At 38.1% G+C, this 72,089-nt stretch overlaps 1 protein-coding gene across 2 annotated transcripts; it reads left to right on the forward strand.

Moving 5' to 3' along the window:
- Positions 1 to 694: 694 nt before the first annotated feature.
- Positions 695 to 25,482, forward strand: SLC35B3 (solute carrier family 35 member B3). 2 transcript variants are annotated; one of them, XM_066324821.1, is made up of 10 exons: positions 695 to 886; positions 5,017 to 5,295; positions 6,561 to 6,682; positions 8,516 to 8,670; positions 10,142 to 10,249; positions 12,315 to 12,412; positions 15,074 to 15,166; positions 15,573 to 15,684; positions 18,646 to 18,715; positions 19,773 to 25,482. In XM_066324821.1, the coding sequence occupies exons 2-10, from the start codon at positions 5,095 to 5,097 to the stop codon at positions 19,921 to 19,923; spliced, it is 1,110 nt and encodes a 369-aa protein (XP_066180918.1). In that variant the 5' UTR covers positions 695 to 886; positions 5,017 to 5,094; the 3' UTR covers positions 19,924 to 25,482. The 2 variants fall into 2 exon arrangements, with proteins under 2 accessions (XP_066180918.1, XP_066180909.1); XM_066324812.1 differs by lacking the exon at positions 695 to 886 and adding an exon at positions 897 to 1,009.
- Positions 25,483 to 72,089: the final 46,607 nt, after the last annotated feature.

Raw genomic sequence — 72,089 nt, forward strand, 5'->3', positions numbered from 1 at the left:
AGGCGACATCGGGAGAGCTGTGTCCAGTTCGGGGCTACTCAGTACAAGAGAGACACGGAGTTCCTGAAGAGGTTCCAGTGAAGGGACATAAAGATGATTTGGGGTCTGAAGCATCTCTCTTATGAGGGGAGACTGAGGGAGCTGGGGATGTTTAGTCTGGAGAGGACTAAGAGGGGATCTCTCTTATCTCTCTTTATGCATGTAAATATCTCAAAGGCAGGTGCCAAAGGGATGGTGCCAGACTCTTTTCAGCGGTGCCCGGAGCAATGGCCATGAACTGAAACAGAAGTTCCACCTCAACACGAGGAAGAACTTTACATTGAGGGCGGCAGAGCACTGGAACAGGCTGCTCAGGGAGGTCGTGGAGTCACCCTCTCTGGAGACATTCCAAACCCTCCTGGACGTGTTCCCGTGTCACCTTCTCTAGATCACCCTGCCTTGTCAAGGGGGTTAGACTGGATCTCCAGAGGCCTCGTTCAATCCAACTATTCTGTGATCTCCCCAGTCTCCCCCAGAGACACGCGGGTAACTCCTCAGCAGCCAACTCTGGGAGCCGGGAACGTGACGCGGAGCCGGGAACGCGGAGTCGGGACTCGGCCCCGCCCCTCGGGCCCGGTGGGCGGTCCCTGGCACGAGGCCCCGCCCACAACGCGCGTGGAGCCGGAGGGCGCCGTCCCCGCCCGCCTCAGGCCGGGTAGCGGAACGCCGAGCGAGCGAGCGGCGCTGTGTCGATGCGCTCGCTGCTCGCGCCGACCCCTGGCGCCTCCCGGGCGCCACTTCCGGCGGCGCGGGCCCGCAGCAGGCGGCGATCCCGGCGGGCGGGCGGGACGCGCTGGCGGGGGGCGGCCGGCCGGAGCCGCCGTGCCCCTCCTCGCCCGCCGGACAGGTACGGGGGCGGGGCCGCTCCCCACTCCTTTCCGCCCTCCGTCGGCACGGGGGGTGAGCGGGAAGGAGGCGGGGTCGCTTCCTGCGAAGCGTCGCCCGGCATCGGGGGGCCATGGGCACGACGGTGAGGGGCGCCGGGGGCGGGATGCGGAGCGGGAGGAGGCTGACACGGAGTGTTGGAGCCGGCCCCAGGAGGCGGCGTCCCGCGGCACCCGTGGGCAGCGAGGCGTTCCCTGTCCCGGGGGAAGGCGGGGAATGGCGGCCTGTGGCGGCTGGAGAGCCCGGGACAGCCCTGCCCGGGACAGCTGCGGGGCGCTCGGGAGCGGGCACACCTGATGCAGGCGAGTGGGCAGGAAGGAAGCCTCAGGGATCATGGTGGACACTATTCCCTTCATTCTTTTGCCTCCGGAGCAGGACGGCGGTAGCGTCAAGCGAAGTGTCTGCTCTGGTTTCCCTCAGACGGACTTTGGCGTCCCAGTCACCTGGCGCATCCCTGTTGTGCTGCCAGCCGCTGTCGTGCCGCCGAGCGCTTCTGGCAGAGGCTCCAGAGGATCATGGCCAAGGCCAACGTGGAGTTTGCCTTGTCTGTCTCAAGCGAGCAGTTTTTCTGAGCGTACTGAGACGCTGGTTTCCTCCAAAATTATGGGGTTTACTTATGTTCTTCAGTGTTAAAAAACTTTGGCCAGCCAAGGCTTGAGCTCCTTCGTGGTGGGTCCTTTTTCCATGCCCAGTACAAGCCGTTAACTTTTTGGAGGCCAAAGTAGTTTTGCTTTTCTACTCGTTCATTTGTTTCTGCTTCATGTAGTAATTGCTGTTTTGTGTGGTAGGTACTGATCTGCATGGGACTTCTTTTAAAGGGAAAGAAGCAGAAAGTAATTGATCTAAAGAATCTGTTGTTTACACTTTTACACACAGGAGGAGAAAGAAAAGAGGGAAATTGGTATTTTACACAAATCAAGACAGCTCTTAACTCTTCATAAAACAGATTTTTGCTGTACATTTGTTCAAGACATGAATTAGGTGCTTGAGAAATTTTGATGAGAGTAGTAGGAATAACTGTTTTCGTACTCAGAAAAATAGCAATTTGAGAAGTCGCAGTGAATTTCAGAAGAGCTCTGTCACTGTTGCTAATGAAATTACTCGGTGCAGGCTTTTTCAAATGCATACATACATTTGCAGTTTCTTCAGCTGTTACATAATTTTCCTTGAAGGATGTAGGGAAAAACAATGTATCATAGTTTTATGGCTGGTCATGGGTATGTCTGGAGTGATCAGTTCAGTGTTTCTTACCACTTCTGTCACCACAGGATAATCTGCAAAAAAATTAAGTGGAGAGACTGTAAAACCTGATGGTGCTCCTGAGGAAATATTTTTAATAGGAATAGCTGAAAATCAAAGATTATGTTAATTGTGTGGTTTAATGACAGTAGGCAGCTCAGCACTATGCAGCCACTTGCTCACTTCCCTCACTACTGTCAGAAAAGAGAGGAAAAGAAGAGTAAAAAAAAAATTATGGGTTGAGAGAAATAGTTTTTAAGCAGCAGAGAAAAAAAAAAAAAGGAAAATGAGAAGCAAACCAAAACAGGTGATGTAAAGATGATCACTCCTCCCACAAGTAGATCAGTGTCCAGCCAGTTCCTGAGCAAAAGCTGGGTGACCTCCCTGAACCCTCTCATTTTTTGTTGCTGTCCATGACGCTTTATGGAATATCTCTGGTTAATTCAGGTCATCTGCCAGGTTGTGCCTCATCCCAGCCTGCTGCCCACACCCCAGGCTGTTTGCTGCAGGGATGGGCAGAGGGAAAAAGGGAAGAGGCCTTGATGCTGTGCAAGCTCTCTCAACACTCACTAAAACTCAGTTTTTGGAGTCTTGAGGCACCAAAGACAGTACATGTCCATGTCTTCTTCTGAGCATATGTCATACACTCTTTCCTCTTAGCTGAAAAATGAGGCTCAGGTTGCTCCTGCAGCACTTGTTCCACTGAGAAACTGTGGCATTAACAAATGCTGGGTGCCTATCAAAAGAGGAAAGATATCCTGTTCACTGGACTGGAAGGATCTGAGCTCACATCAAGAAAAACACAAGTTCAGCTGAGATGCCAGCAAGGGATACATTCCAAACTACATGGTTTCCTTCATGGGGATTTGATCTTTGGGCTTGAACTTGGAAGTCCTGACTTTGCATGCAGTTCTTTTGGGGAGAGTAGTAATTCATAATCTGGATCAAGTAGGATAAGCAAGTATCTTCTGCAGGTAGCTCAGTGGTGGGGTGCTATAAACATGGGATTAAAAAGACTGCTTTTTATCATGCCCAATCACAACAGCTGTACACAATGGCTTTTATAAGCTTTATCTTAAAAAAAACAGTTCGGTTGTTCCTTGTTTCATTTTTGGGTTGTTCTAGAATACAGACAGTCTAGAGATGGAAAGGGTAAATTTGTTCATGATCACTTCATACCCACTTGGTCTCATTCTTCTGTCCTTAGAACTGCTTTTTTCTCCTTAGTGGTACTCCATACTTGTGTTGAAAGCAGATCTCTTTTCTTTTCATTGGGGTTTTGTTAGGTTAGACAAGTTATGCTTTCATCTTATTTCAGTTCCTAACATGGGCAGCCTGTTCCTCCATCCCAATAACCCTTATTTGCCACTGTTCTTTCAGTCTTTCTCTAAGGGGGATCAGAACTCTATTATATTGTATGTAAAGGCACTCTGACATTAGTTCTTTTCTGATTTTACTAAAAATAGTCTAAAACTTTATTTTTTTCTTTTTATGGTCACTTCTTGTTGGGATTAGCTAGAAATCCACAGGGGTAAACTTTCCACCTCTCGCTTTTGATCTTCAGCTGAAGAGCTATGAATTTAAGCACAAATAATTATTATGGTCCCTAAACTTGTGTTATACTCCCCAAGATGTTCTTTCAGAACTCTAGGAGGAGTCTTGTTCCAACCTGATAGTAGATCATATGAAAAAGGAAACATAAGCACATTGCAAGCTTTGTACTAATACTTCATTTTTTCAGCTAACCTTAATTTCTAGTATTGTATAATATATTGTATTTACCAGTCTTCTTGCAGACTACATTTATTGCATGATGTAGTGTTAATGTGCTAGGACATTTTCAATTTAAAAACAATGGGGAAAACATTTTTTATACATGTATGATGAGGAGAATTATTTTTGAGCTGGGAAAAACAAATCATTAAACAGTTGGGACAGACATAGTTTGATTACTGTCTGCTCACTGAACTCAATGCTGACCTACACTTAAAAATCTTGGGACAATTGGCTGACCAGTGTGTTTTATCTTCAAAAAAACCCATCAAATACTATATTTACTGTCTGCTGAGCTGGAGAACAGAATTAATTGCATCTCAGTCTACTAAGCTGTTACATTCCTTCTCTAGGCTTCAGTCATCCAGTTTTGCTTTCTGTTACATGTGGAAATAGCTGCATGTGATAAATATTAAAGGGATTGCCATATCATAGACCTCATCAGATAAACAGTCTGATTTTTGAGACTGGCATCTCAATCTGTTCCAACCTTCATGTTCTTTTCTGAAAAACTGTGCAAGAAATAGTGAATAAACATGAAGATGAGGGGATAACTTCTTCCACTGCCATGCTTGTAACTGGTCATAGACTCAAATCTGTCATTTTTAGCAATGTTGTGGACTAGTCTTGTGTTTTGCTGAGATGATGAAGGAAAGTAGGCAGAACCACAGTGCTTCAGTACCAGTCCTTTCACTGTGAGTTGGTCACGGAGATCACTTCTGTCCCAGGCAGTCCCTCCTGTGAGTACATGATAGGACCAGTTAGAGCTGTTGAGAAACTCCAGTTGGTTTTCTGTTGCTGATGCTTTGGGGTTGGTTGGTTGGTTTGTTGCTATTTTGAGTGTAGGAATGAAGTAAAACTGCTTTCATAAAGAGTTAGTGGCCTCTGATGTTAACTTTGGTATTTACAAAGTTAACTGAAGTTAACTTTGGACAAGAAAAGATAAGTAGAATTTGTGAATAAAAACAATTCAACAAAACTCCAAAACCTTTATGTTTTCCCTATGAATGTCAGATTCATTTAGTGGTGGTGTTGGAAGGCTGTATGTTATGTCCCATCTGACTTTAGCATTTCTTTCAGCTTTCAGACAGAAAAGACACAGAAGGAGAAAAGCAGGCAGAAGACAACAATAGCACCGAATGCAGCGAACCAGGAGCCATGGATCTGAAATTCACTTCATCCAGAAAATACATTTCCATCAGTGTACCTTCCAAATCTCAAGCTATGTCTCCCCATATCAAATCAGTAGATGATGTTGTAGTTCTTGGGATGAATCTCAGCAAATTTAGCAAACCTGCTCAGTTTTTCATCTGTGTTTCTGGAGTTTTTTTGTTTTATCTAATCTATGGATATTTACAGGTAAATATTACGAACTTTTGTCTTACGCCAATTCCTCCTACTCTGTTTCTGTTTCAATAGCATAATAATATAGTGTGTATCTTAATATGTATAGATGTTTAAACTAGATGTTTATTGCAGAGTCAGCCTTTCAGTATTCGAGAGCAGCAAGTAGTATGTAATCTAAGTTTCCATTATCGTTCATCTGCCTTAAAGTTTAGATCACTTGGACTTTCATAACTTGATCTTTTACTTCTGTGTGCAAGATACACCAAAGTCTTCATTGATGCTGAAGCCTTTAGATCTCCCTGAGTTCCATGAGTACTGTACAGTTACAGTCATCTTATTTTTTTCTCTGTTCTCAGGACAGAGCTGAAACGTGTACTGTGGTAGTTTATTAAACAGGAGCATAATGTTTATGCCATCTTAGTTAAACATTTACCATTCTGCTAATCTTTTCTCTCTTATCTTGAGCAGCTATGTTTCTGTTCCCTTTTTAAAGTTATTTTTAAATTTATTGAGTATTCTCAGTAAAGCGGTGATTAAAAATCTTGATCATTAAAATTCATGTTTTTAATGCAGTTTTCAAAAGCAGCTGGGCAGTTTGTTAACATAAAGTTGCTTCAAAAGAGTTAAGAGTACATGATCAGTAATTAAAAGCAGAACCTCAAAAAGGCAAATATTAGGTAGCCTTTTGTTTCTATAACTGATACACCTACATAAGTCTTTATGCAGAGTCTGTATTTTTCCATAACAAATTGCTGTGGTTTAAAATATTCCTACAGCATGCAAATTTATGAACTCACAAGTGCTGTTTAATATAGGCACTCAGAATATTAATTGTGTGTTCCTAAGAGCTGAAAATTATCAGTAAGGATGTTTGTTAGAGAAAATTTATATTAAATTTATCCTGTGATATTTATAAAATCTGAATAAAAATGGACTACTGAAGTAAATGAAGTGAAAAGCAGTGGAAAAGCAGGCAGGAAGCCATCAGTATTATGAGATAATTGCTAATGGATCAAATGTATTCCCCTAATGAATTGATTCATTAACTTTAGTGTGTTTACAACAACAGTAAATTTTTTTCTTTCATTTTGGAGAACCTAAATTGTCTTTTCTTTTCAATACTTTGCAAGTTACATATGGCAGATAAATCTAGTTAATAACCAGCATCTGCAAAGGCTAGATTTGCATGTACATGGAGGAAAAAGGTCTGTTGATTTTTTTGTCCATTTAATATTTCGGTGTATGTACATGACTTTGGTGGGTTTTTGTTTTTATAGGAATTGATATTTTCAGTGGAAGGTTTTAAACCTTTTGGTTGGTACCTCACTTTAGTGCAATTTGGATTTTATTCCATTTTTGGACTAATAGAATTGCAGTTGATTCAGGACAAAAGAAGAAGGTATGTGTTTTTCCAAGCATTTTACCCACTGTCCATGAAATTAGAAGTATTTGATACTTATGGTAAATTTAACTTCTGGCTTTTGAATGTGAGTACTGAGAGGCATTGCTAACAGTTCTGTAGATAAAAGAAAGTGAATTTGCTGCATGATGTTAGAGAATATTTTAGAAGCACTGACTTGGATTTTGGACCTGTAAGTAGTTTTGTTGACTCTGTTGTCACTGTCCCACTTACAGACCATATTGTATCCATAAGGTGGCTGATAGAGACTGACTCATGTATGTGTTGCTTGGGATTATCACATCTAGAATAGAGCCAATGCACTTCACAGCACTTGAAGCCATCTGTCAGTGAATATGTTCCTCTAACATGCTTTGCATCTTGGAGAGTGTCAGAGGTCTGCTCTCTGCTTGCCATGTGGCTGAGTGGGTTTGCTTCAAAGGATGCACTGAAGTGTTGTGGTTTTCATTTAAGACAGCACTCATGACAATGCCACAGAACTGTTCTGTGTTTTCACTGCAATTGACCAAGGAGATTTTTGATGTCTTGAATCCCATGGAAATGGGATATATTCTGACTCAGTGTAGCAATTCTGCAGCCTGCTACCCATCTATGGCCTCTGCAAAGTGTTTATTGAGGCACTCTGGAAACTTGGATACAGGCTGTCATGATGTACATGAATTTTAAAGTTGCCTTATATTCTGATTGAACATAACTAATTTTCCTTACCTGCAGTCAGCCTTGGATGATTTTGCATGTAATGGTTTTAGATCATGAAATTCTTATTTTGACAAACAAGGATAAATTATTCCTTTTATTTTAAACACTTATGGCTTATCTTTCAAGTTATCTGACTTTTTGAGTTGCATCAGATAATATTTCACAGTTACCTTATGGGTTACTAGTGTTTATGAGGTTTTATTACCAGTTGGTAATGCTTACAGAGTATGACCCTTCAAGTAAGTTGTGTTGGAATGGTGGATCTGAAATGTATTTTATATTTTACTTTCTATAACCTAGGCATCTTCTTGTAGACATGCAGAAATCTTTATTTCTTAAATTTTACGTTTTTCTTGCATGCCTCAGAGTATGTGTGCATCACATAATGAGTTACGGATAAGACAGGATTGCAGCAAGACAGCTCCTTATGTTCTTAACTATGTTCTGAGTATGCATGAAAAATAGCTGAACATATGCACAGCAGTAACTGTAAAAAAATCACAAAGTGAGCACAAAAGTAACTGTTGGATCATCTGTTGTCAGGTGATAATTTCATCAAACTGTGAACAAAACATCTGAAAATGTTCAACGAGCCTCTCTGTTCATGGTATCTGAATCACTGCTCTCTTAGTTTCATTGAGTTTCATAAAAGAGTGGTCCTTTTTTCAACCTTCTTCATTTTAAAAATGTCAATGTTCACGTGAAAACTTCACCAAAGAAGTTGTCGCAGTGACCTGTGACAGAATCAAGATCCAGGTTATCTCACTATACCAATCTTCCACATTTCCTTTGACAAATAACCTGAAACCTTTGTCTTGCTTCTTGTGTAATTAACATACCTTCTCAGAAGGAGGTTAAAGAGTTATTGCTTGAATATTTTATGAGCCATAAAGTTTTTATTGTCTTGTATTCCTGGTTTTTATTTGCAGTAATTGAAAGAAATGAAATATGAAATCAGACATTTATGTCCTTTTTTAAATTTCTATGAAGGGAAATTCAGTGAGAAAGATGTTGAGGTTGTATTACAAAAGTATTTCTTTACCTGAATTTTCCAAGCTAAATCTGCTCCAGATGAATCTGTAACGCCAAGATTTGTATGTTTATGTTTTCTAGGATTCCTGGCAAAACCTACATGATAATAGCATTTTTGACAGTGGGAACTATGGGTCTGTCAAATACCTCTTTAGGATATCTGAATTATCCTACTCAAGTCATCTTCAAGTGCTGTAAGCTGATTCCAGTTATGATAGGTGGGGTTTTTATACAAGGTAAGTGTTAGTCTTGCTATTAGATGATTTTTTTGAAGTGGTTTCTTTGGGAGGCAGTCATAGATGGTATCCCGTAGTTTTTTCAAATCCGCTGGTAGAATTTTTTACTTAGGAGGAAAATGAGAATTTCTGAAGCATCTTTGGAGAAAATGTACAAATAGGATTAGATCAACAGAAAATATGGGGAAAAACATTCTACAGGTCACTTGCAAAACTTCATTTATACCCAAGCTTTCCTAATTTTTAAGAAGTGTAAGTTTGTTTTCTGAACTAAATCACTTCATAAATGAAACTATTTTAATATTGAAATGGAAAACTTGGAATTGCAAATCTAATATGAGTTGTGAAGGAAATCCCTACTCTTGTTTGAAAATATTAATTCCTAAATTTTGATTGACTGATCAATCAGGTAACACCTGATTTTCCATGTCTTTGGCTAGCCCTAAAGTTATAGTGCATATTTCAAGAAGAGAAAATGGAATTTGGAGAAAAACTGGTAAAGGTTATAGTTATGTGAATAAATATACTTCACTGTTTCTGGATTTAGGAGACTTTATTATCTTATAAAAGTTTCTGTTCAGTAAACAAAAATTTAGTCAGTAAAGGTTCACATAGACAAGTATTATGAAATGAAATCTAGAATGCTGGATTTCTGTTTCTGTAGGAAATTCTGGCCTTCTGGTTGAAAACAGCTGAATTTTCAGAGATTTCAGCTTTATATTTGTATACATACATGCCTACACAGTATTTACCTTTTTTTAGGAGTAATTTTTTATAATTTTAATGCAAAGTGACTGGTATTTCCCTAAAGCTTTGTGTAACTTTTTATTGTGTTGTAGTGTTGTAGTCTCTGGAGCTATTTTTTTTTAATATTATCGTTAAAAAGATTCAGTTCACCAGAGTTCCCTTGGAAGCTTATGTTCAAAGTTCAGCTTCTGAGCAAAGAATATCTTATTTCAAACAAAATATACTAACTCCTGCTTTTTCATGTCCTTACTTTCTTTTTCCATTCCCCTCCAAAATCTGTCTCTCCCAAACTATGACACAGCGTAGGGTTCTCAGAGTACCAGAGTTTTCTGTTAGTGTTTGGAATTGACTTCTTTCTGATGAATAAAGGCAGCTGAAGTGTCTTGTATGAAGGAAAAGTATTAAGAAACATCTAAGGTATCCTGAGGTTGCTAAGAGAATGCTTTGTCAGGGAGAATGTGCTTTGTGTCAGTGCTGTAACTGTTGACTCAAACCAAAGCTGATCACAAGAATCAGGTATTTCCCATTAGGGTCCTTCCCTGTAGCAGGAATTTCTGTTGTAGAAGAAACTAGGTCTGATTGTGAAAGACCAGAGCATTGTCTTCTGTTTAGGTAGAAGAATGACATTGGAACAAAGTTTCCTTTGTCTTCTAGTCTGTTAAACAAGATAAACATGAAATTTTGAGAGTGCTAACAGTCCATTCTTGCTGTTTGTATTTTGTAGGAAAACGTTACAATATTGTCGATGTGTCTGCTGCCCTGTGTATGAGCCTGGGATTAATATGGTTTACTTTAGCTGACAGCACAGTTGCACCAAACTTCAACCTGACAGGTAAAGACATACTATGTTTTAGAGTTTAAGAAAATGCTTGGGTTTTCCTACAATAAGCATTCCAGAGAAGTTCTGAGTTCTTGTTGGAGTGCCTTCAGGTATGCTACTGAAAATGCAAGTTTTATTGTAGCTTTGCTCTAGCAGAGCTCTCTCTGTGGCAGAGGAGACCTTTATTCAAAAGGTAAGGTCTTAGGTTCCTAAAACTTCTGAAAACTGCATCCTTTTGCTTGAAATGTCTCATGTATTCTCAAGACTTGCCCTAGTACATATATATTAAAATAAATATGAAAAAATTAATTGGAATATTTTAAAACTTAAAAAGATTAGTTGACTTTTCTACTTAAATTTTTAAGTATTTTTCCATTTCGGAACCATTTACTTTATATAAACTGATGATCTTAGTCAGATTTGCAGTAGTTTTTAGGTGGAGTACTCACATTACCTTTTAATACTGTCTAAAATCAGAAGCAAAGCAAGGATTTTAACTTGCTTGGATTTAAAAACTTGGTTGAATTTCTTTCTCAAATGACAAAAAATAACTGAATTCCTGAGTTCATTCCAATGATTTGTGTAGAACTATTTCCATGCAGATTCCTTTCAGAACTGCTTTAGGTCCAGTTTTTCCACCTGTTTTTACTCACGCATTACATCCAATACAACACTGCTGGTCTCATCCATGGCTTTGCTGCTGCTGCTTCTGCTCAGCACTGCCACAATGTGTGGAACAATTCTCCTCACACTCCAAACTCTGTAATGGGTATAAGATTAACTTATTTCCTGTCCCCACATTTCTCCTCTTCATGTGCAGTGGTGCTTCAGGTTCCAGGTAAGCTTTTCATCTCAGTCCAGTGCTGAACCATGCTTTTGTCCACTGATGTCCCTGGGCCATTAAGCACATCTGGAATGTGAATTATGACGAAGAATGCCCATGGAGACCTGCATCCATCACATTACAGAGTGAAATTGCTCAGCTGGAGCTGTTATTATAGCTTTGGATGAGAGCTGAATCCATGCAGATGGGATATCTATATTTTTAGCATTACCAATATTATTCATGTTATCATGTCTTTTCCATTGAGTTATACCTTTTCCAGTGCCTGATAATTTTAAATAATGAAGACACCTGAAAAGTCTAGCCATGGAAAGGAAATGGTTCCCAAACTAAAAAAAAACTACTGGTTTAGGAGTTCTTGCAAAGAAAATACCACCTTAAACTTCATGGGCCTTAAAAATGTTAAATGCTCCACCTCTGACTGTAAGAATATAGGATTAAGAAAATAAAACACTGCTTGTTTCTAGTCTTCTAATTTCTTCCCTGACACGATCTTTTAAGGAACCAAGACTAGAGCAGGTTTTGATTTGCGTTTTGATGATTAGTGTCTTCTGTAATGTTGTATACTTAGAAAAAGTGGGATTTCAACCTGTGTTCATCATTAAATACAACAGTCATGAAAGTTCGTAGTTTGAGCAATGAGCTGTGTTACTGACATGGCTGGAGTGACCAGGTTTTTGTTATCAGAAAGCTGATTACAGTAATGACTGTGTAGTGACTTCATTGTGAGCATGAGTGGTAACCTAAAACCACGGGGTTTCTACCTGAACAACAGTGGTTTTTTAAGTTAATTTTTCAGTAATGAAAGATTTCTACTGTCAATCCTCTTGCATTTGTTTTACTGTTACATCTAACATTTCTATTTGCCTTTGTCAGGAAAAAAAATAATGTGAGATTAACTAATCAAAGAGTATTTTCTCTGGTTATTTATAGTCATTAACTAACTGGAACTGCTGTTGCTCTTATTACCACAAAAACTATGGCTGACTTCTTTATAGCAATGTCCAGATGTTGCCATCAAGCTTAGAGACACACACACAGTGCTCAGGGCTTAGTTGGTGGAGGGAGAGTGGAGGTAGGCACTGCTTTGTACTGGTATCTTGAAATATTTTTGTTGACTTCTAGAATATATTATTGGGGAGAGGTGGTTATTATTTTTCTATTCCTTGGATTTTCTGTCACCATTTTGCTGGTGAATATTCTGAAGAGATGTTTGTTTGTTTGTTTTAATAGGTGTGATCCTAATATCCCTTGCCCTCTGCGCAGATGCAGTTATAGGAAATGTACAGGAAAAGGCTATGAAGTTGCACAATGGTTCTAATTCAGAAATGGTAAATACCACATTTGCAATTTTAAAAGAGCATGTTTTATCATAGGCAAGGCCTATATTGACAAAGCATGGGACTTAATGTGCTTTTCTCTTGCTTATGACAGGGAAAGCTCTTGGTGTACTGTTTTGGGGGTTTCATGTTTGTCTGAGGACTTCTGCTGATTTTTCTGTTTCATTTTCTAACCTTTCAAGGGTGCTGCTTTCTGTGTGTAGCTTCAAATGTATATTGCAGCTACAGAAACTCATTTCTGTCAACAATTCCTTTGTCTGCTCTGCAGGCCTGAGATGAGTGTACTGGTTTTTTGTATGATCGCATACTTAATCTCTGAAAAATGCACACTGTTCTGGTATAGTTGAGCATGTGTTACATGGAACGTGTTGCTTTTCTTACTTGCTATACTTTGCTTTCTGGAGTGTGCTAGTACTTGGGAGGCAGAGTTTTTTAAATCTTTCAAAATCTGTAAAATTCTGGGTGAATATTTTTGTTCCTGATTCAGTGAAATGCATAATTTTGAAAATGTCTTGCTCCATATTTTTTATATACTTACTTGGAATGCGGATTATCTGTTCATATGGTCTGAGGTTAATTTTCTTTTTAGACAAAACTTGAATTTGGTGTATTTTTCTCTGAAGTTGAGTAAGTACAAGTAAAGTTTTTACTATACAAAGCATGATATGAATATGCCACAGGTAAAAATTAGTGAAATTTATTTTCTATATTTGGCGTGTATTTGACATTTAACTAGAAAAATCTAGTTTCTCATAAGAATAGCTTCATAAATGGAGAAAAAGTTAGAAGGAATCTTCATTTAAGGCCAGAAGTGATTTAGGATGGCTCAAGAAGTTTGAGCTACAAGTTTCTGGAATGTGGAAGACTATATACCTGAAAGTGTCCCTGTGTTCTTGTTTCTATTCTTTTGCGTTTTCTTAGTGCTCACTGTTGACTGCTGCTGAGGGCGGAGATTTAGCTGCATGATCTGGTGCAGCCTTCTATACCTGTCATTTCCAAAATTCAAGCTAAAGTGCAATCTGTTGCTGTTTTCTTGCCCACTTAGTGTGTGACAGTTGTTGCTGTGTTACCTACAAAATTCCTGCTCTCTCCAGGACTTTGCTTTTCATTCTGCATTAGTCTGACAAATGTTGATCCTCATACTGTATGCTCTTACTACTTGTAGAGTGTAGTGGTTTAGAATATAAAGGGTTTGTTTATGGTTTAGACATTAAACTTCAGGATTTTGTTCAGAGAATTCAGTGTAGAATTACAAGCAGAATTTTGGAAATTATTTTTTATGCTTGCAGCTGTGGGTAAATATTGAATCTGAATTGGAGATTATGTTTAATAGACAGTGATCTGGAAAGAAAATTGAATAATAAAGAAACAAAGAAACCTGTCGTCCACAGGATCTCTCTTACTCTGTCAGATTTGGCAATTGCTCTGGATTTAAACAACTGTAGAATGGGGAAAGATGTCTTGTGACTGAAATAGCTGTTTTGGAAGGTTATACCTGATTTTTGCCTTATGTGTCATTCTGTGGAAGTGACATGTGTTACACTGCCTAACAAGGAAATAGGAATGTGATGCTTATTCCTGGTTGGGAAAAGTGAAGTCCTTGGGTATACTTAGGGAGACAACTGGATGCAGAGACAAGTGAAAAAGTAGGGAACTGACTTCTGTGTGTATAAACAGTGTCAAGTAAAAGCCTTGAGGATCAAGTCATTGGTTTTTAAGTGTTTGAAAGCAGGTCTGCTCTTTAAATGTGTATTCATCCTTCTTTTTTCTAGAGCAGTAATAAAAGTGTTCTGTTGTCTTGTGCAATTTCTATCAATTTTTAATAGATTTTTCCCAGTAACTGTGATATTACAGCAACACGTGGAGTTTTGAAAGCATAGTAGATCAGCATGTTCTAGGCAGCATTATGTAGAATAGTTCTGTTGACTCATTCTGTTTTACAAGAAAAGGCTATTAAATATCCAAACAGCTGAATGCCTCCAGCTGCATGGGAGGATGGATGGATGGACAGTTCCAGTTTCTACTTCTGTTGGCTTAACATGAGAAAGGATAGATGAAGATTGTTTTGTTGCTCAGTGCAACTGAGTAAAGGTGCAGACAAAATAAAAAGCTTACCTGTTTCCTGAGTGTTCTGAGCTCTGAGCTGGCCATATTTGAGACTCCTGTATGCCACAGTCATCGTGCCTGTGTGCCATGCGTGTGAACTGAAGTGACACTTCTGGTAGTCCATGGTGATTGTGTGCTACCCTTTGCACATTTAATGTAATACAGATCTTTACTGTGCTTGATAAGTAGCAGATAATGAAGGATGTGTTACATGTTCTTCAGACTATCAAATTGCATAGTTGTGGGAAGTCTTTAGGCTGTGAAATCCTGAACTTGAAGGATTTACTATGGTTGACACCTCAGGATATTATTAACTGACTTGCTTTCCAAACTTCCTTTCTGTTGTAGGTAGGAAGAATATGTCTAACACTTATTGTTGACTTTCTGCTGTACATCAGCTGTTCTATAAATGCTAGTAAAAATATCATCAAACGCTGCAAATTCAGCTCTGAGAAGCATATTTATAGGGCCAAGCATCTGAAAACATTTCATTTTGTCCTTTTGTATAGTATCATCTAGTAATTATTTTCTCTTACACTATTCTAGGTTTTGTATTCCTATTCGATAGGTTTTGTGTATATTTTATTTGGATTAACATGCACTAGTGGATTAAGCCCTGCAGTAACATTTTGCTCAAAGGTAGGTGTAAAGATTTCCCTTTTTCTATGAAGAACCTCATTGGAAAACCTTGCTCTGTATGATTTAGAAAATCTCATCATTTCTCTCTCTAAAGTTCTGTTTTCATCATGTAAACAGGTTAACTTGTATAATTCATACAGTAAGCAAGTTTTTCCAGTCTTTGATGTATAAGATGGGGTAATGTTTTAAAAAGCAACAAAATCACCGGACCAGACTTATGAGCTTATAATTTCATTATTATTTTTCCATTATTTAACTAAAATTAAATAAGGATTTTTGCATGAATGCATTGTTGAACAGCTTATTATTGCTCAAGCAGTTGATTAAAGTCTGTAGTTTTATGTCATTTTGCAATACCTCAGGGTTTGTTTTACATTTTCTTAACCAGCTTTTTTTATTGTTGCAGCATCCAGTTCAGACTTATGGTTATGCATTCCTTTTCTCCCTGACTGGGTATTTTGGCATATCCTTTGTTCTAGCTTTGATTAAAATCTTTGGTGCCCTTCTCGCTGTAACAGGTATGAACAAATGATATTTTTATTGCCTTTGTATAAAAACAAAGTAATCCTAGTCTATTGTTCACGACAGAGCCTTTGAGAATTGTTCTTACTCTGACTTTTTTTCTGTTCTTTGTGCTGACTGATTTATGTAGCATGGATCTTCACATGGTAGATAAAAAAATATATTTGAGAGCTTCCTGATTCTTTTTGTGCCACAGTTTCAACCGTGAAGAGCCAGTTAAATAAACTTGTGCATCTAGTCCGTGCTATGTTTTAGTGCAGAAACAAACACTTCTGAATGGAGGAGTTGAAATTGAATCACAGAATCATCTGGGTTGAAAGGAACTTGAAAGATCATCTAGTTCCACCTCCCCTCCTATTGACAGGGACACTTTCCACTAGACCAGTTTGCTCAAAAGCCCCATCCATCCTGGCCTTGAACACTTCCAGGGATAAGGCAGACACAGTTTTTCTGGACAATCTGTATCTCAGCTCTCTGACAGTATGAGTTTCTTCCTAATATCTAATCTGAAGCAACCCTTTGTCGGTTTAAAGTCACTGCCCCTTGTCCTTGTCACTACATGCCCTTGTATGAGTCCCTCTCCAGCTCTCATGTAGGCCCCCTTTAGGTACTGTGACGTGCTATAGGATCTCCCCAGAACCTTCTATTCCCCAGACTGAACAACCCCAAGTTTCTCAGCCTATCTTCATAGGAAAATACAGAAAGGAAAAGACTTGCATCATTTAAAATGTAGAAGAAAAAGTAAGGATATTCTAGAAAGGCATAGTAGGCAGTGACATTGTTTCTAAGCACATCATGAAACCACAAACATTAGTCACAAGGGCCTGGTCGGGGGGGAAGGTGTAGCAGAATGTCATGTAGCTACTTGCCTTTCTTCTTCCCCTAAAAGACACCCGGGTTTCTGTCAGGTAACGCTCTACTTCATTCACAGTAGTGGAGGGGAAAATACATTGTTGTTCTCTGACCTGAGGGTTTCATGCTCTGATTTCCTATCAGTTATTTTCTCTGCAGCATACCTGTTTCATATTTGCTTTTAACTAAGTTCAGTAGCTCTCCTGACTGGAAATTGACCCAGATGAGAGGGTTGTTTCATGTATTAAAATACTTCTAAAAAAAAAAAAAAAAGTCTCACTGTACTAAAAAAGTTTTAAAATGCTGTAAATAGTAAACCTTTCCCCAGTTTTCTTATGGCTGACCTTGACAATTCTAGCACTTCAGCCCTTTCTGTCTTGCCTGTAGCAATATGAAAATGTTTATTGTGCCTTGGAAGAACACCACATTCATTACTGTCCCTCCCACCTCCCCCCATCCACCCTCCCCCTTCTTGAGGGGAGTGGGGTGAAAGAGTTTAATGAAAATTGTATTTCTATTAGCAGAATGAGAAATTATCAGACTTAATTGGGAAAAAGAAGAAAAGGCACTTAATTTAGAAGGAAATGGTTACATAAATATTTTAATTAATAACTGATTTGAAAGAGCAGAAATAATTGTAATTAGAAAAACTGAAGTAATTTAACCATTTTTTAAATTATTCATTTGTAAACTGTTTTCTAATTAAAACTCAATTTTCTTTTCCATTCTCCTTTAATTTTTCATGTAGTAGAAAATCATTTTATTTAATGTACATAAATTTCTTAAAATGTAGAAAGAATATTATTACTAAAAAGTTGGAGTTGGGGCAGATAGTGAAGCAGTAGTGAAGGATGTTTCTTCTACTATAAAACACTCTCAAGTGAATATTTGTCTGTGGGGTAGAGTTGGGAGGAATGAAACTTGTTTTTGTAGCTAAAGCACTGTGAAGGTACATTAGTAGTCAGTGGTTCCTTTTGCCAGTGTGTTGCAGTAAGACTAATCTGGATGTAGTTACACAAATATGACTTTCTGGTTTGGTATAGTAAAAGGACCTTCATGGTAAGCAAAATAATTTCTGATAATAAAAACTATATTCTTTAGGTGCAAACCTACTGCACCTTGTACTGGGGTCTTTCTCAAGTGAGAACTCTGTACCATCATATAGAATAACACTTTCTCAGGCCCTTGTTGGAGTTCAGGACATAGCCTCCGTAGCTAAACATGTGTGCCTGGCTGCATTGTTACTTGGTTTTTAAACATTTTCTACAACTTTCACTCGTTTATTGATTTTGTTTCGGTGATAAACCACATAGGTTTCTTCGTACACGATTTACTAGTAATGCTTTATCATTGTTCATTGCAGATAGCACTGAAATTGTTCAAATAATTGTTGGAGCTATAGTTAATTTCAGAATAATCAAAGAGTTTTCTCTGTTTTGGAAACAGGATTGTGTTCTCCACTCTTCTTACTACCTTGATTCTTTTTAGTGAACAGATCACATGTAGAAGAATGTCTCTTGGTGATTTAGAGGAAAACTTCCTAATGCAATCATTGAAGTCAGACATCCTTGGTCTCTTAGGCTTCTAAGCAAAATTGTAATTCCCTGCACTGTTAGGAAAATTTTTAGTAATTTCAAAAGAATGATGAGAGCAAAATCCCATTCTACTCAAAAATAGAGCCCAAAACACCATGGAGTTGTAATAACATGAGGAAGAAATGGCAAGATACTTGACCTTTGGTCTTTGGTCTACATCCAAGCTTTAACAGATGAGTTTATATCACAAGTTACTTGCATGTTGCTCTCAGAGACTGTGGATTGATTAGCATAAAGTTATTAAAGAGTAAGTCTTGTTCTGGAAATTTCCTTGCTGCAGGTAGCGTGGCTGGAGATGGTACTACTGACACAGTGTACTTGTTTTCAAAAATCAAATGGTTCCAGTGCTGGTTTGTGCTGCGCTGGTGCGTCTGCATTCTGTGTTTGCACCAAGGGTGTGATCACCATTTTAGTGAGACAATTATTTTATGAGGTTACCTGCTAAGCCTGTGTTATGTTCTTTTGTTGTTAATTGATTCTAAATAGGTTAATACTTGTTTTCCTCTGCAGTAACAACAGGAAGAAAAGCAATGACCATTGTGCTTTCTTTTTTGTTCTTTGCAAAGCCATTCACGTTACAGTAAGTATTTATAGCTCTTAGTGGTTTATGAAGTATTTTATAAAAAACTATGTTCTTCCTCATGGAAATATAACACTAATCATATTCAGGGTTTAATGCTTGTTTTTTCATATCTTCTACAAATGTGGACAATCTACTGTAAATATTGACTGTCTTGTTGATGCAGGTCATGAGAGAAAAGAGTTTACATTTTTCTAAAGGTCTGAAAGGCAACAAAGAAAATTTATGGAAAACCTTACATAATATTTAGTGTTTATGATATATAACAAATTGTTTGGATATTGTCTCTGTGGTGGAAAATTTGGCTACAGGAAGGAATTTTCTCCATTATGGTATTGTTCCTGCTTTTATAAGATCAGATCTGAATTCTTAGCTAGCCCATTTAAATAACAGTATTATCTTGATATATTAAATTGCTAAATGTTTGAGCTTGGGCTTAGTCTCTTTTTTTAAATTTGAAGAAAGAGCTTACATTGAAAAATGCGACTAAGTTGCTACTTTGATTATAATTTCTTCAGGTTTGAAACAACATAAAATTCTAATTTATTTCTATATACAAATTAATTTAAGAAAAAAGTTTGCAGGCTAATCCCAAATGTAATTTACCTGAGCTAAAAATATTGAGGCTCAAAAGAATGGAGAGCTGAAACAAAAAAGTGCCTACATTGGGAAGTATCATAAGGCACTGAGTGAGAAAACATTTTGGACCAGTAAAAAACAGTATAGCTCTAATAACCATAGGAAGGAAAAACATACTAAAACCCCTCAGGATTATTTTATTCATGTGAGAAAGAACAGATACTGCTTAATTATTATTTAACTTAAAAATGCACTTTAATAAGCTCTCCAGCCTGGACAGGAAAAAAGAAAGGTGGAAGAACAGTAATAATAAAGATTTGGGGAAATTCTATCTCAGAGCCCACTGATTTTTGGGAGATTTTTCTTCACCTCTTCTCTTCTTAATGTGAGGATTGTTTAATCCACAAATACTGGTATGTAATTGCTACAGATAAAGTGCTAATAGTTACTTTTTTCCCCTCCTCTGCCTCCCCTCTAGGTACGTGTGGTCAGGCTTACTGGTTGTCCTTGGTATATTTCTTAATGTTTACAGTAAGAATATGGACAAAATCAAACTGCCTTCACTGCTTGGTCTTTGGAAAAAAAGTGTGGAAGAAAGAAAATCAAGGACGTTGTCACAAACTGTATAGACGGTGCTTGATGCCTTGTCTACAGTTTGACTCACTGTTTTATTGGAACAGTCTTCAACTGATCCACTTTCCAAAGGGAATGTTATTAAAACCAAAGGAGCTGAAGGCATATTGTCTGCTTGCAGATTGCTATAAATGCACACTTTTGTGAGCCCTTTCTTCAGAGCACTTGAATCATCACAGATGGTGTTGTAGGCCATTGTCAGACGGTTTTATCAGCAATGAAGGACAGCAGCTCCTGGCAAACTGCTGAGAAGCTGCACCCAAGTGGGACACTTTAGAAGACTAGTTTGGGCATTTTAATAATATTGGCCATGTGGCTGATCTGAGATTATTGGTTCTTTGTTAATTGTTTAAGTGGGGTAATTTAAATGTAATACTGTATTAATCGCCAACTGGTTGACCAAATTGTGAATTTAAAGGTGGAAGGTTTAGAATACAGTATGTTGTCACTCTTTTACATTTTAAATAAAAATGTTGGGGTTTTTTTAAGTTATTGTTTAGATCATCACAGAACTTGATATTTATTGTAATAATTGAAATCTGTATGGAAATGCTAGTGTTACTCTTTTTGAGTATTGCTTGTAAGTAACAAAACTGAAATTGAGTTTGTGCAGTCAACACTCATCCTTTTGCTAGGAAGAAATGGGCTTTTAGGCCTGAATGAGGTGAGATTAAAACAGTGGTGTAAAAAATTTATTTGCTTAATCTGTGGTGAGATATAGAATTTTTAGTGGCCTATGGCTGTCTCTATCATAGTGGTATAAAGAGACGTGGAAGTTCTCCTCAAATTCATATCATCAAGTCAAAATTCTTTCAGTTTGAATATTGGAGTAAATAGTAACAGCTTCAGCTAATGTGATTGGAATATGTATTGTGTCAGTCTGTGTGGTCTTCTGATGAAGTTAAGAGGATTAGGGTACAGATTACGATTTTCTTTCTTCCGTGATAGGAGAAGACAATGTGCTACCAGTCTGTCTTTTTCATCATGAATTTAGGAAGGCTAAGTCCATTTATCTCTCTTTCATAGTCAACTTGCTTTTGAATCACTTGCCATCTCTTTCATTTTATATATTTAACAACAGCACTTTAAAAATACTAATCACCTTACAAATCATTGTTCTTATGTGGTCATGGATTTTTTTGTTGTTTTGTCCCTTAGATGCATCTTGGTGTGTGTTCTTTCAACTTAGACAAAAGTTAATAGGATAGTAGAAATATATAGTCAGAAAGAGCATACAAAGAATTAAAATATCTCACAGGATGGCCTTCTGTCAAAAATACTAGTTGATGAAAGTATTCAAGATGTACAAAATGTTTTTCAGACACTTAGGAAGAATTGCTGTTCAAAGGAGCTTGTAATCAAAGCACAGATACAAAATGTGCCTTAAATTTTTCTTACAGATTTGGTAGCTCACATCTGCCATATTCAGTATGTTATGGAGTAGAGCATGGGATAACAGCCGTCTGAACACCATGGGATGAGCAGGAGAAGAGCTGTGCTGACATAACTGCACTGTTCCCAGCACTGACACTTCTCTGGGGTGTCAGCAAAGCGTCTCGAACACATACAAACTCACTGGTGCCAAGTCAGGAAAATCTATTGCATGGCGCAGTTTTGGCTTTTAAATTCCAAGCTGCTGCTCCATCAATTACGTCCTGGATGAGGTAGAGAGGTGAGAATTTGATGAACAGATACAACTTGAGAGAGAGAGATGGCCTGCCATGGCTGTCTATTTTCATGTTGCAGGCAAAGTTTTATGGTAAGGTGTGATAAAGCATTCCAGTTTCAAATTTGATACAAGAATGCATTTGACCAAGTCAAGGGGATTGATACACTTCTTTCCCTGTTGTATTTATCAACTCTTACATTCCCTTGCATTCTTTTCACTAAATTAAGTTGGTACTTCCAGCAAGGTTAAAAAAATTTTAGTCCTAGTTCTGCCATCTGTAAACTCTGCCTGTTGCTAAACTTTATTAACCTTCAGGAAAACAAATTATGTGAAAGCTACAATATATGCAGAAAGTCTTAGTAAATGTAATTCATTTGGCATCTGTTTTATTTAAATAGATGAAGTCACTCACAAAGTTTCTGACTAGAAATCAAATGTAGTATGTATGTTTCAGAACTGTTTATATAATCCAGTTTTGTCTCTATTGCCTCTCTTTGGAGAGAATAGTAATCACAATAATTCATTTTTTAATTTATTTTCTGTTGTGTACATGACTGAGTTAATGAGCTATCATTAGGTGAAATTTTGTTTTCTTTTTTTAATAATTTTCTTAACTGTAGAAGTGTATGTTTTGTTTTACTGATGTACTTTAAAATTATTTTTATATGCAAATGAATATTGTAGGTTTGCTGTTAATAGCATAGATTTAAGAGTCAGCTCTTTATTTTCATAGGTGTGAGTCTAGTACTTGCCAATCAACAATATGTAAGTGTGTTAAAGAAAATGCACACACAAGTTCATAGTTTGCCACATATCATGGTCTGTGCAGTTTCATGCCTTCACTAAGAAAATCTTAATTTCAGTGAACTGCTCTTTGTGGTGTGGGGTTTTTTAAATAAGATTCATAGTGCATGCAAGTTAGAAAACCTTACAAACTTGGAGGTGTTCTTACTACAAAATTTTGGGGTTGAGTCCTATGTACTGTATATGTATGTTGGTTTTGTATTGTCTATGAAATATGGATAAGGGCTTGTCCACAAAGTAACTGTAAATTATTTATTTTTTTGTGTAAGAGCACTTATGTTGGGATGTTGGTTAACCCCTCCCAATGTTGAAGGCTGGTCATACTAACTCTACTGCATTTTATACTTATTGTCTCCTGGGCTCTGCAGTAGGCATGGTGAAACTATGGGAAAAAAACAGTCAATTCTCTCACCAGAAAATTTGTTAAACATAATGTGAATTAGTTGCTTCTCATTCTTCTGCTACACATTTTTTTCCTCTCTATAAAAAAAGTCTATGATGTAGAAATTAGTTATAACAGCATTGAAATTCTCAGTAAAATTTAAGTCTGACCAGGATCTCAGTCAATGTCAGCAATCTACCTCTGTGATACCTGCTTCTGCCTCCTTTGGAAAGCTGAGGAGCTCTGTTTCCCTAAATCAGCATGCTTTTGCAGTTGCTTTCATATTACATTTTTGCATTTGTCTGGCACACTTCGGTAATGAAGTAATTGACTCTGCTGTGGATTTCTTCAGTATTTCAGTATGTCATTATCATCAGAACTGCTGATTACACAGGTACCTGTGTGAATACAAGTGTGGAAGAACTGATGCCCTGCCCTCCAAACCTACAGTGTTTCCTCATCCTGCATCAAATTGATTTTCTTAATCTTGTTTTACTACTCCTATTCTTTGAACTTACCAAATGTTTTAAGCTAAAGCTTAGGCTTTATGTCATTCCTACTTGTGTTCCTTATTTCCTTTGTCTTTCTTCCTCTTGGATGTGAACTCCTTTTTCAACATGCTCTGTTTATGCACTGTGAATTGTTTCAAGTTTGTATTCTTGCATTTAAGGGCTTACGTCACACTGTTGCAGGTTGGTCACATTTCAGATTTTCTGTTTCATACCATTTATAACCATCTGGATGATTATCTTAAATCCCTTTTTCTCCATGAAAAAATCTTGCATACTTCTCATTATTTTTGGAAAGGTCTTGATGAGTGCACATATGAGTTAACTCCTTGACCTCATTCCATCTTCCAAGAAAATCTCTTCTCCCTTGCCTGCCTGTGAGAACTAGAGGAAGAGGAAATAAATTTTTCGAAGTGCTCTTTTTTTTTCTTTAATAAGTGCCTTCTCACTAACCTGGTGTGTCTTAATTGTTTCTTTTCTTTCTGTCTCCCATGCTCCCAGGCACAAACAAGCCCCTCTCTCATGTTTGACTGCTGCTTGTTCAGTCATGGAAACTTTTTGAGTTGTTTACTGTTCTGAAAAGAGGTATAAAATTGCATGTATACTCTGGAGGGCAGAAAATAATAAGTAAACTTCACAAGTTAAGGAAGTAATTAAATGGATTAATACTTTTTTCTGGAGGGATTTTATTTATGGTTTAGTTAATAGCTCAAAATTAGTGGAAGGGGTTTTCTTTTACATTTTACCTGTTTAAAAGTCTTTGTATTAATTTTAATATTTAATATAAAACTCCTGACTGTTCAGACAGTTTATAGAGATTAATTTCAGTCTTGCCTATCAGGCAGAAAAGCCCTATCTCCATTTCAGAGATGTAGCATAAATGATATCTTGCCCAAAGTTGCCTTGGTAAGTCTGTGATGAGCAAGGAATAGATGTTAATACCCTCACTTATTCAGTGCCCCAAGTCCAGCAGAGCCCATCTATACTTTAAGGAAATGGTATCAATGTAAGCCCAGTTTTACTCTCAGCATTAGAGATGTAAAATTGTTTCTGTTCCTTGTCCTGTACAAGTGTAATTTAAAGGGAAAATAAGACAGCCATAAAAAAGCTTTTCTGCATTTTATTTGCAGCTTTTTTGCATTGTTATTTTCTTGTTGATTTGTTCTGTTTTCTGTGAGCGCTGCTGTAAAAGCAAGACACGCGCAGTAGCAGTTTTTGGAGAAGTGCAATATCCTTCACTTTAAGGTGACTGGTTCACCTTGCTACTAGTCAAAAGCTGCTGCCATGGGAAAACTGTGAGGAATTGTTATCACATGAGGAATTAAGCATAATGATGTCTTGTCGGGTCTGTATCAGTTTGCCATTCGCTTGTAGAGAAGCAGAGACTATTGCAATAAAGAGCATTCATGCACAAATAGTCAGCTTAGAATATGTGGCTGACTTAACACTTCTCTACACCTGGATTGGGCTGTTGTGCTGCTTTTCGAGGTGCTTTTCTCTGCTTTTGGTTATTTCTATGTTTTCTTTGTTAGATTTCTCAGTTTTATGCTTCCTCTTCTTCTTTTTCCTTTTTTTTTTTTTTTATTACTTATATTTTAAGTGTGAAGTTTTATTTTGTAATTTTTATTACACCTGTAGTGCTGTGTCCAGTTCTGGGCTCTCTTGCACAAGAGAAAAATGGGGCTAGAGGAGGGAGGCCAGCAAAGTGACATGAAGATGATGGACTCGACCATCAGGAAAGGCTGAGAGAGCTGGAATTTTTCATCCTGAAGAAGAGAAGGCTGGGGGGAATTCCATCAATGTGTATTGACACTGAAGGGAGGGTACAAAGATGGGGGAGCCAGGCTCATGTCAGCAAAGCTCAGCACTGGGGCAGTGGGCACACACTGAAACACAGGAGCTTCTCAATGGACTAAATAATTTCTTGCTGTCAAGGTGATGGAGCACTGGCCTGGATTGCTCAGAGAGGTTGAGAAGTCTCCATCATTGGATATATTCAAAAACTGTCTGGATATGGTCCTGGGCAGGAGGCTGTGGGTGGCTTTTTGCATTGAGCAGGGGAGGCTAGGTTATGTGACCTCCAAAGGTGCTTTCCAATGCCAGTCACTCTGTGATCTTAAGTCTTGCTGTCTTTGTCTATCTTCCACTTTTTTTCCTGTTTACAAACTGTTAATAAATGCATTTAAAATTAGTATCTCTGAGTTGGCTACAGTAACTGCTGGAACTGGCAAAGCCATGATGAAAACACCTGGTGGTGTGGTTCTGGCTGGAGAGTGAGTACCTTTGACCACAATCCTGTGGGGAGAGAGATGCCTTCATTTGGTCGCTGCTGCTCTGTGCAAAACAAGTGAGCAAATGCAAGACACTTGTAAAAGAAATTGCTTCTATCAATACAGAACGAGTTCAAAGGTGCTTTTTATTTTCTACATGTAGATGTTGCAAAGCTGTCAGCTGCTCTAGTGCAGCACCTGATCCACAGATATGATGGCAGTGTTGCTACACTGCTCCCTGCCTTCTTGTCAGCATTTTGCATGAACAGGGACAGCTGTGGTAAATGCTCTCTCACTTGTTGAAAACCTGAGTATAAACTCCACCTAAATACAGTTCTGTCATAAAAAGCATTAATGCCAGCAGATCTTTGCAGAAGACCAGTAGGTAACAGGGTCTGCAAAAAATATGGACACACTCTTTATCAGGGGCTGTTGTTAGGGGGTAGTGGTTTCAAACTAAAAGAGGGTGGATTTAGATTGGGTATAAGAAAGAAACTTTACAATGAGAGTCGCAAACTGGTGGAACCAGTTGCCCAGAGACACAGATTCCCCATCCTTGGAAACATTCAGGGTTTTGTTGGACAGGACTCTGAGCCACCTGATCTAATTGAAGGTGTTCCTGCTCATTGTGGAGGGTTAGACCAGATGACCTTTAAAGGTCCCTTCTAAACCAAACTATTCTATATTCTCAAAGATGAGCTGAGGCCTCTGGAAGGTTTTAATGCATAAAGAAGAGTTTATATAGGCTTCAGGCAGTGACAAGCAGAATTTAAGCTCTTTATGCTTTAACATGCCTTTAATCTTTTGTTGATTTAGCCTTAAGTTAGGATTATTTATTTTATGTACTGTCCAAATTTTGGTACTGGAAAATCTTTTTAGTAAGAAATACACTCGAAGTTGCTCTTAATAAGCGGTTCAAGCTAACAGCTAGTAGTGCTGTATACCTAGTTGACACTGTCCTGTGCAGTGCACCTAATAGACAAAACCTGAGTGAGTACTTGGCCTCTTCTAATGAAGATTCTTGCCGTTAGGAAGTACAGAAAAGAAATTCTGTGTAACTTTGTAGATAAAAACTGATTTAAAGGTAGCTAATCCTGACTATGAGTCGCACCTGATTTCCCTGGACTCCTTATCCTTAATAAATGACTCATGCCTGGCTGTACAAGCTTGGCTTTCAGACTTCATCTTTCCTGGGATGAAGGCAGCCTGGGATTAAGCCACCATGCTTGCCAGGTATGAGACCACTTATTGCTGGAAGCTTTTGGATCCCCAGGCACATAGGTAAAGGCTACTTGAATCAACCATCATAGACTTTGTAAATTTTGCATGGAAACACAGCTTCACTAGAATCTATTCTTTGAACGATAAGAGCTTGGGGTTTTTTCCAAGAAATTGAAGCACAGGCTGTGTACAAATGATACATAGTTTAGCTTCTCAGTAAAAATGTCACTTGTGGAGGGAGCTAGCTTTCTTCCTACTGAGAGCTAAATTTGTATGGAGAACAGGTGTAGCTGTGTATCAGAAAGGTGCAATGTGATATCTTTTACCAGATTATATTTCTGCACTCTGCACTGTGGTAGGATAAGGAAAGGAGTGAAAATCAAGATGTATTGGAGAACAGTAACATTAATTCTCTGCCGTCCTACTTTTACATTGCATAATATCAGATGCACAAATACAAAGCAGGTCTCAGTAATCAAACTAAGGCTCAGGATAGATTTTTCAAAGCAATTGAAGACAAATACTGTTGAGCCTTTACTACTTTATTGTTCATAAAATACCAAATTCAACCACCACAAAAGAGCATCAGACTGTGCTTCTCTGTGCAAAGCTTCTCTTCCTGTCTGTGGAGATCCACTGTGAAGACAGAATAATCTTAAATGTGTATCTTGCTTGATGTAGGTATGCTGAGGCTTTGTGGTTGGAAAAAGGACGGCTTCTGTTAGTCACCTTCACTGCTGAAAAAAATCTGAGAATGTCTGTGCAAAACTGAAAATTACTGAACCATGTTTGATAGGTACACAGGTGGCTGAAGGGAGCTGTTTATTATTTAGTGTGCAATTTCTTTTATATGCTAGATTTCTTCTTCTGGAGCTGTGGTTGTTTGACCAGATGAACTCTTTCTGCTAATGACTTAGAGGGTTAAAATGTGCTTTCTCTGAAAATGCGGATATTTGTATTTTGCACAGTTTAGGGAGTTCAGATTGATTTTTTAAAATTTATTTTCCTAATTAGAATTTTATAGTGCAGGAGATTATTTTTAAGGAGTTTTCAGTATTAGACTTTTATCCTCTGATTAGTTTATTTATTGAGACTCACAGTAAAACCTGTCTACATCTCTTCTTGTCCATGTTCATTTCTATTATTGCAATCTCTCTTCAAGAGAATTGGTAACCTGCATTATTTTCTCAGCATCACGTAGTAAATAATGGTACAGGTCTGAAACTCATCACAGCAGCAAATAAGATGGTTCATAGTGCATCATCCTTTTCAAACTGCCACAGGAGGAAGGTCAGGAATACATCCATTACGTCTGTTATTTCTTGCAAAAAGCCTGATTTTCTTCCCTTTGATGTTGTAAGGCAGCAACAGAAGAGCTGAGGTAGCTACCTAGGCACGTGAGCCTTTGGGAGAATGCTGTTTTATTTTAGTCAGAGATGCAAGCCACACTGGATTGCTTGTGGCTTTATCTCCATATTTGCTCCTCTGCCCTTACCCTTTTCATTTTCTCATAACTGGAGAACACATTTAAAAACCTGGCATCCTAGTTACTAATTTTGTACTGTGCAAGATTTTTTTTAATTGCTTAGTATTGTGTTCCTTGTATATCCATGACAACTATGACCTTATTGAATGTTCATTCTGTTCTCCTTTTGAGCAAAAGATACAGGGACTATTTCTTTATCCGAAGGTCTTGATTTATTGAAAATAAGGACCAGATCCCAAAAAAATATGTAAACATTTTGTTCCTTTAAATAGATGACAGACAGCAAAGAGTTTGTGTCCACAAATTCCTGTGATGTGAGACTCTGAAAAATTCCACACAGTAGGAGCTGCCCATGTGGGCACCCTTCTCACTTGGAAAACCCCATAAATTATATGTATTGAGCAGATAGGATGTTACTGTGGAATAGCTGAGAGTATAAGATCACATTCTTCTATATCTTGCAGCAGCTTTCATGTGACCTGTACTCAGTTACATTTTGCAAAAACCTGGAGAAAATCTGGGAGTGAGCAGAGGGATGCAGCCAATACTTCCTTGAATATATGTGTAGCCTCATAACCTCAGCTGTCCCTTTAGCAGAAAAAGTGGTGAAAAATCACCACAAAGCCTCCCTGCTTGTGGTCTATTAATGTCCAACTATCAAAACAGAAGTACCAGTAGCCTGTGAGTTGCCCTCTGCTGTAGGGATGAATATTTCCCCTCTCTACTAAACCAATTAATATTGTCTGAATTTATACATGTTTTATTCTCCTACTGATAAATAAAACCAACACATTTTTCTATCAGGTGTAATTTCATTTCTGTTAAAGTGTGAGCTACATTCTGACTCTCTTAACTACTGTGTAGTCAATTGTGGATTTGTTTTGACAGTGAAATAACTGACACTTATGAGTCTTACTTAATTTCATCTCTTTGCTTGTGGAATTCTGGTATCCAAAAGCAAACCAAGTGATTTATTTATATTTGTTCCTCAGAAGTCTGTGTCTGGCAGTACTGCATATTATTTTTTTTAAACAATGTATTAATAAATTTCTGTTCAGACACAACTCCCTCTTTCTCCACAGCTGTGAAAATCTGTGTTGTTAATTCACAAGAAGTGCATTAACTAAAAATTTGTCCAAATTCGATTGAATGTAGTGCACTGCACCGTGTACCATAAAGCCTGCTGACACATATGAGCAGCATGGACTGCCAATCCATTGTTATTTCACCGCAAGAGGACTGTAACTGCTACTTACATTTCAGAAGAGAACAGGATCTCATATCTTTGAAACAGAGGAGTTAGTTCTTCTGTTGTTCCAAGAAAGAACATCTTTCCTAAAGAAAAAAGTATTTGAGACTTTGCCTTGTAAATGGAGGACAGCACACTTGAATGAGCTCATATGTTTAATATGCATGACATTAGTCACTTCTTGAAGAATAATGAACAACAATTAATAATTTTTAAAGAAACCATGAATACAAATTGAGACTTGAAGAAATTCTTGAAGAAAAGCAAAAATGTACAGATTACCACAAAATGAGATCAACCAGCTCCTCCCTGGGGCTGAGTTTCAGCAATTTAAACTCTTTCAAACCCAACAGTCAAACTGGAGTAATCGTGTGTATGATTTGGCTTGGGCTGAGGACAAATTTCATCTGTAGGGTAAGTGTAGGGAATACTTTGGTGGCAGAAAGGGTAGGAAAAAGAAAATCCAAGGAAGAACAGTTCAGACTTACTAGAAATAATGTTTGATCTAAGACAATATGTTTCATTTCTAGTTAAGTGCTGGAATAGACCTTTATCCAGTGATCAAGGTCCAGATTACCACACCAGTCATCTTGGCTCCTTGAGTCTCTTTCAGTCCCTTTTTCTTGAGAAGGCTGTAGTGATACAAGTTCATAGAGGAGGTTTAAATTAGAAGATGAAATGATGGGCACTTTTCCACTGCATTGTGGAACATAATTTACCTGGGCAATTTTGTAGCTAGGAGAGAAGTGAAATAGAAGAATTACATCTTCTATGTAGGTTTTATACTAAAGGTCCACTGTATCTTATTGGTTTTACAGGACAAAATAGAATCAGTACAAATTATTCTTTCCAATTTTATTCTTTGTATTTCACTAGCGTTGTAGTTGAAGCATCAACACCTGGGAATCTGATCTTCACATTTCTGTTACTCCTCCAAAATAAGGCTGGGATGGCAGTTTAGCAGGGGGTCCAGAGTGCATTCTCAATGTGCAGAAATACTGAAGTTTTGTTTTGCCTGTCCTTTCAAGATCTTGCCACTCTGAAAGTCCCCTAAAACAGCAAGTAAATGGGAGAAAAATTGTCAAAATGTGTACTTGTTTTTCTTTGATTTGGCTGTAGCTTTTTGCTGTTTTGTTTTGTTTTGCTTTGTTTTTTTTCTTGCCATAGAGGTCTGCATGAGTGTAGAGGATATTTTATTTTTAAATAGTGCCTTCATTAGGAATATTGAGTGCTAGGATATAGTAGAGTTGCATAATTGACATTAATGTAACAGATTTTTAATAGTTTATCCTAAGGAATCCTGAGCTTAATTAAAGTTCACATTTTGATAATGTAAATGCACAGAATATAGATTTTGTAGGAAGGTTACAACTATCCCCAACCAGAACAGCCCAGTTTGTCACTTTACCCACCTACCCACCCTCCTATCCCAAACACCGCCCACCTTTTCCTTTCTTCGCATCCAGGCATGCAAAGGATAAAACACTGAAGGAAAAATGTACCGCATTGTTCTAAAAGTCCCTAATTTGAAAATCTAAAATGCTTGTCTGTCACTGAATGGCTTCACATCTCTGTAGGCCAAGGTGAGGCTGAAGGCTTCAGTTATGTTCTCTGCTTTGTTCTCCACAGTTTCATAAGTGTAACTTTAATTGAATTTTCTGGATTTACAGTACTTGTCATAGGGAGATTATTTGAACCATGCAGCTTTGTCTGTTTGTGTTGGGGTAACATATACCCAGCTCTGCCTTGTAAACAGCCCTGTGGTGCAAAGTCACCTTTGCCATGGGAGGCAAACCAGACCAACAGCCAGTCACGCACACGTGAAAAATGACAGGATGTTTCTCCCCATTTCAGAGGAAAAGAAGAGAGACTCTAATGTGGACCTGATGGATCCCAGCCCAGGGCCTTTGTACCATAGCCTCTGTATTCCTCTTCCTTTGTTTTATAGCTTGCACTTACAGTCAATGGTCTTATGCTGCTGTTTTAGGAAACTGTACAGCCTGGCTTTATTCCCATCAGCTGACAGAGATGTGAGAATTTCATTAGCTTGATAACTGCTCTCATTCTGACTGATACAACATGAAAAAAATGTAGTTTGAAAATACCTTCCAGGGCTATTGTGGTGGCCCAGATAGGGCTGTGTCAGAGACCCCAATTCATTTCACAGCCTTCCAGTCCTCTGGATGCCACGTTTACTAGCTAGACTCCCACAGGTTTCTCCACAGAAGGCAGAAGGGCAAATGAGCAGGCAGCATAGTCAGGACGTCAGCAAGTGTTTGGATACTGGATGGAGTTTCGTTAGGAAATGCTCCTGATGCAGGAACTTCCTCAGGCTGCCTTAATTAGCACATAGGCTTGCAGCCTTCACTACGCCAGGATGCTCTCTCAGCAGCAGGGTAGGAATAGGTCTCCCTCTCACCTTACTACAAAGGGAGCTGTGAGTCTCTTGGGCAATGTGACCTCAGAGCAAAAAACTCCCACTGTCATCTGTGAGTTTTGGATTAAAAGGTTCATGTACTCAACTTTATTTAGGGGAAATTATATTTGAATCTTGAAAGCATGGGTAAAATTCAGCTAGTAAAATTCAAAATGCCCTGACTAACTACCAGCAAGCACCCAACTCTTCCTTGATAAACACCAGGCTACAAATACATCACAAAAAAATGGAAAATAATGTTGAATTATAAATATATTTGAGAAAATTGTACTGCACTGGCTGACAATTCATTTTAAAAGAGGAGTTGAAATTGATCAAATGAATTGTTTGTTACTAATTATTTGCCTAGTGCTAGCTGTGATGTGAGACCTTGAGGGAGGGAATAAATTATCTTAATGAGGGATTAGGTTAAGGCATGTTATAAATTCTCATTTCAAGAGCTAACCCCACTATTAATATATTTGCCTATAACTGTGAATCTTCTTTAATAGCTGCATGTCCTATTTTGCACTGCATAAAATTTTCCTCTGTTTTTAAATCCATATTCTGAAGAGGAAGCATTGGCCTCCCTGATTTCATCTTCATTAGAAACAACTCAGAAATATCAACAAGGAAAGAACAGTAATGTAGGCTGTAAGTTATATTTCATTATGGAGAAATAAATGTTCACATCCCAAAGGTGAAGTACCAGATACCTTTGCTGAACACGTCCCTAATCTCTGAAGTCCTGTTGTGTAGAGCATGAAACCTTAGAGAGAATTTTCCAAGTGAAAGGAGGATGGAGAAATGGGGGTAAACTGTTTATACAACCTTGAAGGAAAAAGAGGAACAAGAAGGCATGTATTGCTTCCTGGTAACAGAGGCAATAATTGCCTCTTGTGATCCAAACATTGTACAGACTCATCATGGTTTGCCTCAGACAATCTAAGTAGCAAGGATTTGAAATCCTGTCTTCCTCCATTAAGCCCCTGTAGTCACATTATTATCACACTTAATTATTATAACTGCTATTAATAATTCATAGCAAATTCTGAGGTAAATCATAGGCAGCTTGAAATAGGGACCATTTCTCTTTATGTACTTGGGCAATGTTTTATGAGTCCATTTGTTAATCTAAAAAGCACATAATAATAAAACATTATGTTTTTCTCTCCCTGTGCCTTTCCCATTTTCCTTAGTTGTCCAAAATGCTTTTAAAAGAAAGGACGTGTTAATATCTGTGTTCCTACAGGCAGGTCGGCACCCACAGTCACTCAGCAGGTCAGTGTGGCAATCAACACTCACACATCTCCCTGTGCCTCATGGGCAACAGTCCTGTGCATGTTCTTTTCCTTAGATACTGCTTTGTCACAAGGCCATCAGTGCTGCCTGTGTTCTAAGGTGGGAGTGGAGAAGACAGAGGATGTGTTAGTTAGTAAGTCTTGCCCTTCTCTGAACTTGGTTCAGAACTCTGAACTTGCTTCAGAGTTAATTTCAGTGGGTTTCCTCCGTATTTTTAAGGCATGATATAATGCCTCAGTTTGCCAAGGACTTTAGAGGACTTGTTAAAAAGATACTTTGCTTCCCTTCTTTTTGACTTTTTAAATATACACTGATGGTTTTGACTCATTACCTTGTCTCCCCCTTTCTGCAGCCCTTGGTGTATATTTGCTTCAGCTCTGGGAACACACAGGAGATGATGCACTGTCTGTTCCTATTGTGAGGGCTTTTGGGGGATGGTGTTCATCTCACTGGAAACAGAGAGGCCCTCTCTACTTTCAGATAGACTTTTTTCCAAGTACTGCCAAGCCCCTTGCTATTGAAATTCAAAACAGTAGTAAACTTCCCATTATTCATTATTCTGTTCATTCTCAATTCAGAAACAGCACTTGTGTGTTTGGTTTGTGCAGGAAATATTCATCACATTCTTGGGTCAGCTACCCTGTCAGCTCCACAAACACAAACACACACACATGGACACACAGAGAGGCAAGAAAAAATGAGCTTCATATGCTTCATTCATGTCAGAACTCAACAACTTTAAGAGTGCAAATATTCTGCAGTCACTCATGAAAAGAAATTTTTAATAATAAATATCTAACAATTAATGGGCTGGTAGCTGCAGTTGTCTTCAGGGCATAATATCTAATTTCCTTGCAATGTTTCATATCCTTACTTTTCATGCTGCAACAGTCTATCATTAAAACCAAACGCAGGTTTCTATCACTTTTATTTATTTTTCAAATCAACTTATAAATCAGTGCCAGACCTTGTTACAGATGAGTTCCAATACATTATCAGCTGTGGACAAATTCTGAATGTTAAACATTCTCTGTTTTTTCCTTTTTTTTTCCACCCCCACATACTCTGCTCCTGTGTCACCCTTTGGGACTGGAGCTCATGCAGAAGCTTTTGGAGGGGTTTTGCCCTCTTAAACAAGATGGGAACCTGGCTACATAATTATATGCTTTTTAAATAATGCAAAAATGTAAAAATGTTTGTTTCTTCAAGTTAAAAATACCTAGGGAAACAGTTTCACACAACCTGTGACAAAATTTACATCTCTGGACTTTAGTAAAATAGACATCATTTCTTTTACTTCTAGCTGACAGGTAATTCCCAGAGCAACTTGAAACCCTAATCTAACTCACATTAATTCTTTTACCAAAATGCTCTGTCGTTGCCCTTCGGAAGAAGGTCATAAATGCTATCATGTGCTGATGCTAACTTTTCCATCGCTGATTTGTCACTTCTAAATTGGATTGTTGCAATTAGCAGTATATTGCTGGTTTTGATATGACTCTATCAGTTAAGTAAATTTTATTGCTAGTTTTACCAGTAGGCTGGGATACATCAAATGGCCTTAAGTGGCATAGCCTTGCATTGCTGATGGGAAGGTCTGAATATAGTAATTAGCAAAATAACCTTTAAAAATGTTCTAGGTACAATTAGCCTGAATGAACTCTGTAGGATGTGAACATATATGGAAGTAAAGATGCACACAAAAAATTCATTTACAGAAAGCCCTCTCCAAAATGTTGTACTCTCTCACAGTTTTCCTATTTTGGGTCTCCTCCATTCTGCTTGGGTTTTTTTGTTTGTTTGTTTGTTTTTTGGTTGGTTGGTTGGTTGGTTGGGGTTTTTTTATCATTATGCTTCTATTTCCTTTCGCATCTCTTGGGTTTTGAAAAATTTCCCTTTATTGTTAGACATCATGATTTCAATTCCCACAGAGTATGATTTATTTGATTTTACCTCCTTGAATTCAAGTAAACTCCAGCCCATTCCTACCTTAAAGGGAGGGAATCAAGTGGAAATTACCCAGTGTTCCTTTATATACATATATTTTTATTTTCTGTTTTTTAATAAAACCCCATGTTATTAGACTCTCCTGTTACTTTATCAAGTGGTATTTCTGGTCATTGTCTAACATTTACCTTGCTGGGTAAATTAGGTCATTTGATATATTGTTGAGTGACAGACAACATTAATCCTTAGCATAAAATAGGAAATCCTTGAAGAAAAAGAAGAATTTCTACACAATGTGACTAGACCATGGCATAGATGAGAGCCAAAAGTGCAGATTATGCGCTGGGTTTAGACACTTTCTGCCTGAATTAAAATATAAAAAATATTGTAATTATACAGTGCCAACTTTTGGCTTCATCTGAATGCAGCAAGAGAATCCTTGGTGTGTGTTTGAGGTCTCTTCTGATTCCTGCCTAACGAATCATTTTTAGCCTTTTTTATGCATCTCTTCCTAGGTACCTGCCATTATTTCACTAAAGCAATTACTTTTTTCCCCTAAATTCTTCATTTAAATACATGTCCTTGTAATCGGCCAGATGAAACTGCCTTATTCCTATGGCAAAGTAATTATATGTATGACTTGTTTCTCCTTGTCCCTCCGATGAAATGCTCTTCAGGGCGAAGATGCTGCTGGTTTCATGGTCTGCTCTGCATCCACTGTCAGCACAACAGTAAATGCACCAATGAGCACAGGTACAGAGCTGAGCCACATACTCTCACTCTGATTAAAGATGTAACTTTATCTGCTCTACAGAAGCACTTACTTTGTTCTGTTTATCAGCCCTCATGAACGACTGACCAGAAAAATCAAGGGTATCTTGAGCTGCAAAACATGCAAATCTGGGGACAGAGCAAAACCTGCCGTTTGCTGCCCTGCCCTACTAAATTTCAGTCAGCCCATTTACACTGTTTGTGTGATCCAAAAAACTGCCTAGAGCAAGTACTGAGCTGGGAATGTGCAATTCACAGCTTTCCTGAGGAGGCATATTTTTAAATCTGGACCCAGTGAGGAAGAGCAATTGATTTGATCCTTCCCCTTAATTCTATCTATGTGACAAAGAAATTTGGGTAAGAACCAGAGACAACCTTTTCCATTCTCTGTAGTGAGTTTTTTGAGTTTATTTCAAAAGTATTTACCATTGCTGATAGGAGCGTACTTATATATCCATTTAAATCCTACAGGGGATAAGCAACAGGAGAGATGTAACCACACAAAATGGGGATGAATTTGTGCTTATAGAGGGATTTGGGTTCCTGGGTCAGTATGAGGAAAAGTTTCGAGTGCTTCCACAGACTTTCGTCACTCCTGCACCACTTAGGTGATGCCACTGAAGCTGCACAGGACTTGGAGCTCTCATCAGTGGCTCTGCCTGTCAGCCAAATGTCTTTGCAGCATAACCTGGTCCTATGAGATGGTTTTATTATTCTAACACAGACATGTGGCACCGTAACCACAACACAAACAGATAGATCAGTTGTAAATCCAGAAAATACTCAGTTTCCATTACCTGTGATGCTGAAATGCCACAGTTTGAATCCCAGATGCTTCAACAAGAAGTTTAAATTCATACCGAGATGCCTAGACTTTAACTGAGATCTAGCTGTGTATGCTCAGTGTCACTGAAAAGCTAGTCACTTTTATTTATGTGTTTATACAGAAGCTGATTTCAGGAACCCAGACTGAAAATTAAAAACTGATATGGATATTTAATTTCTGAGAAATTTCTTTCTCCATCTTCTAAACTCCCTGTGTTCTTTGCTCTGTATAGATGAAGTTGCCTTATGATCTGACTTCAGGGAAGTATGAATTGGGACTACAGCTTCTATCCACAGCTCTCCAGTTGACTTCCCATGGAGTTTAGGGCAAATCTCACTCTTTTCCCATGTACACTCTCTCAGATCCCACAACAGATTTTTGGGAATGCAAAGCCCCAGAATGGCTGCCTAATTAATTTTCAGGGTGCTTGGAGTTGTTTGAATAAAAGGTGCTATAGAAGGGGAAAGGAACTGACTATATTGTTATAGTTGTTGCTATTTCACAGGAGCCCTGTCCATTGTTCTCAGGAGCAGCCTGTGCCTGGTGCAAGACTGCCTTCCAATCTTTCTAGACACGAGCTCTATTAACATACAAACGAACAGGTCACACTATTCTTGGAGCAGAACTCTTTAGCATGTTAATGACAGATTCACACTGATGGCCCCTTAGTGCTCTGGAGAAATACAGGTTTTGCTTAGTGCTTAATAAAAAAAGGCCATCATAAAATATGCCACTTGGGACCGATGAATATTGTCGCAAGAGATGAAAAGGAAGAGGAAAATTACATAGATTTATCTTTTCCTGGGTGCCAAGTGTGGCTTCCACTTGTGCTGGAACCTCCCTGTTACTGTAGCATTTATTCACAGCTACTTGGCAGAGGCATACATAAGGCTAAATTTTCAAGTGAAGGCTCAAAAAAGGGGGTTTAACTTCTGTTTCCGGGTACCTGAACTGACAACCTTAATCTGTGTCTTAAAAAACAGACCAAAGTCAAAATGGACTGATGTGGTGGTGGCCTCTAGAAGCAATAGGATGGATCCACAGCCATCATATCCTGCCCTAAGGCCACCAGAGGACTGCTACAGCTGATGTCATCTGAGGACTGATCTCACAGCTCTGGCTATGTAGTTTGGTCCTTCTGTGCAAGATGAGCATTTCTGAACATCTGGTCCTTCACGTAGACAGATGAGATCTTTTTACATTTATGGCCACAGTAATACGCAGCACATCACACAGTTTCAGGTATATTTTAGATGTTACAATAGGAAAAACCTCCGCTCTTTATTTCTTTCAAAGCACAATTTACAGAACACCTTTTTGGATCAGGAATTCTACAAGTCACTCAAATGAGTTGTGGATGACAGAAAAAAATATTTGCTTGAAGGGCTTTATCCATATCCTAAAGAAGTAAGCAGAAACCACTCTCCTTGATTCTCTTGGGCTTTGTACCAAACCCTCAGTTAGGAATGACATTTTATTGTTGAAAACAAAGTTGTTTGGTGGCATGATATGTATGCATGCCTTTAAAAACAGTCTTCTGTTAAAACATATGAGATTAATTTTCCTCTGTCATTTTTAGTTAAGAAGCAAACAGCTTCAACAGGGTGCAGGAGTGCACAGCAGCGTTACCCATATCCAGTGCTTGTTGCTTGCTACATTGTCCATTATAGCAAAGGTGAGTTGTTCCATAAGGGGAAAACACTTTAGGGCTTCCAGCAGCCAAGCACAGAGATCAAGCAGAGCTCTGCACCAGCCAGAGGCTGTCCACATGCTGCTCCAGCCAGAAATGCTCTGTACACACACTGAAAATCGTGGCAGGGATTTCAAGATGTCATGCTGACACTGATGTTGCCATTTTAAATTCAATCAATTAATATTCTAAAGAGGCAAAAAACATTGTGGTGATAGGTATACCGCTGCTGCCCTCATGCAGCTAAACATTATAACAAGTGCTGGTACTAAGTGGTTTTCTGAGTCCCATAAAGGTTAGATCATATCTTTGAGGATTTCATGCATTTCTTCTTCTTTTTTCTTTTTTTTTTTCTTTTTTTTTTTTTTTTTTCTTTTTTTCTGAGTAGTTCATTTTTATTATTATTAGCTATAGTAAGGGAGTTTACCCAGAAGTGAATGAGAAAATGAAACTGAAAAGCAGTTAATTGGTACTTTAATTGCACAGATACAGGCTTTGAAATTCCAGCAGCAAACCGAAGTTAAAATATTTACAGGGAAAAGAGCAACAGAGATATTTCTTCTCAGGCTTTTAATTGGAATCCTAATGAAATCACCTTGTGAAGGTGTGGGATGCCTGAAGCATGTACGTGATGGCGAAGGAGGTGACTCTGTGCATTAGCATTCACAAGGAGTATAGCCTGTGACATGGTTTAGGCACAGTCTACTCAGAGCTTCCCAGCGTTGGGGAAAGTAAACTTGCCACTCCAAGAGCAGGAAGCTGAGCTTTCCAGCATATCTTTCTAGATTTTCTCGGCAGTGGGTGAGAAAAAAAAGATTCCTCCAAGAGGCAGCAGTGGCTACAGGTAAGGAGCCCTGTGAGATGGGATGGGACTCTTTGGCTTTCATTCATGTGTGTCCCATCGAAAAACCGGAGCCCCAAGTAGATATGCATGGCTGATTTTCACATGGAAAGAAGAGCTGACCCAGATCATGGTCTGTACCCACCTCAGTACACAGGAGAGTTTTCCTGGGCTCTGCAGCAATAATCCAGGCCCAGATCAGGCTTCTCCTCCAAATCACCTTCCTGTCAGTCTCCATCAATCAAAGAGGAATAAGGGCCAGAACAGATAACACTGAATCAGTGTGGCTTGGCTACTCCTGCAAGTGTAGAAAAATAACCATCATGTTACATTTCCTAAGGACAGATAAGTCTAGGGTATGTCCATATCATTAATCCACTGCAACTTTGGAAATGGCAGAAAAAGATTAGGCTTTTTATTTTTCTGCCCGTGTTTTTATGCAGGAGGATCTATCCTATGAAATCATTATTTCCATAACTGTGAAAGTACCAGTAAGAGTACTAGTGTACTTACAAGAGTAAACCAGCATGAGATTAATTTGTTAATGTTTGAAAAACTTGGCCTGGAATAAGGAATATTTGTGCCATATGGGAGTCTGCCTCTGAGGGAACAGTGGTACTTTGGTCAGCATTCTCAGGTTTTATGTACCTACAATGAACATGATGTTTTCAAAGATGTTGCCTGCCTAGCAGGCTTCATTAGGACTTAGCAGAACTGGCTTTGAGGAACACTTTGAGACATCAAATAAGAGGCATTAAAAAGGCTCCACCTGAAAACTCCCTTTTTATCTGATTTCAACTCTCTTCTAGTGAATTGCTTGATCACAGAATTTCCCATTCCTATTACAGAGATAGCGAAGAAGGAGGAAGAAACTAACTTATCAGCCCAACCGAAGATGAACATGACCTCACCCATTCATCAAACAGAATCAAAGTCAAGACAATTGTGTCAGTAAATCCCATTTAGTGATCTCTCACAAAAGCCCCTTTATTAATGTACCACTTTTAAATATAATACACTGCACACCAGAGGTTCAATAAGACACCCGGGCAGCAAAAATTTCAAAGAGAAATAATGTTTTACCAAACTAAAATACTACTAAAATACTACTACTAAAATAGTCCAAGGTTGCTAAGAACAAAGACTAGTTGAAAGATCACATTGTCTTCTGGTGTCTGGTGGAAGGCCTCTATTAAACACTACTTTGGCAGGGGAATCCAAGATATGACACTACCCAGATATCTACTGCACTGCTAGACTAATAACATGAAATCTTAAGCTGGGCAAGAATTTTGTTTCATATAAAGGGTTAAATTCACTTTCAGAAGAAAGCACTAGTTTTTATACGAACATCTCAAGTCCTGTTTCTCATCCCTCATATCTTCTTTCCTATGCAAAATATCTTTTTTGAAATGCAACTTTTAACCAAAGATGCATGTAGGTTTTAGCTTGCATGACAAATGAGCCAGCACACATTTAAGTTGAATTGATTCCATGAATTTCATTATGGTTTTTTGGAATTTATGGGAGCACAGGAGGCTACACCTATGTAAGATCTCATCCCAGTGTGAAGAGTATGAGAATGGAAACAGAGTAGGAATATTTACATAAGCTAGCAAGTGATATTTTGTGGTGAATTTTACTCAAGAGATCGTTCTCTTCCATTCTGGTCTTAACACATAGACTAGATAAAACTAGACTAGACTAGACTAGACTAGAAAATTCATTTGGAAACAACAATCATCAAGTCCAACTGCCTGCTATAAAACCACTCCATTCTTCTCGCTATCCATATATAGATATGGGTCATTTATAGGCGTCTGCATTCTCCAAATAAACAAAATTTGAGACTATAGAATTTAATTACAAATTTAATGATACTAACTTTCAGACAGAGATGGATTAACCATTTCATCAGCTAAGTAACCTTTTGACTCACCTTTGATCTACTCATTTGCAAATATTCTTCCACTTTAAATTTACAGCCTCTCTTTCATTTGGATAAAATGATTTGTGCAACTTCAGGGCATTTATTCATGAATATTTTATAAAATCTTTCTGAGAGTCAGTAAAGAAAACACAAAACCTTGTCTCTGAGAATAAAGTAGTATGTATCTGGTTAGAGTATTCTGGATGTTCCATAAGCAACATGACAATGTATTTGGGGAAAAAAAAGATTAATTTTTGCTTGTTGGGACAGATCCAAAACTCACCAATGCAAGAGGTTTGTTAACTTCACTGAGCTCTGGATGAAGCTTCCAGTATAGGAAGAAGGATGCTGCTGTGCACTCCAACAGTAGCAGTAGCCCTGGCAGTTATCCTCACCCCTAAACATATCCAAAAAGCAATTTAATGCACCAGCAGCAGTTGCCTATTAATCGAGCTAGAAAAAAAGGTAGCCTGGGAGGGTGGGTTTAAAAAGAAGAATGTGGCACTATTATGTATTGCTTGCAAAGTAAACAAGCAACATCAGTATAGTCATTTCCTAATTACGAGCTGTTTCATAAACTGTAAATGCTAACATGGGAGAGGTAAATCATAGCAATTTAATTAATAAAACACTTTAGACAATTAAATCCATATGTGCATGTCCTGGGGCACAACATCAATAATAGAAGCTTGCAGGCATATTTTGGAAATTTTATGCAATCATTTGCAGATCTTGTAGTCAATAATTGGTACAAACTGTTTTAACTCTTCCTTGCCCAGTCTGGAAAACTGAAAGGAATGGCTAATTTCATTATTATTATTATTATTATTGGTTTCATTACTGTTATTTTGTTGTCCACTTTTCCATTCTATGTGTATATTTTAAAATTATTTCTGGGCAAGCGATAAAGTGGATCTGATTTCTTTCTTACATGTGTGTTAGCTTTCTACACAGTATAATGAATTAACTTCATCCTGGGAAAATAATAGTCTTGGTTTTTGGTCCACAGACCTAAACTAAAATTTGCACATACTCTACAACTTTGGGAAGTCTGAAGTTTGAGTACAATTTCTGAACAATAGGACTTGAACTCTGGAGTTTGAGAACCTATCTATGAGTAAAGTTATCTTTACAGCTTTTGGAGACTCTAAGCACAGAGCTGAAAGGTGATTTACAACTAAAAGGTGTTCAGAGAGGCTACCTCATGTGTGCAGTAAGGCAGACTCGAGCACAGGCTGTTATCCTTATACCTCACAAACCGGCTGACAGCAATCCAAAAAGAAACTAAACTCCTTTGTACCAAGCAAGTGCTGGGGTCTTCCAAGGCTCATTAAGCCTGGAGAAGGAAATAGCATGGATCCCATCCTCACACTGGCTCCCAGGTAATTTCCAGTGTCCATGTAAAGGTTTGTTCTTACTGTTTCAGGCAATAATGAATCCAGCCCTGGCAACATCAAAGCATGGTATGATCTTTGAATCACTGTAACTGCGTGTCCTCTGGGACAATGCAAATCACAAAGACTTTTAAAGCAATTAATGGATTCAGCCCCATTTACATCAAAGTTCCAGTTCTGATTTATGCACTGCCATGATAGCAGTGTCTCCTGGGGACAAGACAGTTCATAGAGCCCCAGAAGCAGCATATAAATGCTGGGGACATCTTCAGTTAAGGGGATCTCGCAGTGTGACATAGTCTTCCAGTAGAGATCAAACAGATGTTAAATCTTCAGGGAAAACAGCCAAGTCTTCTGAGAAACTTCACTTTGAGCCATACATGTAGTTTAAGCCCCTGGAGCTTAACTGTATACTCACTGTAAACTTTAAATGTCCACCCACTTCCCAAAAAGAGACAAAGAAGAGATTTAATCCCAAAAAGAGAAGATTTGCCAAAGACTTAATGAAATCCACCAGGGGTTTCACCATGTCTATTGCTGTAATATGAAAAACAATGGATGATGATTTTAAAGTGTTGAACAGATAAGCAGAGAGATGAATTAGTTGGTAAAGTGTCTTTGCTCTTTACCTTTAAAGACAGTATTGGGAAAAAATCCGTTCTCTGAGAGCACACTACCAATTACCAATAATTCCATCTTCCCTTGAATTTTTGTTGTCTCAAGTTGTGCTAAGTATTGCTATAAACTTTCTCTCAGCAGAAAATCAAGAGATTAAACATATGGCCCTCTTTCTGATCTTTACAGATGATGTTTCCACTGCCTGTTTTTTATATGCAGGATCAGAATTTCATACTCTTCAATCTGCAGAGCATTTGAGGCTTTCCGAGAGAGTAAAGTAAGTATGAATCACTGGTGCTGTTACTGATAATGATGCAAAAATGTTTGTAGGGGAGAAAAAATCAGGAAGCTTCTGGAAATGTGGATTAAAGAGGCTGAGAGGTTTAAAAATTTCAGTGTTCAATTGCAAATCATTGTAAATTGAAACTTAGTTTTTTCAAATTCCTTTTTAATTATTATTAATCAGTTATTTAGTAATTCAACAGAGCATACTACAGCAGTTCTATTTTAAACTGTGAGGGCACTTGTGGAATGAAATTCTGACATAAGGGATGTTGGTTGTAACTCTGTGGGCCATTATCAAGTAAATTGCCAATATATAATAATGACTATTTGCTTTTTGGTTTTATTTATAATTGTTTTTTCTACCCTGTAGAACACAGTAAAACTCTTCTGGCTCATGCATGTTTTCACAGCGTGGAATGATATCAAAATGAATAATGTTGAGGTGGTTACTGGCAAAGCATTATGGAGAGTGTGTTTGTTTGACATCATTTATATGTAAATCCTGCTCCAGTTCATCGAGATGTTAGGCAATTTCAGAGCCATGCTGCACTGCCTTGCTACGCTCTCTCAGGAGTTTCTTCTGCTACACTGCTTTGATTCCTGATACAGGCTGGCCTCCTTCCTCAGATAAGAAGTGAGCAAATGCCCCCACCACACCTCAAATCCCATCACTCAGCTAGGCTGGTGCACATTGCCTCTGATAACACTGCTGCTGACTCCTGCTGCCCAGCTCTGTCTTGGAATCTGAGAATGATTTTCCCATTTTGGTTTTTTGGTGACTTGGCACCCCTTTACTGCAGAAAATCTTGACTGGAAGGGGAGAACAGGCTTGCAGTGTTCTGAACTGGCACCCCTGTTGGCTTTCTCCCTTCTCCAGTTTGGAGCTGTGAGGGAGCTGAGACATCACCTTGTGTAGCACAGTCGCTAGGGAGGTTCTGCAGGGCTCCATCCTCTGCCCTGTGCTCTTCGATATCTTCATAAAATAACTTAGATGCAGTTATTGAAGAAATACTTGAAGAAATACTAACTAAGTTTGCAGATAACACTAAATCCTAGGAGCTGTCAACTTCCTCGAGGGCAGGGAGGTCCTGCAAAGACACCTCGACAAAGCAGAGGACTGGGCAATCACCAGCTGTATGAAGTTCTACAAGGGAAGGTGCCAGATTCTGCACCTGGGATGAGACAGCCCTGGATGTACGGACAGATGGGGAATGAGAGGTTGGAAAGGAGCCCCATGGAAAGGGACCTGGGGGTCCTTGTCTGTGGCAAGTTGAACAGAGTCAGCAGTGCCTTGGCAGCCAGGAGGGCCAGCCCTGTCCTGGGGACATCAGGCCCAGTGTGGCCAGGTGGGTGAGGGAAGGGATTGTCCTGCTCTGCCCTGCACTGGGGCAGCCTCACCTCCAGTCCTAGGGGCAGGTTTGGGAGCCACGATAAAGAAAAGATGTCAAGCTGTTAGAAAGTATCCAAAGGAGGGTAACAAAGATGGTGAAGGGCCTTGAGGGGAAGCCATACAAGGAGAGAATGAGGTCATTTCAATTGGCTTCAATTTTTATTGAGTCTGAGGTGCAGCAGCAAACCATCCCATGTGATTTAAATTCACGATAAGTAGACTGTGCAAAACACAGGCCTTACTGTGAGATGTGGCCTACAGAATGCTGCCACCACCAAGGTGGCACCTTTTGCTATGTGCCTAAAAAAAGGCGTGAAACTCCCAAACAGGAATGATGTTGGTCTTTTTATATAGCATGGGCCTGCTGTCATCTTATCTAAAAAAAGATATCCATAAAACAGCAGTTGTTACTGGCAGTGAGGCATGCTCACCTGTAAAGAGTAAAAACATCGTGAGCTAGGGTGAATCTGGGAGGAAGCACTGTGTGTGTTAGACAGCCTTCCCTCGGGTCCTGGGCAGCTGAAGGGAGGCCATTGCAAGGGACATGGCCAGAGGTTACCTCAGGGATGGAATATTGTCCTTCTGGACCGGATTCCCTCCTGTGTATCACCAGGTAGAGGTATAATCTTACAGATGTTCCAAATGCCAAGTATTTCTGTGGCCTCTGTCAGGGAATAGGGACACCTATTGATGGGATATCGTCATCATCTTTATCATCATCATTAACATCAAAAAATACTGCTGTTATTATAGTAATAGTTATAACAATGACAATAGCAACCACAAAAAAGAAAAAAAGGTCCTCACTGATGCTTTAAAACAAAGTTTTCTGGCCAGATTAAGATTTAGAGAACACTGGAAGTGTTTAGCACATATGCTCAATTTCGAGGGACGCATTTATTTATTTAAAGGAAGGAATCATACTGTCATTACTAGAGAAGGGAAGTGGTGTGAATCCCAACAGGTCCCTGATAAATTCAAAAGTGATTGCAGTCAAGAACCAAACATGGTCTATTTCTCACTGTAATAATGAGGGGGGAGGTTATTAAAAAATATTATTTCAATCCATGAGAGCCTTCTCACTGTCAAAATTTAATGCTTTTTCTCTCTTCACTTCATTTGGTAATAATAAAAATATATTTTCGGGACATTGTATGACATCATGGGGTTTTTTGGTAATAATAGCTACATACGTTTAGATATCTCCCCAGTAAATTATAATTTAATTTTCAGCTATTTAAAGGTCACTCTGAATAATATATATGCTGCTTAATAATCAGTTAAAATAAAAGCACCTTTCAGGAGTGTAGGCTAATAGCAGTATTGCCTTTGCATAGGCCTTTGCTGTTTTCATTTGTTGTATGATGGGTGAAGCAAGAGAGAAGTTCCCCTCATATGCCCAAGCCAGATCTTCAGTCTCTCTTTCTTCCTCTTTTTAACAGGAGGAACAAAAACCTTTTCGCAATCAGCAGTAATCTCTCCAAAGGTCTTTTAATTTAAAAAGTCATAAGTGTTAATTAGCTATTATTAAGTGCCCCCTGTATAAATTAACGTGATTGATGAAAAAATTAAGGGTAATGAAAAATGTAGCAATGCATGTATTTTTAAGAGACTATATTAAAGATGAAAGTCCCCGAAGACAGAAACTAAGGCCTGCTGCACCCGTGCCCTGCCTTTATTAGTATTAGTAATAAAAAATATATAGATATATATCTCAGGAATGCACATGGATATGTTGGACATGCCAGTTTTAATATACTTCTCACTTCACTGAGCTTTGAATACCTCTTTGTCACAAAGGCTTATTCCAGTGTGGTATAATGTCCAAATTCTATTTGATTTGTGGACCAAAATGAGCTGCTTTGAAATTGGAAACTGAGATCCAAAGTTAGAAGGAAAAGAGAACTGAACTAACTGAATGACTGGTTTTCCCCTAATTTTGTATATACCTCGGTAGGGGACTACTGTGTTTTATAAAGAAAGTTCTTGTTTTATCTGTTATCAGAATAAAATAAAAAAAATAAATAAAAAACAAACAAACAAACTAATCAAAACAAAAAGGTGTTTGGTTTTTTTTTCTCCACACAGCTGATTCTATTTTCTGTAACAAACAGTCTATAACTGCATTGGGTTCTGCCACCTCTTTGCCTGATTGTTTTAACACAATTTCATAAGAAATGGGCTAGATTAGGCTGCAGAGACTGCACATCAAGAGATATTTTCCAGTGAAAAACACTTGAACCAATGATATCAGATCTGGATATTTTATTTGCCACCTTCTCAACTACCCAGAAAATATTACTTGCATTATGTTGTCACTAGTTTACTTGCATTTCTGGCCTCACATGAAATCATATCCATAAATGGGTCCTACACTGTATTAATACCCATTAAGAAATACTTCTCACCAAAAACTAGGCTGGCACTACAAAGAGAAGGACTAGGAGAAATTTATTACTAACCTTCTTATATTACTAGCTCAGAATCCCTCTCAAAGAGACGGGGACTTAACCCTAGACTACAGGAATCTGAGGTATATGAGCAGTAGGAAGTTCCACAATCTGCAGCTGTGACAGGGCCTGGTTCCAGTGACACTGTGTCATGTAGTGTGGCTCTCATACCTGCATCACTCCTCTGTTGCTCCACCTCCTGCTGCCTGGTGAGCAGCTGGAGAGCAGTGAGCCTGTGGGCTGTGTGCTGCCTGGCCAGCCCAGGGATTCTGCATGGCAAAATTGGTTTGTGTTGGCTGGCCCTGGGTAGCCTGCAAAGTGTCCAAACTCTCATGAGCACGTAGTCACTAAAAATGGCTTCAGAGGTTTCATGAAGTCTCTTCTTCCCTCAATGCAGCCCTCAGCAAATTATTATGTAGAACTGACATGGCAGTATCTGTCTGTAATCTTACCTGATTAATCTGAAACTAAATGTGATTCAAGGTATTGGATGGTCATGAGCAGCATAAGCTTATAAGCCTGTTCTTATTTTATTTTGTTATCAGTCTGTAGCTTTTTCACCCCAGTTCTGCATCTTGTTAACTAAGCTGAATGGGATTTAAACTGCATTGTTCTACAGAATGTGAGTCCCGGAAGTCCAGACTAACTTGCATGGTTTAGAAACTAGCATAACTCAAAGTATTGGTATATATGACATATGATATTAAACCTGTCCAACACCTTCCAGCATGAGACCGTATTTTTCATTTGCTCATCACCTTTCTTCATTTAATTAATTAACTGTAGTGAAATCATTTTTCAGGGCAAGAATCTGTGTCTCACTAACAGTCTTAAAGCAAAAAAGGGCTAAATATTTTTGAGAGAAAATTTGGTTTTCTGGTTCTAATAAAAGAATCTTGCAGTTATTCGTTGATTATATGCCCCACATTTTATGCTCTAGTGCAAAAGTTGGAAAGTGGGAAGAACATACTAGATATATGCCTTTAGCACAAATTTGATCAAATCTCAAATCTCTATAAACCCTCTGTGAAGTCTGCTGTCAAGAATTGGAAAGATTTTGACAGCTGAAGTCTCTGAAGAGCCTGACTGCATTAAGCAGCCCCATGCAATGAGCAAGGTGCACGTGCACTGCTCCCGGAGGGGTGGGCATTCTTTAGCCAACAGCTCCAGGGGAGAAGAAAAAAATTATCTCAACATACCAGAAAAGGAGAAAAGACCAAAAGAACAGCTATATTAAGTCAGATCAAAAGATCATCTAATTCAATACCTTTTTTCTAACGGCGATAAATAGTAGATGCATAAGGAAAAGTATAAGAATAAAGTAAGTATGAAAAAATAGTAGCCCTGAATATACTTCAGTTTTCTGAAAATTTGCAACTCTGGAACCTCTGGAGTCAGAGGTAGTTTCTTTTTATGAAATCATCACCAGATTTCTCCTTGATGAGCCTGTCCAGTCCTGGACTCCGAGTGAACCTCAAGCTTCCACAGTACTGAAAGAATTGCTATGAAAATCCTCTTTTTTCTGTTATGAATTTGTTCCTATTCCTTTAATATCCCAATAGCTGTTGTATTGGAGGATGAACAAACCTGTCTATGGCTTTAACTTTCATTCTGCACAAACAGAAGGTGAGTCTAGTGAAAACCCAGAGATGAACCTATGATTCTTCTAATACATGATAATATATACAAGTCGCAGTTCAGTTGTAACAAATCTCTGCTTGTGAGATTAAAAATACTTACACAGAACCATAGAATAATTTAGACTAGAAAGGACCCATGTGGTAGAATGGTTTAACCCCAGCACAAAACAGGTCCAACTATGTGCTAGGAGACTTGGCTTGGCAAGTTTGGAATATCACCAAAGATAAAAACTGTGCAGCCTCTTTGGCAATGCGGTACAATATTTGACTGTTTTTCTGAAAATCTGTTTCCTAATATTTAAACAGATTTTCTTATTCCAGCTTGGTCCCACTGCCCATCATCCTTTAAGTATGAACCATCCATACATTTTCTTGGATGGTAGAAGACAGAAATAAAATCTCTTCTCAAACTGTCTCTTTCCAGGTGAAATCACCTAGTGAACTCCTCAGCCCCTCCTCGTATATCCTGTGTTTCCACCTCCAACCTTCTTGTTGGCCTTGTACTGAACTCATGTCAGTATGACAATGTCTTTTTTGTAGTGGGAAGACCAAAACTGAACACAGTTCTCAAGATGCAGACTCATGGGTAATTATTGGGACATGTTCATTATTTTTTTCTTCCAATTAGTCTCCCAGAGCCCTCAGACCCCTAGACAAAGGTTTTATATTTGTTGTTAGTCAATGGCATGGAATGAGATCACTGGGAAAAATGTATTGGCTCATTTTGAAGAAGTAACTGGAGGCCAGTTTCCAAGAAGACAGCAGCCTCTAAGCCTCATCTGGTATTAACCACCACAGCTGCATTCAAGACTATAGAAGCATACAAATTTATATTAGCTGAGAAGGTGATTTGCTGCCCAAGCCATGGGAGCATTCTAAAGCCAGTCATAGAAACTCTATTTCTTTTTCTCAGTGACCCCATAACAGAGTAAATCCTTACTAATTTGCATTTAAATGTAGAAGAAAAATACTCTCTGAAGATCTAGTAGATCTGCTGATTTGGAGAAAAGTACACAGCACCAGCAGAAAGATTCCCAGTGATTTAAGTGGACTATATTTGACTTTTTCATTGAATGTACACTCAATTATCAGGTGCTACTATTCCTCATAATCTACAGCACAAGAAGTCACTCTGACATAGATCTTATGCCACCTATCTGCACGGAGTCTCAATTATTCAAGAGCAAAGTTCTTTTGAACTTTGTTTAATATGGAAAATAAATCGATCAAACCACCAACCCAACATTTACAAACCAGAAAGTTGGCGTTTTTTTACCAGAAGCCACTAGTAAAATCAAAGAATGCTTTTAATTGCACAAGGTCTTACTTTGTGAAAAAGAATACCCTTGGATTGTGTTTGAGCATGTACAAAAAATCTGCAAATTTTGTGCCTCTCTATACTATAAATCACTCCTCCATAATAATGCCTTCCTGTCCAAGCACACTAATCAAATCTCTTCCCTGTCACTGGAATTATTACATTTTAACAAGCACAGGATTTAATCATCAGTGCAGGCTTTTCACGCATTTGCTTCATTCAGGTCTTGACAGCAAACCTTTACTCCTGAGTTGTCCTTACAGGGGTGGTTTGATTACCATTTTGACTACTCATGTGAGTAATACTTTCCTGTGTCAGGCCTTTAATTAGCTGAATGCTTTCAGAGATATTTCTATAAACTGCATTTTCTCTGTGAACCATGGTATCCTTTCTCCCTCCCTCATGTTAATGACTTGGGCAGGTATGTATTTGCCTGATGTATCAATCACTTTCTCCTCACTTTCTACACATACAAAATCTTTTTGATTGCTTCTCATGAATTTTAAGAAGCTCCTTTGATAGAAAAGACCTTGGCATCTGTATTGCATGTCATGTAGGATTTAATCTTTTGTGACTGAAATACAGAGCACTGCCCAGCTAAAATATTAGCCCAAGTTGTTCTCAAACTTGCCAGCTGCTTTGCTTCTTTGTCTTTCTGATGCCCTCTCATGGCTTCTGCAGCTTGGAGGTCATCAGTTCATGTTCACAGGTCTCCATCAGCATCCAGAAGTGACTGCAGATGTTGTGAAGGTGATTTCTTTAATTAGATAAGTAGCTGTTCATTGGCAGAACATGCTGCACCTGGGACTAACAATGACTTGCTGTAATATATTAATCTATTCCTGTTAGAGACTTGAGGTGAGAAAGGAGAAGGAACTTAAAAACTTGATGAACTATCTAAATTGACTTGTTTTTCAGAATGTTCCATTTTCTATATAAACTGATGGATAATCAAAACTCATCTGCAATCCCAGGGATGTGCTGCAGCCAAATGTTTGTTTACAGTCCTTTTGTTCTGTGTCATATATTCAAGGAAGATCAATCTTAGAAGATTTTACAAGTTGTGTAAGTATTAAAAATCCCACATCAGAGCCTAAAAAGTGGTCATCCTACAGCTGCTGTTCCAGTAACTCAGGGGTAATTCAGTTCAGTGGACTTTGCAGGAAAGCAGCTGAGTGAGACACAGGCTAATTAAATCCTGCTAACTCCTTGTGGTAACAATAATATCTATAGAAGGCTGAAATGGAAGCTGGGAAGGTAACTTGTAAGGCTCTGCTAGATTAGTCATGGCTTTCCTGTCATCGTGCTTGAGTTAGGGGCTGGAACGCCAACTAAAAGAAAGAAACTTTGACAAGGAAATTCCCATTGTGCTCTGCTCCATTTCTCATCAACCCCCTGTGATACATCATGTTGCAACAAATTCTGACAAATTATGAAGAATCTGAGTTGTCAAGCTCATCCAGAGATTATTCTCCCTTCTCCACCTTCAGGGAAAATGAATTTGTTTGCTTATAAAATATTTATTCTATATTCAAGTGTTATTTGAAATTTCAAATCTAAAACATTCAAACCCTATTTGGTTTGGAGAAAGGGGAAAGTGGATCCAATTTTCACACGCAGATAATAGTGCTGTGGGTTTTTCTCTATTGGATCAAGTTTCAAAAAGGGTTGGTTTTCCACATCCTCAGAATTTTTTTTTCAATGAGATTATGAAAAAAAGCAGAAGCTTAATAACAAACAAACAAACAAACAAACACTTTGGGTTGCATAACTCAGATTTGCTCATTTCTATAATGCCTGCCAAGATTCATCTCCTAGATTGATAAAAGGCTACACAATTTCTATAAGGTTCCACAAATAGCAAGGGGAATGCAGAATCTTTTTTCCTGGCATGAAAAAGGCCTAAGCAAACAAGGGGAAAAGAGATTGCAAATGAGGATTTTCAGAATTGTATCCAAACTCTAGACAATGCAGATTATCTAAGTAATGAAATTGATTTTCCAATGCAACTATTTCTATTTTACTACTACCACTGTTCCTAGTGAGGATTTGAGGTCATCTCAAGCAGACTGGTCAGTCCATACCCTCAGATCAGAAACAACTTCATCACATTCCAAATCCACCCTTGGGTATTGCAGATCATATGGGAAACAAGATAATTGAATGTTCTGAGAACCCTAGAAGCTGATTCAAGGAACTGCCCTAGATAAGCCTGATAGGTGAAACGAGGAGAGAGTTTTAGCCTTAACTCTGAATATCCCGGCATCCACCATTCATGCAGGCAATACTTCACTAGGCAACTGCAGCCTTGGGAATGCAGGGGGCAGTCTCCACAAATGTTATGAGTCCTGTGATATTAAGAAATCTCCACTGGCTCACTGAATCAAGTTCTGTCACTTCATAAACCTCCTCAGTAGCACTAGGGGGTTGTTCTACCTCTGTAACACCAGAGGTAGACAGAAAAAAAATTCAATATTTTTCTCTTGTCATTACTCCTGTTTCACATGTGTGCATCCTTCTACTACTAACTGCAATTGTATCACCTTATGGCACAGATTTACACACCTACACCACAAAACATATGAGTGGGATATCGGCACCCAACAATGAAGGGGCCTTAGAGCTGTGAGTTCCATTCTTGTCAAAATAAATTTCAAACAGCTTCCAGGAATTCTTGAGACACAAATATGTTTTCCCACTCTAGGTCTTCTTAAACGGCACTGGAAAGCTCAGCTGTATGAAGAAAAAAACATCACAGCTCTCTTGCTAAAGGAAGAGAAACAGAGCAAACCACACTGCCACTGAAAGCTCCTCCCTCTCAATAAAATAGTTTCACAGCAAAAACATTTCGTTTTATTTTGTTTTTCATTTATTGCCATAAAGTCCTAGCTGTCTTCAGGAAAAGAATGAATTTGACAGTTTCATGTTGACTCTTACATTTCCCATTACTGACTCTTTTCATCTCTGTCCTAGAGCAAAAATACATTTCCCTTTTTAAGCTTTTGATGATAAAAATCTCATCTGTAACCTCATAAATGATCCTTTATTATCTATATTAATAATGAATAAATGTCTGTTGAATACCCCTGATCCTTTGCATTAATAGTACCAGATGTATTATAGATAACCTTTTGATTTAACAGCACAAACTGTGAAACAATATTAAACCAGCAAAGGACTGATCTTACTGGAGTCACTAAGGTCAAAATTAAAAACATTTCTTTCATTTCTATTTGTAAATTATCCCATTATGCAGAATAAGTCTCCATCATTTATTTTTTGAGAGAGGTAGCGCACTAGCTGCAGTCCTGGAAATAGAGCTCATAAATAATATCTTGAATAATTTTTTTAAACATTTCCGTCTCTTCTACTTCTCCTTCCTCATGCCTCCTGATGATCTTAATTAATAGAGCATTACTACATGAGCAGATCCACTTCCATTTACAGCACTATCATTTAAAAATATGTTGCTCGCCTCTTTTCCCATTAGCCCTGTCAGAATCAGGCACAAACTTCACTCAATCATTTTTCAAGAAGACACTGAGGGAACTGTAGTTATTCCTGAACAAAGGGATGAAGCTCCCATTAGTTTGGAACAACTGCATCCCATAAGTTGACTGCTTTCCTCTTACATATCTGTTGTGATCATTCCTTTACAATCATTTTCAAGGGGGTAGCTCTTTTACAATGATGATGGCCATAACATCTGAAAAGCCATTTGCCTGTAACTCTGGATAACACCATCCCTAAATATTCCCTTCCACTCACTATCCTGTGATTCCTATTCCAACTTCCAATGCCTCTAATGGAAGTGAAATGCCTTTTTCAATATTAGGTAACAAAATACAGTGTGTCTTTTTTTTTTCAGGGGAAGACAAAGAAAGATTCCCACTGAAGCCAAGTGGGAAACATCCTAGTTTTGTGCTTATTCTTAAGTGAGCTTCTGAAATAGATTGCTTTACGAGGCTAAAGCACAGCAATTCTGCACACTCACTTACCTGTACCAATAAATGTAGCTATACACTGGTACCAGGCCAATTGAAAAAAAAGCCTGAAAAGTTCCTATTGCCTATGCAGCAGCACTTTATGTCTAGTATGGGTCCCCTAACAGCATCATCTGAAAAATGTTAGTAGACACATGTTGGCAGATGGAACTATTTAGCCTTAGTGCTGCCCAGCTTTTATTCCCAGCTCTGTGCTACCAAATTTGCCCAAGACCATCTTTAGGAATACTCTTTTACCTCAATAGCTGGGACACAGTTTATCCCCAAATGCTTGTGGCTTTTTTAGAAGCATTGAAATAACATTCTGCAGTGATAAAATTGCTACCAGTACAATTCAATAACTACTAGTTTAATGTCTAACCATAATAAGTAGTGCAGTGACCCTGTAGGTTCTGTTAAGGACCCTGCAGTGGCTGCAGACACTGCCAATTTAACTATCAAGAAAGTGTTTCAAGACTTGGACCAGGAAAATTTAAAATTATGCTTTGGAGTCAATATTAAAGTGTGTTGCAACAGTTCTCCTGGAATTTAAGAAAGAAAACTCAATAGGTTTTGATACAGCAAAAGTATACCAGGTATCAATCATAAAGTATGATGATAAATACCAGAGGAAAACCTTCAAAATTATTGAATTGTATCATTGGTCAAGTTTTGATGACCCACCACCAAAACAGCTTTTAAGGCTTTGATTTTCAATTATGTATATTGTAATAAACACTTTCTGCAAGGAGTATTCTCCAATTCTATCACTGCTGGAATTACCCAGGCACAACAAAGGTTCTCAAAATGCTTTTGTAGACATGTATGTAAGAAAGTAGCATGCTTCAGGCAGTTTAGCAATCTGTAGGCTGAAAAAATCCTATTTATGTCATCTTATAGCTGAATTTGGATTTGCATGTCAGTTCAAACCATGCTGGAAGCTGTGACTGAAAACCTGATACCATTGAAGTCAACAGCAGTTTTGCTGTGGCCTCGCTCGCACCAGCCAGCTGACAGCTTATCAGATTCAGCTATTCCCAAGAAAATCAAAGGTGGCTTCTGACAAATTACAAAACAAAACAAACAAACAAACAAACAAAATTGAAACAATTTAAATAAAATTAAATTGCTGAGATAATAATAGCTAAAGTTGACATTAAAATTTATGGTGTTTTTTATCGCTTCAAAGGCAAAAATAAGTACCTCTCTCCTGCCAGTGTTGTATCATTATCCTACATCAACTAATTCCATTTGATTCATGAGTTACATCCATAACAGTTACGGCCATTAGGCAAGATCCTCTTTAAAGGCCTAATCCAGCAAACACCTGCATACTTAATCACTTCAGTCACAAGCACAAGTGCTGCCTGTCTTGCAGACTCCTTTTCAATACTACATGCATGCATCTGTCAGGAAAGGCATGTAAGATGTATTTGGCCAAGTTCCTGGCTAATCTGTTGTGGAAAGGGGCACGGGAATATCTTGATTCTGCATACCATCCCCTGACATCACTGGATGCTTCTCTTTTGCTTGTTCCAGAGAATATCCAAGAGCAACAGAATTAGATGGAAGCATTGTCAAATGCCAAAAGGAATCTGCCTGTGAAATCTTGGCTCAGTGGGTCCAAGACCAGTTTTTTTGCTGGCTTGAAGTGGACTTGGAGGCCCTCACTCTCTAACTTGAGCTACTGGTATTGGTTACACATAATGTATGCATCTCAGTAGTACCTACCTTAAACCTCCCTGTAATCTCAAACCGGAGAAACAGATTTTCCAGACACACAGGTAATTAAAGAAGAGTTCAAAATATATGTCATTTACTTAGGCTAAGCCCTGACAGGGGGATTTGTAACAAAATGCATATTTTTTGCTACATTCTTTCTTAACTGCATAACAAAACACTGCAGACTTCATGATTTGCTTTCTTGTTGAATGATAAATAGTGCCTCAAATTAAACATGATTGTTCTCTGTGAAACTAAACTACACCTTCCTAAAGCCAGTAATGGCATTTCCTTTTTGTGTTGTTTTTCTGTCCATTTCCTCTTGATGAAAGCCACTGTCTGCATTATCAGGTTTTAGTATTTCAGCTGGACTGATAGCATCAAAGATATTTCATGCCCTGAACCTTTTCTTTGTCTTGACTTTACTACATAAGAAATACTCCCACATCTGATTCTGTGCTTTCTCTGTGATTCTTTGCATCTCTAACTTTATTCTGTTTCTCCAAATTAACATGTATTTCTATTTAACAGCCCAGACGTCTAGGCAGTTAGCACACCTTCAGATCTTCTACCCTTTTCTTTTCTATTTGCTACATTTACACTGTTCCAAATATTAGAAATGCTGGTCTTATTCTCTCACTTCGTTTATGACTCTCCTCATGTTCATTAGCATCATCTCTTCAAGGTGCAAAGATTGCTCAAATCATTTGGCAATATTCTCCAGATATTCCATGCTGTGGGCCACAACAGAATTGTTAGACAGTTGACAGAATCCTCATCACACCCTGTGGCAAGAAAAGAAAAGAAAAGAAAAGAAAAGAAAAGAAAAGAAAAGAAAAGAAAAGAAAAGAAAAGAAAAGAAAAGAAAAGAAAAGAAAAGAAAAGAAAAGAAAAGAAAAGAGAAGAGAAGAGAAGAGAAGAGAAGAGAAGAGAAGAGAAGAGAAGAGAAGAGAAGAGAAGAGAAGAGAAGAGAAGAGAAGAGAAGAGAAGAGAAGAGAAGAGAAGAGAAGAAGAAGAGAAGAGAAGAGAAGAGAAGAGAAGAGAGAAAAGAGAAGAGAGAAGAGAAGAGAAGAGAAGAGAAGAGAAGAGAAGAGAAGAGAGAGAAGAGAAGAGAAGAGAAGAGAAGAGAAGAGAAGAGAAGAGAAGAGAAGAGAAGAGAAGAGAAGAGAAGAGAAGAGAAGAGAAGAGAGAAAAGAAAAGAAAAGAAAAGAAAAGAAAAGAAAAGAAAAGAAAAGAAAAGAAAAGAAAAGAAAAGAAAAGAAAAGAAAAGAAAAGAGAAGAAGAGAGAAGAAGAGAGAAGAGAAAAGAAGAGAGAAGAAGAGAGAAGAAGAGAGAAGAAGAGAGAAGAAGAGAGAAGAAAAGAAAAGAAAAAAAAAAGAAAAGAAAAGAAAAGAAAAGAAAAGAAAAGAAAAGAAAAGAAAAGAAAAGAAAAGAAAAGAAAAGAGAAAAGAAAAGAAAAGAAAAAGAAAAGAAAAGAAAAGAAAGAAAAGAAAAGAAAAGAAAAGAAAAGAAAAGAAAAGAAAAGAAAAGAAAAGAAAAGAAAAGAAAAGAAAAAGAAAAGAAAAGAAAAGAAAAGAAAAGAAAAGAAAAGAAAAGAAAAGAAAAGACATAGTCTGAAAACATATCTTTCTTTCTTGTTCATGTAGAACTCTGGATTCTGGTTTCAGTCAGAAGAAATATGTTGTGAAAAATGTGTTTCTGCTACCAGAATCTGATACACCTGTGAGATGTTGAAGAGAAAATATTTCCTGCAGAGATACAGTCACAGTGTGAGATACTGTAATAAAATAATAAAAATGGAATAGCAGCTGTTGAGAGGGGTAGAGTTCTAGCTCAGCTTCTCTGAATGTTGGACAAAGATAAATTCTCAGTGTGGAACCCAACAGAATAGTTTTGCAGGGGAGATATACAAGAGATATTCAGCATGAAACACTGAATATAACCACTACTAAAAATCACAAGCTTGCAGCTGCTATTCATATTGATAGTGAGAACAACAATAACTTTCTTCAATCAAAGATCTAAGCAGTTAGGCGCAGAATTCCATGACTTATTTTCTATCCCTTTTTCCTCATGTTGCAACTCTGCGAATGAAGCTACAGCAAACTGGCCTTCAGCCATCCTTCCTCTTCCATCCTACCCATAAGTACAGGATTCTTTTGGTATTTTGCCTCTTTTGCAGCTTTGAACAGGTGAAGATTTCTGAACACAGAAAAATCAACCTGTAAAATCTAAATATGTTAGTCATCAGAATTTGATATTTTTTTATTATTGTAAAACATTTTTTGAGGTTATATCTAAATGAAATTGCCCCAGCCTGTCCTCAGTGACACTGTAGATTAGAATAAAACTGGCAATAAATAAATCAGAAAAGCAAGATTTTACTGTTCCTGATGTTTAATGCTGTCACACAAAGAGTAATAGTCAATGCTTTTACCAGAGTAAGTAGAAGCAAGATGACATTCTCTTTCAATTCTGGGACAATTTAAGACAACACGCCATTAGTGGAGACTGATAACAAAGTGTTCTAGGTCCTTTTTCTTCTTGTTTTGAGGGAACCTAGTTATTTTTCTTTTCTTCATTGAATAAGCACATTTTCTGTCCACACTCCAATAAACACACGGGGTATCTTTTTTAGCCTCATTCACAGTCACCCTCTCTGGTTCTTCTGTCAGCCAGGAATATTATTTTAACCATCTTCAAAGGGGTCATCAGGGCAGAAGTAGTCAAGGGGAAAATGTGGAGGAGGGGGAAGAAGCAGTGAAATAAGTAAGTGCAATAATTGTTCTTCAGTGAAGAAAAAGGTAGAAGAAAAAATATCCAGCTTCATCAGTAATGCAGGCCCTGCCATCCCCAGATGTTACAGAAGCATTAGAATTGCTCCCTGCAAGAAAAATTGGATTAGTCACAATCTTGTCGACTAATGGGCACACTCTGTGATCTTTAGAGCTTCATTTACTGGGTTAATAGTGCTTTGCCTGAGTTCCTTTGCAATAGGGAAAAAAAAAAAAAAAAAGCCAACCAAAAAACCTGTAAGAAGAAATATTCTGGGTGCAGTCCACAGCCACTGACACGAGTAATATCATATTCATCACAGACAGACCTCGTATCTCATTACTACTGAAGAGTTTGCCCCCAAGGCATTTGAGCTCAGTCAGGCCAGGCCCCTCATGTGGAACCGTTCAGGTATATTGTGAAATGATTTAATGTGATAATAATGTCCACTTTGTGAGATAGATTATGTTTTTTATAGTGGCTGATGGTTAATGAATGATACATTAGCAAACATCACTAAAACATTATTGAGAAAATGCAGATATGAGATAGTAACTCCCTTGTTCCCTACCCCCACTCTCTACCAGATGCATAAAAATTGGAAAGCAGAACTTACAGAAAACAGAAAACTTGATGTTACAGTGATGCTACCAGCTTGCATAGTCTCTCTCTTGTTTGCTTGTTCTCTAGAGAAGGGGCAAAAGAGATATTTTAAAATGTTGTAAACACAAACTGAAATATCTTTTCTCAAATCAAATGAGAATCAATGAAAGTGCAAACCTGAAAAATACATTATATGTTGACCCAGTTTATTAGATGAAACCGTTTACCCTGATTTGATTTATCTGGCAATACACTGCTCAGCTGTGAAATGAGATAAGAAGAGCCTATTCACCTTATTTACAATATTATAGTGACTCCCTAGCACCACTATGGTTAAGGATCTGTCAGCAGTTCTATTGCAAACACTATTTTTTTAGGGTTTGTAACATGGCTGTGGACTCATGCTTAGTTTGAACACAGCAATCCAAAACCAATAGATTAAATTAAAATCTCCTATTAAGTTCCATGGATTTTGGATTTATGATGCACAATATTAAAAATGTGAGTAATGCTAGGTAATTTTCTACATCTTTAGTTATTGTTGTTGTGTCTTGAGAACTACCAAGAGGGTCATATCCCCTGACAGAGCAACTTTACTGAGGTCGACAGAGTGACAATGATTTACACCTCTTGAAAAGCTGCCCCTTCTGTCAGGGTTATACTTGACAAAGGTGAATTATACCAAGCAGTCCTTTTTCTCTTTTTGTATTACTTTTATTTTCTGTGTTCTTTGACTTACATAGATTTCTTAAACCTCTTTGTCTACTCAACAAGGGAGGAATTTGTCCCACACCCTTTCAGTGGGAATTAAAGCACTGTTGAACCCACAGCCTGGAATTGCTGTGTTTTTCCATAAACCTTCTGGAATGGCTGATGACCTTGAGTTTTCTCTGCTAAAAATAAAGGTATTTTCTGTTCCAGGCCTTTTTTCTCTTTTGCTGTGTTTTAAAACTGAAGCCGCCAAAGATGTGCTGTTCTGGTTTTCTTCATTTTAATTTGTGAATATCTTAAAAGAATTGAGAAAAAAAAAAAAAAAGTAGGGAAGGCTATGGAGGGACAGTCTCCTGAGGTCAAACAGTACCTGATGAATGCAATTAACAGACACAAAATGGATTTTATCCCTTTCACAGACGCTGTAGAGGAACACTTATCAGCAGCATCACCCTGCAATAACCAATTAGACAAAGCAAAGGCCTTTGCTGCTCTGGATTCCTTTGATCTGTACCTGTGTGACTGATCAGGGTGGATCACAACAGTTAAGACACTGTCTCCTTATTTTGTTAAGCAAAGTGCACGTTAAAAATCAATATTGTTCTATAACAATGATCTTTCTACCTCATGGGCTTTGGAGAGAAATTTGAGAGGCAAAAATACCCCCAGAAATTTGAATAAACTAAGACTGTAACAAAGGGACAGAGAGGGAGAGAGGACAAAATATCTGGGGGCTTGGGAGTTAAACCCACCTTGCTAAATTGTTTCTTCACAAGAAAAGGGAAGAAAAAAAAAAAAAAAAGAAAGAAACACCCACAAAAGATGGCAGGAGAGTTGTGAAGTGCAGTGGTTCTCTGCTTTAGGCACCAGGGCAGGCAGGCCTCGATCTCCATCACAGCCCCCTCAGAACTGGGGCTGCCCTGGGGAGAGAAACCCGCAAGGGGAAATAGCCCAGGGGCAGTCACATCTCCCTGAGCCTCGCTCCTGCTCCCACCGGTGCCACAGGGAGGGGTGGCTCCGAGAGGGCAGTGGGGAATGTAGAGCCCCCTTCGGTGAGTGTCCATCTTGGGAGTGTCCCTCGGGGTCACAGTGCGGGCACAGCCCCAGGCCTGCGGGTCACTGGGACACACACAAGTGTGTCCTGAGCCTTTTCTCCTCTCCGAGGGGTGTCTGGATTTAGACTCCCAAGATGAGATAGTTTAAGGGCATAGGGCAGAGTTTCTTTTTTGGAGTAGGTCCTGGCAGGCAAAAGCTCAGGTAGTGCCAGGGCACGGCCTGTGCTGAGGTGCACCTTGACGTTCTCAGTGGGACCCGCCTTGGTGGGAACTGTGGCAGCTCTGGCCATGATCTGCAGTCAGCCATCGAGCTCCAGTTTTCTCGTGTTGGTAAGGTTTTTACTTTGTTTGCTTGCCTAATCGACAGTTTAGTAGGATTTCTTTCTAGGTTGTCTACATTTGTAGTGTTCTGAAAGTTGGTGTATGGATTATCTGAGCTAATTAAATGCATCTCTTCTCCTATGTAGGCTCCAGCACGTGTGCATTAATGAAAAAATTTGCAGAATGTTCTGATTCTATGCTTAGGCAGAAAATACTTTTCTCTACTTGCACTTAACATCTCATTAATCATTGCTGCAGTCACAATGTCTTATTTGTGATGGGTTGATTGCCTCAGTCTTTTATAAAATAATATGTACAATGCTTTTATCCGTTCTGTTATTTTTTTCACACTGCCTGCTATGGTTAGAATCAGAGGAAAACACAATGCTTGTATAGAAAGCTCCTTCAATTTTATCAGTAAAACTAAAGTCATGCTAAATCTTTGTGAACTGCAAATTAAACCTCCAAAGCATATAGAAATTTGAGGCAGATGTAACCCATGTTTGTTACTTTATTTTGGTTTATTTTATTTATTTTGACAGACTGATTAATAAGTTAAGAAAAACAAAATTACTTGTCCTTCTTGCATTTTTTTCAGAGTAAGACAGGGAATTCACATAAGACGGGGGGTTTAGTATTATATGTTTGTACATTTGGAAAAGATGGCATATTAAAACTCTTAAATGTGTGGATCTTTCCACCATGGCAGGCAGCTCAAACTCTTCAAAGGAAGGCAATGATGACTTGAAAAATAATCAAAATATCTGGAAAGTAGACAGAATATATCCGAAATTAATCTTTTGAAATTATAGATAGCCAGAAAATATGGGAAATTAATGGTGTATTCCCCCACTCTATGGCATTACTAGAAAGAAGTAAGGGTTAATTCTTTTTTTTCATTCCTGGAGACATCATGGGGTGAGCTTTGAAATGAGATAAGGATCTTTGTTAGTGCAGGACATAGCAGGCAGATAGTAGAAGCCAGAAACTCATGAAGAGAAACTATCTTTAACTGTCAATTTCATAAAGATGGTATTGTTCCTTGTCAAATACTGGCATTGATTTTTGTCAACCTGCTCACTGACTCTGCATATCACTAATCATTTGAATTAAGCATTTCCTTATTTTTAGGTAGAGTAGCAGTTTTTTCTTAGTTAATTATCTAGGAAACTATTTTTAAGTCCTGTAATAATATTTGCCTTATTCGTCAAGTGAAGCTGTCTGATAAAGGAATTTTATACCTACATATTGAATCTAAATGCTTTCATAAACATCCCAGAGTATTTCTGGCATTTGCTTTTCTGTTACTGTTATTTTGGCAAATACTTTTTGTGAACCATGACTATTCTTTTTGTTTATTTCCCCAAAGATATTGATATGTATGTGCAGAGGAGTGGAGACCAACTGGGGCCACCAATACAAATAGTAACATGTTTAAAACCTGTCTGAGCACTTAAAGAACTCCTCTCAGCTCAAGAAGTTAGAGTTACTATGGAAATCTCAGTGCTATGCCTATTACCTAGAAGTCCTACTCATGGATTAACATCCCGTATTAGAGACTAAACACACATGGGACAGAAAACCTCTGTGTAAAATTAATATAAAGCAAGAAGTAAAACTGGGAAACAGGGCAGATTAGGGGGACACAAGAAAATACTGGATAGCAGAATAGGTTTTATCTGAGGAATATTTCTTTTTATTCGTAGTGTGGGCATGAGAATGACATTCTGATATCTAGAAATTCAGGATCAGTCAACAGGAAGCAGCAAAATAAGTCTGCACATTTCACAACCAGGAGGAAGCTTCAGAGTAAATTTGCAACTAGACACACATGATGTTTGCTTTGTAGAGAGACTGTGTGATTTAGTTTGCCCAGTTTGCAAATTTTATTATTACATAATTAATCATTAGAAATCCTCTGCCTATTTAGAATAAAGAAGGAGAAATGGGAGAATGTTTTATTCTCCGGTTTCTAAGAAGTGATCATAGCAAGTCAGTGAAATATTATCCCTTTGATAAAGTTATAAAAGTTCAGGTTCTTTTCCTGTCTTTGGTTGTTTGTTTGCCCATTTCAGTTGTCTCCAGGTGTTTGGTATTATCCTGTGCTTTTCAAGACGACAGGAAGGGGAGGATGCTTCTAAATAATATGTTACCCTGACTTCATAAGGCTTGTTTTGTCTGGCAAATGAATTATGTAAACCTTCTCCACCCGAAACTGTTTCAAGTCAATTAATTGTTGTAATTACTTAAGATTTCTTTTTAATGAATATGACTCTCAGGGGATTTGATGATATCCTGTCATCTGTAGGCCTGATAAATGAAATGTGATTTGTGGCTTGCTGCAAACTGAACCCTTGTACTTGAACAATGCTTCTCTTTCCTATGTGCTCATTAAACAGAAGAAATGCCCTTGATGGAATTAGGAACATTTGCTCTAGTTGGTCCCTAGTAAGAAAGGATAGTAAGTATAGGCAGATAAATTTTGGCAATTTACCCCTTTTGTTCTCTCTTCCTTTAAATGCAGGTCTTGTTAACATGTAGACAATTACTCAGACCAACACACGACCCCAGTAAGGTCATCCATTGTAACTGAGAGTAGTTTAGCTGTTCCATCTCTCATCTCCATCAGATGAAATGGGAAATATTAGCAGTCAGTCAGTGCTGAAGAAGACCAGTGCAGTATGATAGGGTTTTATCCCATCTTTTGTACAGCCTCCTTCATGCCCACCAACACTTTGCAATCAGAACAGCGAAGCACCTTCCCCTTTTTGTGCAGCACTAGTTTCCAGTGTGCACTGCCTGGTTTTCCTGCCTCTTGAGAAAATCAGAGCTGCCCAGTGTTGCAGATAAAGACAAGCAATCTGAAGCAGCATGACAAGAAACCATGAAGTCTGCTCTGGGTTCCTACAAACAGTGAGACTGCTTATATATCAGTTTCAGCTAACCAATTCTCCTCTACACTGCCATTGACATAATCTGATCACCAATGCAAGGGAAGTACAAAGCAGGTGGGTTTTCCTGATTGAATTTCCATTGGTGAAACTGCTTCTATTTCAAGACCTTCTCTGAATATCATGTGAGTACATTAGACATCACAATAGTAATACCAAAATGTAATGTCTTGGCCCTAGTTTGGAATGTAAGGACAGTGAATTATTGTGTATTAGAAGCAAAGATTACTTTGACATTTTTGCAGTCAGGAGAGGCTGCCTCAGACATGTGTAGCTGCCTAAATGTGGCAGTCATGGGTAATGTAAGCGCGTAAAAAAGACAGCATCCCTGATAATAGAAAAAAAATTACAAACAGAAGAAACTGTTTGGAATAAACCCCATATATTTGTTATTTAGGAAAAAAACAAGTAGACATGAAGGATAGGAAAGTAAAAAATGTGAGGAAAGAGTGACAAGGAAGCAGCAGACAGACCAGTGCCTAGGACAATGATGCCATGGAAGAGAAGAAAACACAGAACTTTCACAGAAAGGGATTATGCACTTTGTGGTTCAAAATCCAGGAATGATTGCAGTGGTTTGAACAAAGTGACATCAGATTCTGAATCTTTTGTAAACTCTAAACCCCTCTTCTTTGTGCTGGCATAACAGAGGCTGTTCCACTCTTCCCCTTCCCCCACATTCTGCCCTTTTTCTCTCTGGATTGTCAGTGGCTATAGGCAAGGATACTGGTGTACAGTAAAGTGCAAGGGACTGGTTTTCCTGGCTTGATGGGCCCAGCTGAAAGAGCACTATCTGGAGGTATTATGAAACTCATTGTCTTTGGCATAGTAATTGGATGGAAGACATTCAGATCACCTTTGATTAGATGAACTTTTGAAACTACTGAGATTTATCAGTGCGCAGATCTTATTCTCAGAGGACTCAAGAGAAAGTGTCCCATTAACTTAATGAATCAGGCCGCCAGAGAACAACTGCTCTTGAAGTCAGAATGAGAGATTTCCCATCAGTGGCACAAATTTTGCCAATAAAGGCAACAGGATTTCTCAAGTGGAATGAGATTAGAATATGTCTCCCCTGATTTTAAGTAGTTAAATGATTGACTATCCTGTAATAGGCTAATTATTAGATTTCCCTTCAATTTTTGTGTTACAGGAAGGAATGAAAGCTTTCTTTCCCTATCTAGATTGTGGCAGCTGTGGCAGTGTTTCATCAATGCCATTGCAAAGTCTTGACCTTTGAAAGGTGGCATGGTGTATTCATCTTTCCCAACCTCATCTGCCTTCAGCAAGGTGTCACCAGCTCTGGAACTTCTGGCAATTTGACAAAGGCATCTTCCCACATGTCAGTTCTTGTTATCCACTCTGTCTTCTTCACATACGACACACATGTCAGCTCTCATTATTCCACTGCTTGCTTTGTTTGTCCCTTCACAGGTGGGAGATTCCACATTCCCTTTTTTGAACCATTTCCAGGATGGTTCTCATTTCCCTGCAGTATCTTTCTGGCCTTACTTGACAACTTGAAAGATCCTTTTTGTCACTGATGGTTTGTGGTTCTTCACAAAGTAAAACAGATTTTTAGAGTCTCTCTTAGTTAGCTGTAGTATTTCCATGCCTTTTTTCTGAATTATGTTATTCCAGCACCCACAAATAAGTTGTTGCTTAATGTTTTTGACATAGTATGTGTGGAAGTTGCTCACCTCAGAGTGCTTGTTTAGTAACAGCAGTGAATACTTTTATAGCCTCTTTATTCCCTTTAAAAACATTCCAAGAACTGCTTGTTTCTTCATTATGATGAAATATTGTTATATATTTGGTTATTGTGAGATGTTAACATCCTAATTTTACAGATGGCAAAACTAACACACTCCTGCTTAGACTGTAGGATTCCAAGTAGTGTTATTTGTGATGGGGCGTGGACAAAAAGGCTGTTCAAATCACTGATCACCACCTCTTCTCTCACCTGGAAGTGAAACAGCAGGAAAGAGAGATTATGGAAGCATACTTTTCCCAGTCTGTCACTCATAAATGCAGGGAGTATCTGGCTATGCCCCTCGTAGCTGCTCAGTGGTATTTGAAGTTGGTCGTTCTAGGGAAGACAACTTAAACTTACAATGAATACCTGTTGCCTTCCAAGTGGTCATGAAGGTTGAAATAACCCATATTCCTGGTCCTGTTATTTGCATACTTGGACATCTGCAGTAAAGAGCCCAATTGCATATGATGGCTGCACATACTTAATTACTTATCTGAGTGATGAAATTAAGAGAAATATGGTCACTTAAATAACTCCTAAGCCCTATTTCTCCTTCTGTATGTGACTTTTTGCAGTTCTTTACTCTTTAAAATATAGCTTATATTAACTTTATGTCAAAATGACATCACAAATTAGAAGCAGATAATAAAGGCATCCCATTGCAGAGGTGTCCTTCTGTGCAAGACTAGACTACCTTGGGCCACATATTAATAAAATTGTCTTTTCTAGACAGTTTGGATTTTTTATTACACTTTTTTATTTCTTAGTTGTTTGTTTGTTTGTTCCTGGCCCACTTGAGAAGCTGCTAGCATAGCACAAAGCAGTATGAATAGTCATGTTTGCCTCATCTTTCACATTTCCTTTTTTTTTCAATTTGTCGTGTACTGAGATTGCTCAGTCAATGATCTCTGTCAAATCAAAGCCATTACCTTGTTTTTACATAAATTTTATGAGGACAGTATGTGTTCTTAAAGTTAGAAATATTTTTTCAGTAGCTGGCTAAATGACAAACAAGTGATAGATGAAATTGTAGTGTTAATTCATATCACAATGATCTTGCAGTTTTTACACAAAATGGAGTTGCCAAACAGACAAATCTGTCTTAACCAATTCAAACATGATTCAAATGAAAGATTCAAAAGAATGCACAATCTAAACTTAGAAGAAAGTTAACTGGCATTATCAAATAAGATGTATTAGAAGTCTTTAAAATGCTCTTCTCCATATTAGGCAGCTTCCAGTAACAAAATAAAAGACGTAATATTTTATTATTCTAGATAGAATGCATGCTTTCAGAAATTGCCTATAGGCACACACTTTTATGCTACACAGTAAACACTTAAACTGTGTGTCTCAATAATAAAAACATTAAGAACCACCCATTTATATTTGATAAGCTCTTTCCCGTTATTTATGTGAGTGAAATAACAGTGTCTACATCAGAGATATGGCGTGGATATTAATTAATTGATGTTTTATCAAGTTTTCACAGTTCTAAAATGCAAAGCATTTATGTTGTATGTGTCTGCATGTATACATTACATATATATGAAAATCATTCGGTGAATGTATTATACTTGCCATTCTAAATCTTTCTTCAGTTTTTGCTCCCTGCATCAAAATCATATTTTAAAAATCATTGGTACTGTAAGTGTGAAATACAGTCAGCTATTTGAATGTCTATAAATCAGCCATCTGTGATACACACTGTGACAACAAAAAAAGGAATCAAGTTTGCCAGTAAATGCTATTCTGATAAATCTAATTTTAAGTCAAAGTTATCACTAAGGATGTATTATAACACATTTCAGGACTATAAATAGGCAAATAAGTTACATCTGTCTTTACTAATTGCACTGTATGTGGTGATTGAGAGAAGTTTAAATTTAGATTTTTACTTCCATGGTAATCACATTAATGCCAGGGAAGTTTGTTCTGTGCTTTTGGAGATGTTAATTGCATTGTACACTGCTGTAATCAAGAAACCAAAAAAGCCATGGAAATTGATAAATTTTAGACAATCAGAGCACTTTAGGAGAAAAAGGACTCTTAGTGTGTTCTCTTAGTTAGTGTTGCAACCTTCACACCAATTTATCTGGAAACAGGTTTTAAGGAAAAGCATGGCAGAGACCTTTAGGAGCATGTGTGCTTCTAAACATATTTTTGCTGCTATTTTGATCTCTCTCCTTATTTTTGGGGTTTTTTTAAAGTATCTCTGTCCTTTGCAAAACCTCAGGATTTTTTCAAGGACAGCCAAGTACAAGTTTCGTGATTATTAAATATGCCACCCTAATAACCTCCACAAGTTAGATCAACAAAGACACACTTCCACAATGACCCACCAGACTCACTGCACTGAGGGTAGCTGTTGAAATGATGTGACAGTAAGTCAGAAGAGAGTCAATGGCAATGGAGAAATAATGTCAGGCATGGCTATAAAAGTATATGCAAAACAAGTGTAGAGGCAGGATGGACTCTAAGACACCCGTAACCCCCCATGCACATGCACACCACAACCCCCAGTTTAGACCCCATAAAGCAGGAGCGACGTAGGACACTGCAACACAACATTCTACACCCCTTCATGTCCACAGGTTCTCCCAAAATATAAGAATGGCACTGTCATGGGGCCTGCCTAGTACAGTGGGTGTGTGTGCTAGATACAAAATAGGGCACCTACATGAGCTTTATTTAGTTAAATACAGTCCCCAAGTGAGCAGAAAGCACATGATGAGAGATCCCCCCATTAACAAGGTAAAAGGCTGTTGAATACTATAATGGCTTTCTATGAATAAATCTCTCTATCTACATTTAGCAGTTCCTCTCTGGATGTTCCTAGGCTCCAAGTCATGAATTTATTTTGAGTACAGGCACAGATACTGCACAACATCAGGCAGCTGAACATGTAGAGATGCCTTTAGCTAGCTCAAATTAGAGCACACATTCCTGTTAGGTTTTGGGGTTTTTAAGGTTTTTTACCAAATGCAATTTCTTCAGGAATTTCTTTTTATTGACTTCATTTTGCAAAGAAGCTGACTTCTATATGCACCCAGACGAAAAGTAAGGAGCACAAAGCCAATTAGAGGAAAAGTGAATAAAATTATGTCACATAGTTTCAAATACAATGAAGAAAAAAGTGTTTCCCTTGGTTTTGTTTTCAATCAACCTGAGTACGTTCTTTCTGTACATTATTTTCTCACCTACACTTCAACTGTTTCCAAAAGTATAAAAAAAGAAGAAGTAGGATACACAAAAGACAAGCATTTTATGCCATTGGACCTTTCCTTAAACTTGATAAAGGTTTTAAAGGGCAATTTTACTAAAGTACTGTGGAATCTTCCTTAGCATTGTTAGATTGGCTAAAGAACTGATTTCTTACTTATTTAAAGTGTCCATAGATCGTAATCAGATGTACAATAAAAACAATAAATAAAAATTACCAGTGGGATTGCATAAAGAGATGTGCTCACCCTGATTTAAAGCCCATGTGGTGTTTCCCCAGGGAAACCTAGCAAAGGTAAATGTTTGAGAAGGGAAGCTAGAATGTATTTGTGCCTGGCAAAATAAGTCATCCAAAAGAATGTCAATATTGGTGAAATATTTGTATGTGTAAATCATGATTGAAACTGCACTGACTAGAAAAATTAATTTTAGTAAGTCTAATTTTATAAAGGGCTGATTCCAGAAGGCTGGCAAGGAACGAAGATATATGATAATAACACTGCCAGCAGGGTTGGAAGAAAGGCTCCAAAAATAATTAAAATGTCCTAAAAATAACACAGCTTAAAATAATAATAATTAATTTTTAGGTACTTTTTATTAACTTTTTAGGTTACAAGCCTGTAGGAATTTAATTCATGTTTTCATGTGGTTCTTTGTATCTGCAAAGAAACTTAATAAAACTAGTGAATGGAAGCTCAGATTTTTATTTAGTCCATGTGACTGTAGGAGTTTGCTCAAGAAGGCTACTAAATACCATGGTAAAATAAGAATTTGGCAGGAGTGTATATTCATACACATTTATAAAACACATGACACACAAACACGCTAACCTTTAACTTTATATGGGAAAAAAGAAAAATAAGGGGCTTTTCAGAAATCTATAATTTTTCTTCAGGTAGTAGGGTTTCTACCAGGTTTTCACAGGTAGTAAATCTTCAAAAGAGAAGTAAATATTTCCTGCACTATAGTCTTTTTATAGAATACATATATTAGAAGCAGGAAGGCAAACTTTTAATTCTACAGTGTTAAACCCCTTAATAGAAAAATATGAACAGAGATGGAGAGAAAGCTGGAGAGATGAAATAGGCTCCTTTAAGAATTCCTATGTGCTCCAGAGCTCTTTTTCATCACCATAAGCTCTCTGCTAGGTGTGAAACCATAAGCATATGAAAGCCTGTCATGCAGGTGTATTTCGTATACCTGCCACACTGTGAACTCACCATGTCTCTGGCCCTGAGGAGAAGTTCTCTTTCCTTGCAGCAAGATTATGTTTTTAAAATCTGACTTTTAAACCTCTTACTGAATTTTTTAATGGATTAAATTCATCATGTCACCAGCTGCTGTGCAGCTAATAGAGCCATAAAACACTGTATTAAAGGATTACCCATGCAAAATTTCCTTTTGTGCTAATGTGAATTTTAATACTTTTAACATTTAGTTGAGATGGGAATGTCCAAGAACAGCTTGTTCAATAGGTTGTTCTATAAAATTAAGTTCCTCAGCTCATCACAAATGCCAGGACTCCATTAAGTTGAAATTTTACAGAGAGGCTAAGATGATTCACTGTATATAGCATTCACAGGGAGAAAGGCAACATCTGCTTCCCCATTAATGCAATAAAACAAGGAAGTAAAACACACATGAGCACTGTAACTGCAGGGAAACTGGGCTGAGCAGCTGAGAAGCCTCACTCCAAGTTAGTTGGAGGTCAGTTTATGCCATACTGTACATGGGGTATAAGAATGGATGGAATGTGAAATCCCACTCTCTGAAGCAGGGTGACAACTATAGGCCTTGTGTTTACTCTCACACTAATGTAAAGTCAGGAGAATTTCATGAAAGAATGTTGCTTAACTTGGATAGGAGGTGTGGGGAAGAGAAGGGATAGTTGTGCTTCCAGAACAGGGAAGCAGACCTTTCGTTTTATTCTTATCTATAAATAGTAATTAACCAGGTAACATTTATGTACCTGAAATCATGAAGTGACTGCAAATAAGATGTAAAAGGTTACAGTTTGAATTTCTTTCGTCTGACAGCAACAAAATGATCTTCTGGAGGATTCCTCTCTGCAGTAGCTATAGGATTAAGAGGAGGATGCCTTTCTGACTTTGAACTCCTATTTTGTGCAGAATGGGATAGGTTAACAGGATGCTAGTAGGCATTAGAAAGATCCTCACCAAGCTTCTTCCATGCTATCTTACCCATAAAAAGGATCACTCATAGAAACCAGCATCACTAACTAGATGCAACCCTTGATTACTGCTGGAATGAATACACAATTAAGTACTCAGACCTTGCTCAGACTGGTTTTTTTCTTGCCCTACACAACAGGATATACTTGAAAGAAGAGCAAAAAGCAGGCAAAAAATGGCACTCCCAGTTCATCAACAACTGCACTGAGCATCAGTCTTGATAGTGCAGCATTTGAGCAGAGAAGGCTGTCAAAAATATGGAAAACTAAGTTTGCTAATGACTAAATATAAATAATATAGAAAATTAAGTTTTCTAAAAACTAAGTGACCCTAATAGCACTTGGACAAAAATAATGATCAGTAATGCAGACAAATGACTTTTTGAGTTTTCAAATCATCATGTGAAAATCGTTTTCTCCTTATAGCAGTTTGTCTGGATACTGCTCATCCCAGTAGCAGCTAA

Source organism: Sylvia atricapilla, chromosome 1 (genome assembly GCF_009819655.1).
Source record: "Sylvia atricapilla isolate bSylAtr1 chromosome 1, bSylAtr1.pri, whole genome shotgun sequence".
Classification (NCBI taxonomy): Eukaryota; Metazoa; Chordata; class Aves; order Passeriformes; family Sylviidae; genus Sylvia; species Sylvia atricapilla.

Bases quoted from the DNA above. Each gene is read 5' to 3' on its own strand.
- SLC35B3 (XM_066324812.1), top strand. The intron at 12,413-15,073 runs GTAAATACCACA...ACACTATTCTAG, and splicing joins ATGGTTCTAATTCAGAAATG to GTTTTGTATTCCTATTCGAT. The intron at 18,716-19,772 runs GTAAGTATTTAT...CCTCCCCTCTAG, and splicing joins GCAAAGCCATTCACGTTACA to GTACGTGTGGTCAGGCTTAC.